Source organism: Sorghum bicolor, chromosome 8, assembly GCF_000003195.3.
Source record: "Sorghum bicolor cultivar BTx623 chromosome 8, Sorghum_bicolor_NCBIv3, whole genome shotgun sequence".
In the NCBI taxonomy this organism is placed as follows: Eukaryota; Viridiplantae; Streptophyta; class Magnoliopsida; order Poales; family Poaceae; genus Sorghum; species Sorghum bicolor.
The window spans coordinates 57,245,235-57,315,927 of NC_012877.2; the positions used below are offsets into that span (position 1 = coordinate 57,245,235).

At 42.1% G+C, this 70,693-nt stretch overlaps 6 protein-coding genes and 1 long non-coding RNA gene across 9 annotated transcripts in view; 3 read left to right on the forward strand and 4 right to left on the reverse strand.

The window, feature by feature from the left end:
• On the reverse strand, positions 11,322-13,530 carry LOC110429554. Its single transcript, XR_002446627.1, has 3 exons — positions 13,486-13,530; positions 13,095-13,126; positions 11,322-11,623 (listed from the first exon to the last, which is right to left on the reverse strand). It is a non-coding gene; the product is annotated as an uncharacterized LOC110429554 (long non-coding RNA).
• Positions 26,475-30,298, forward strand: LOC8074268. Of its 2 annotated transcripts, none has more exons than XM_021446672.1 (3): positions 26,475-26,724; positions 27,823-29,334; positions 29,604-30,298. In XM_021446672.1, exons 2-3 carry the CDS (start codon positions 27,837-27,839, stop codon positions 30,122-30,124), a joined length of 2,019 nt encoding a protein of 672 aa, XP_021302347.1. In that variant the 5' UTR covers positions 26,475-26,724; positions 27,823-27,836; the 3' UTR covers positions 30,125-30,298. The 2 variants fall into 2 exon arrangements, with proteins under 2 accessions (XP_021302347.1, XP_002442384.2); XM_002442339.2 differs by having other exon boundaries at positions 29,619-30,298.
• LOC8068132 (heparanase-like protein 1) lies at positions 34,168-38,382 on the forward strand. Its single transcript, XM_002442340.2, has 10 exons — positions 34,168-34,520; positions 35,365-35,588; positions 35,673-35,709; positions 35,969-36,152; positions 36,365-36,513; positions 36,612-36,842; positions 36,946-37,135; positions 37,218-37,343; positions 37,430-37,529; positions 37,725-38,382. Exons 2-10 carry the CDS (start codon positions 35,376-35,378, stop codon positions 38,115-38,117), a joined length of 1,623 nt encoding a protein of 540 aa, XP_002442385.1. The 5' UTR covers positions 34,168-34,520; positions 35,365-35,375; the 3' UTR covers positions 38,118-38,382.
• LOC8068133 (probable galacturonosyltransferase 13) lies at positions 38,607-43,488 on the reverse strand. Its single transcript, XM_002443381.2, has 6 exons — positions 42,675-43,488; positions 42,006-42,064; positions 41,763-41,918; positions 40,550-41,137; positions 39,604-39,906; positions 38,607-39,307 (listed from the first exon to the last, which is right to left on the reverse strand). Exons 1-6 carry the CDS (start codon positions 42,883-42,885, stop codon positions 39,017-39,019), a joined length of 1,608 nt encoding a protein of 535 aa, XP_002443426.1. The 5' UTR covers positions 42,886-43,488; the 3' UTR covers positions 38,607-39,016.
• LOC8068134 lies at positions 55,247-58,375 on the forward strand. Its single transcript, XM_021446574.1, has 3 exons — positions 55,247-55,348; positions 55,842-55,925; positions 56,568-58,375. The coding sequence occupies exons 2-3, from the start codon at positions 55,898-55,900 to the stop codon at positions 57,947-57,949; spliced, it is 1,410 nt and encodes a 469-aa protein (XP_021302249.1). The 5' UTR covers positions 55,247-55,348; positions 55,842-55,897; the 3' UTR covers positions 57,950-58,375.
• On the reverse strand, positions 61,876-65,907 carry LOC110429564. 2 transcript variants are annotated; one of them, XM_021445648.1, is made up of 4 exons: positions 64,677-65,907; positions 62,271-62,316; positions 62,159-62,193; positions 61,876-62,068 (listed from the first exon to the last, which is right to left on the reverse strand). In XM_021445648.1, the coding sequence occupies exons 1-4, from the start codon at positions 65,728-65,730 to the stop codon at positions 61,956-61,958; spliced, it is 1,248 nt and encodes a 415-aa protein (XP_021301323.1). In that variant the 5' UTR covers positions 65,731-65,907; the 3' UTR covers positions 61,876-61,955. The 2 variants fall into 2 exon arrangements, with proteins under 2 accessions (XP_021301323.1, XP_021301324.1); XM_021445649.1 differs by lacking the exons at positions 61,876-62,068; positions 62,159-62,193; positions 62,271-62,316 and adding an exon at positions 63,115-63,931.
• LOC110429633 overlaps positions 66,174-70,693 on the reverse strand; it is a 5,319-nt gene continuing 799 nt past the window's right edge. Inside the window, exons 2-4 of the mRNA XM_021445874.1 lie at positions 70,522-70,693; positions 67,185-67,284; positions 66,174-67,002 (exon numbers count right to left, since the gene is read on the reverse strand). The exon at positions 70,522-70,693 is cut by the window's right edge and continues 118 nt beyond it. Of these exons, the coding sequence (XP_021301549.1) occupies positions 66,884-67,002; positions 67,185-67,284; positions 70,522-70,693 (391 nt within the window). The 3' untranslated portion in view covers positions 66,174-66,883. The remainder of the gene's footprint in view (positions 67,003-67,184; positions 67,285-70,521) is intronic.

Sequence of the window (70,693 nt, forward strand, 5' to 3'; positions counted from 1 at the left end):
CCACACTGCTGAATGTTACAGACTTAAGTATTTGTGTGGACCTGGTGTGTTGATTATTGGACTTTCAGAAACCCCAGTAGATAACATAATGTACTCATATTAAGTGTACATATATATATATATATATATCCTCATGTCCAGTCCAGGCGCAAAGATGCCTTCCACAAGTAACGATTGGTCCAGGCGTTAGCGAAAAGGGAAATATCGTGTTGCAACAGCTTGCACGCGTAACAAAAGCAACACGGGAACACAAATTGAGTTTCTATTAGGCCTTGTTTAGTTCCCGAAAAATTTTACAAAATTTTTCAGATTCTCTGTCACATCGAATCTTTAGATGTATGTATAGAGTATTAAATATAGATAAAAAAATAAAAACTAATTACACAGTTTGATCGGAATTGACGAGACGAATCTTTTGAGTGTAGTTAGTACATGATTGGATAATATTTGTCAAATACAAAATTAGTTTTAATTTTCGTCTACATTTAATACTTCATGCATGCGTCTAAAGATTTGATGTGACGGGGAATCTGAAAAATTTTGCAAAATTTTCTGGGAACTAAACAAGGCCCAGGCCAATTCTGGCCCAAAAGACCAAGGCCTTGTTTAGTTCTCAAAAAATTTTGTAAAATTTTTCAGATTCTCCGTCACATCGAATCTTTAGACACATGCATGAAGTATTAAATATAGATAAAAATAAAAAGTAATTGCACAGTTTGGTCGAAATTGACGAGACGAATCTTTTGAGCCTAGTTAGTCCATGATTGGACAATATTTGTCAAATACAAACGAAAAAGCTACAGTGTCAATTTTGCAAAATATTTTAGAACTAAACGAGGCCCCAAACACTTTTCCAGCTTCAGGTGCCCCCTATTCCTTCAGAGTTTCAGACTTCATTCGAAATGATCTCTGCCCTTCGTCTTCCAGTGTATCAGTCACTGTAGCAGAAACTAACACAAAGCTGTATTTGCTGAATCTATAGCCTTCTCAGTTCTCTCACCTTTACTCTATGCATTTTGAGAAGACACTGAAGTTGTAAAATGATGGCAAGATCAAATGATGGCACAAGTGTGCATATGTCCAGAAATGCCAACCATCACTGTACTGGCAATATTTTGACTGTGCCTCGCGTCACCAGCTTTCGTCACGGTGGCAGATTTACAGAGCAAACGCCTATGGGGGCATTATCAGGACCATCGTGGAAACTTCTGTACCATGCCACAGCTTCTTCCTGACAGGGCAGCGCCATTGTTTTACCTTCCATTAAATCATATGGCGGCCTGCAACTGCAAGGCAAATCACCTCGTGAAGCATTGCAGTATTACACTGATTGCACAAGGAGTTTTCATCTGCTTGTTGAACTCTCTTAAAATGCGAAGAACTCAGTCTATGGACCATCTTGGATATCTAGTCCAACAGTGTTTTCTGTTCCCAACCGTGAGCGAAGCAGTGCACTCGACACTCGAGTTGTATCCAGCTTGAGCCTACTGTTTTCTGAGACGCTGTTCCTTTCATCTGCACCCTCGCCTTCCTAACCATTAGCCTCTTCGTTTGGCTGGCTAATTTATTGTGAGTTTTGGAAGATAACCTCAAGCGAAAAGGTGCCACCACATGATGTTCGGTACTCATCACCAATCGGCAGGACAGCCTAGTCCCTGGCTCCCTGCATTTCAGGGTTGCAGGTCGTTCACCGCCTGTAATAACCCATACGAGTACAGCACCCCATTAGTCATTTAATCTGTCTCCATGTTGGCAAAGTACCAGCGCCGGCCACTTCCCCTTGCCGCACCACTGCGACCATGGCCGTGTTCCAGGACGCGACGTTCCATTCCATGCTGGCATTTCGTCGAACGCCTTCCTGGCGTCCGAGAGCCCGCCCGTTCTTGCAGCAGAGGTTCGATCAGCCGTCAGCGTTGCCCCCTACCCTACCAAGGTACGGTGTCCATGACGTGCGAGTACGCCACGCGGACGGGCGTGCTAGTGAGGCCCGCCGTCCGCGGTGGCGCGCGCCATGATGGGCAAGGAGTAGGCGTACGGGCGAATCGGAAGCGCGGCAGCGGAGAAGACGCGTGCGGCGGCCGGCGTCGGCAGAGAAGCACGCGAGGATGTCTGGATGTGTAGCATTGACGCGTATTTCGAAGGCCCATGTGGGCTGCGTGGCCTATTATGAGATTGGGCCAGGATATGCATTGTAATGGACCGTCATTAGTGGGCCTGGATATAGAATCCAGGCCGTTTTACTATTTTTTCTGCTTGGGATTACGTGCTTCTTACTGTGTGGCTTCAACGTTAGTACGTGGCACTATGTCCCACATGTCAGTATTCTGCTCCATTTTTGAATTCTCCCTCCTCTCTTGACGGGAAGCATCAATTGGAGGATATATATATATATATATATATATATATATATATATATATATATATATATATATATACACGCCTTAAATCTAGAGATATACATATGAGATGGAAGTAACTACTACTGGGACTAAAAAGGAATTATCCTATATATTATCCTACATATATATTGGGCAAGATGGAAATATAGCGCATATTCATTCACGTTCGGTGTTGCATTGTGGAGGAGGGTGTGGCGTGGCGAGGGGCGTGAAAGGAAGAGCAGGATCGTTGCTGCCACTGTGGCGGCGGCGGAAGATTCGTTTCAAGATTCAATCAAATTTCCCACTTTGTATTTAAATAATTCAGTCTTCTATTTGGTTGCTTTCTTGCTGAAAATCCGTTCCGCTCAAATTTAGCCTTGCGGTTTTCTCTTCCCTTTTCTCTTGGTTTTCTTCCTCCATATGGTTCTTATTACTCGACTCTTATCGTTGTGTGTGACACAGGTTGTGGCAGGAGCATGCAACAGCAAAGGATGGCTTGGATAATGTATGGTAAGTCTCCACATTCAAATTTGCTGTCCTCTGCCCTATCTGTGCCGCTAGCTACACCTGCCATATTACTTCCTATCAGCAAACCATTATCTGATCTCTTTGCAAAATAGTTGATAAGTGACTGAAACATTTAAAACATCATTTGGATCCATTTTCTCTGTAACTGTAGCTGTAGCTCTTAATTTCTATGTGGTGTACATTCAATTGAAATCACACCATATTGGTTTAATAAAACAATGTTCGGACCAAATGCTCCAAATTTATTTTACTATTTTTGAACTATTATTAGTTCACTAAAATTGTCTGTACCAACTACTCCATACATCATTTCCAATCTTTAAGGTAAATAACATTGCCTTTTGGTTATTTTTCTGTTATCATATGTCAACAATAGTTTTTTTCCTCAAATAGCAGGAGAGATGCATGTCATTTCATTAAGATGAAAGAAAAATGGAGAGTCAAGAGTTTGCTCCTAGTATAATGGAGAAAAAACTCCCGCACACAACACTGAAAGCAAAGAAAAAACTAAAAGGAGAACACCGCAGCACACTGAAACAGCACAAATCAAGTCTGCGTGCTTAGCAACAGAAGAAACATCTCATTAAGAGCAGAGGCTCCAGGCATGCACCACAAAGCACTTTCATTAGCCATGGCTTGCAGAACCGATTGGGCATTTGGAGGAGCTTCTTCAAACACACAAGCATTTGGATGCTTCCATATTTCCCCAAGCAACCAAGATGATTAAAGAATTCAGCCTTTTTTTTATCTTTTTATCAAACCCCTTGACTGCTTGGTACCACCAATTGGAAAAGCAAGACTCTCCAGGCCAAGGAGCAATAGTTAGTAAGCCCAATCTGTTCATGATCAAAGTCCAGACCTGTCAAGAAGACACATGATACAAGGATATGCTGAATTGAATCCTCTGCTTGATCACATAAGGGGCAGGCTGACAGGTGGGGTAACCCCCCATTTGGCCAGTCGACCAGCTGTCCAGCAACAGTTGTTGATGGTTAGCCAGATGAGAATTTGCATTAGTGGAGCCCAACTCCTCAAATCCTTTTCCAGGGTCCAGGGAGAAAATCTGATGGTTCCTAGGAAAAAAAGCAGCATAGGCTGACTTGCTGGAATAAGTGCCGGATTGTACCAACTTCCAACGAAATTGATCAGGAGTATCTTGCTGTAAAAAATGGCCCATAAACCAAACCCCAGACCTGCAAATATTCTACCAAGACCTGAACAGACAGTGCACCTCTGATGTCTTTTACCCATCCACGATAGTTGAGAGCCTGAGCAACAGTCCTAGTCTTTATTATCCTTTTAGGAACCAAACTGTACAGGTTGGGGGCAAGCTATACTCTTCCCTTGTAGACAACAATCTTTCCAGAATTTTATAGATTCTTCGCTGCCCAATATACAGACAACAGCGACGTCAAACAGCGCTTGGACATTCTGCGGAACTTGGATAGGTAATCCCGCCCAAGGTTGCAAATTGTCTGTTTTTTCAGTCCAAACCCACCTGATACACAGAGCCCTGCTCAAACTTTGGAGCTTATGTATGCCCAGGCCACCGTATTGCAAAGGGCGTTCCACCTTTCCCCATGAAACTAGACGATTTCCACCGTTGGCCTGCTCTTGACCTTTTCAAAGAAACACTCTTCGCTTCTTGTCAATTGCTTTAATCACCCATTTTGGTAAATCCAAAGCAATCAAGTGATGGGTAGTAGTGGCTGTTAACACGACATGTACCATATTTAATCTTCCAGTCCTGTTCATGTGAGAAGACTTCCATCCTGCAAGATGATTAGCGACCTTATCCACTAGTGGCAACAGATCTGACTTTGTAGGTTTATGTAGTGAGTGGTAGGCCCAGGTAAGTGCGATTTTTTTTTTTATTTTTAGCCTAAATTTGAAACAAAATACAAATTTGACCATGTTTGAAAAGTATTTACAAATCTAAGCCGTTTGGCTCCGCCCCCATGCATGGCGGGGCAAATACACAGAACCCCGCCATGCATGGCGGCGGGGTGCACTGGTGACGTGGCGCCTGGCTGGCGGGGCACGCTGACGTGTACCCCGCCATGACCGATGGCGGGTTTGGGCACCCCGCCGTGGATCATGGCGGGGCACGCCCAGGCCCACCAAAAGCCGCCGCTCCCGCTCTCTCTCCCTCTGTCCTACCCCAACCGCGTCCGCGCTCGCACCCGCACTTTGTTTAGTTCCATTTTTTTTTTGAAAAATCGGTACTGTAGCACTTTCGTTTGTATTTGACAAATATTGTCCAATCATAGACTAACTATGGTCAAAAGATTCGTCTCGTCAATTTTGACCAAACTGTACAATTATTTTTTATTTTTGTCTATATTTAATACTTCATGCATATGTCTAAAGATTCGATATGACGAAAAATTTAAAAAATTTTATAAAATTTTTTGGGAACTAAACAAGGCTGACAAGACTTGTTTGTCCACCCAGCGGTCGTGGTCTGGGCCTTGTTTAGTTCACCTAAAAACCAAAAAGTTTTCAAGATTTCCCGTCACATCGAATTTTTTAGCACATGCATAAAACACTAAATATAGACGAAAATAAAAACTAATTACACAGTTTAGCTGTAAATCACGAGACGAATCTTTTGATCTTAGTTAGTCCATAATTGAATAATATTTGTCACAAACAAACGAAAGTGCTACAGTACCGAAAATTTTTCACTTTTCGAAACTAAACAAGGCCCTGGTCACCTACGAATGAACACGCACGACCGACTCGGGCCTCGTTGAGTTCCCAAAAAATTTTACAAAAAATTCCAGATTCCTCGTCACATCAAATCTTTAGACGCTTGCATAGTTTGATCGGAATTGACGAGACGAATCTTTTGAACCTAGTTAGTTCATGATTGAATAATATTTGTCAAAAACAAACGAATATGTTATTATTTCTATTTTGTAAAATTTTTTAAACTAAACAAGCCTCGGTAAAATGGCCGAACTGACCACTCAGTAGTCTAAGGTCTTGTTTAGTTCACCCCAAAAATCAAAATCTTTTCAAGATTTCCTGTCACATCGAATCTTACGCCACATGCATGGAGTATTAAATATAGACGAAAATAAAAACTAATTGCACAGTTTACCTGTAAATCACGAGATGAATCTTTTAAGTCTAGTTACTCATAATTAGATAATGTTTGTCAAATAAAAACGAAAGTGTTACAGTTGCGAAAACTTTTCAGTTTTCGGAACTAAACAAGGCCCTAGCTTAAGCAGCAGAAGCTGCGCCCACGTGAACCAGCCTCGGGAAAAGTGTTGCTGCTACGCCTGCTGCATGCAAAGACAAGCCAAGACCCTCACTCTGGTGCTCTGCCTTGTTTAGTTCCAAAAAATTTTAGAAAATCGACACTGTAGTATTTTCGTTTGTATTTAATAAATATTGTCTAATCATGGACTAACTAGGCTCAAAAGATTCGTCTCATCAATTCCGACCAAACTGTGTAATTAGTTTTTATTTTCGTCTATATTTAATACTTTATGCATGCGTTGAAATATTTGATGTGACGGGAAATCTAAAAAATTTTGCAATTTTTTTTAAAAATGGCCAAACAATGTCCAATCGAAGCAGTGCCATGAACTTGCCGCATGTCCAATCGTGCCCCGCCATGATCCACGACGGGGTGCCCAAACCCGCCATCGGTCATGGCGGGGTCCTGTGTATTTGCCCCGCCATGCATTGGGGCGGGGCCAAACGGCCTAGATTTGCAAATACTTTCCAAACAGGTCAAATTTGTATTTTTTTTCAAAATTAGGCTAAAAATAAAAAAAATTCGTAAGTGCAAGGGAAATCTTTCACAGCACATGACAGATGGGGGTGAGAACTAAATCCTCCTCTGAACATTGAATGGGTGTCACTGAACTTCTTTTCATGTTTGTCTTGACTCTTGAGTCCTGAGGCATGACCAAAAATTTGTAGTACCAGCATGATAGTATGGAGATCAACACTTGAATGTTGAAGGAACACTACTCGTCTGCATAAAAAGAAACCCTGTGCTTGGCTCCTTTGGACAGGAAGTGGTTGCGGTAGATTCATTTCAGCAGCATAGTTCACCAGGGAGTTCAGAACATCCACAGCAAGGATAAACAACATGGTGTGTGTGTGTGTGTGTGTGGTGGTGGTGGTGTGGGGGGGGGGGGGGGGAGGAGGAGGAGGGGGGGAGGGGGGAGGGGGTAGGGGGGGACAGAGTATCTCCCCTGACGAAGTCCTCGAAGATGAGATATAGATTTCCCAGGCTCTCCATTCAAAATAATCTGGGTCGAGGAGGTAGATAACAGCAAACAAATGAGAGTCCTCCAGCACCGATCAAAACCCATATGTTGTAATACTTCCAACAAGAAAGACCAAGAAACTGAATCGAAAACCTTAGAAACGTCCAACTTCAGGAGGATGTGTGGCTCCTTTTTGTGCAGACTCCTAGCCATTTTGTTGGACAAACAAGAAGTTATCACTAATATCGCTTCCTCTCACAAAAGCACTTTGATTTGTAGATATAAAACTGGGTAACAAAGAAGCTAATCGGTTGGCTAAGAATTTTGTCACCAGCTTCGCAAAGCTGTGAACAAGGCTAATCGTTCTGTAGTCCTTAACTTGCATGGCGTCGGCCTTTTTGGGTAACAGAGTTATGAAAGCCATGTTGAGGAGTTTAAATCTGAGAACATGACCTTGCTCAATAGCTGAAATAGCCTGCATCATATCACCTTTTGTAATGTTCCAACAGGACCTATAAAAACGACCTGTGAACCCATCTGGCCCTGGGACTTAGCAACAATAGTTTCAAAAAGAAATTAACAAAAGAATTCAAGAGTTTAGTTTCGAGGTTCATGCTTTACTGTATTCCTTATGTCCATCTGCTAATTAACTGGGCATGGGAACATGTAGAAGCTTTTAGTTGACTCCATGGACACTTCAGTCACTGGTATATCGTTTCAAAAAGAAGTTTCTCGTTTTGTTTCGTTTCAGTCACTGGTATAATTATGATTATATGTTTAATCAGAAGAATGTGTGTACATTGCCATATATTGTTTCAGTAGCAGCAGGTAGTTTCCCCAAAGTGATTTTATACTACAGGAGTTTGAAGCTCACAAATTCTAGAACTCATTTGATTTGAGCACATAGCAAGCAACAAAAACGAACTGACAAATATATGTTCAAAAGTATTCAGAATAAACCTAGCTGTGCAAAAAGAGTTTTGATGCATCGCATTGTGCTTCTGGCTCTTGGTCTCTGTTTTAGGCTATTTGAGGCTTGGTTCGTTAAGATAATATGACAGGAAAGAAATGCAGTTTCCAAACTGTTCGTTGTTAATTACTTTAGTTTCTGTTGTTCAATTTATTTATTTATTTTTCCGAGGGTTGAGGGACCTCACCCAAATAAATTTTTCATTGATTCCGGCAAGCTGATGGCAGCAAGACCACCAGGATTTTTTTTTTTATTTTTTTGTTGGAGAACATGCGCCGAGGCGCAAGCTCACAAGGAGTTTTTAGTACATGGCCTTTGGCCGAACTTGAAAAAACAAGAGAACATGGGGTCACGGCGTTCACCATTCATCAGGGACATGTCGCAGTCGATGGGGCAAACGGTGGCTCCACAGGCGTCGGTCTTCTTTGCAAGACTCGGCTGCTCTCCTAGAAACACAACGCAGTGGCGGTGTTTCCAGCCTTCATCTCCCATCATATTTCTAGATATACCTTTTCTGGTGCATGTGCTTGTTTTGTACCTCTCCTATAACCTTTGGTGATTAATGCATGATATGGCTTGTTTCATGCATACGTACATGTGTTAGGCCTTGTTTAGTTTCGAAAAGTAAAAAGTTTTCGCACTTTCGTTTGTTTGTGATAAATATTATTCAATCATGGACTAACTAGGATTTCAAAAGATTCGTCTCGTGATTTATAACTAAACTGTGTAATTAGTTTTTGTTTTCGTCTATATTTAATGTTTCATGCATGTGCCATAAGATTCGATATAACGGGGAATCTTGAAAACTTTTTGGTTTTCAGGGTGAACTAAACAAGGCCTTAATGCATTTCCAGAGCTGTAGGCCTGTAGCTATGACTGAAGAGCTTGGTAGACTATAAATGTTTGTTGTCATGGTTCTCTGCCATCATTTTTTTTTCCAATACATTTTTTGGTTTGGCAAGTGTTTAGGTATTATAATGTTCGACACAGTGGCGGAGCATGGCATCAAATGAAGGGGTGGCTCATTCGTGTTGCTTGTGAACGTTGTTGCTGTTGCTGCTGCTGCTTGTTTTTTTTTTTCAAGAAACTGAAAGGGCTTTGGCCGTATTGCTTGTTGCTTGTGAATGTTACCAGTCTGTTTGGTTGGTTGGGTCACCCCGGAGGACCGAGCACAAGCTCGGTTGCTAGCTGCGCCGGCGTGCGAGCAGCCCACCTTTTTCTGGGATTTGTCCAGCGCCTCAATATACACAAGTGCCACATCTTTCAGCCATGTTCTTGAGGCGATAAAAAAAAAGTTGGGTCACCCCGTGACTTTATTTGCTGGTAAGGGCATATGAGAGGAGGCCCACTTAGCCCCTTCTTCATAGCCTACAACATCTGGGATTCTGGGGCATGGACTGACGAACTCTCCCGACACTCGCTGTTGGTTGAGTGCGATAAAGTTTACCATCTATTATATTAAATATTTGAATATATGTATGGAGTATTAAATACAAATTATTTATGAAACTAAAAACATAATTAGAGAATAATTTACGAGACAAATTTTTAGAGCCTAATTAGTCTATAATTAGACACTAATTGTAAAAAAACGAAAATGCTACGATACATGTTAAACTTTAACAACCACAACCAAACACCTCTAAAGCAAGAAGAGCAGCGGGCCTAATTTTTTATAATTTAGCTCTTTTTCTATAATTAATTCACGTTTAGCCCTCTAGACATCAAAAACCCAATGTTGGACCCTTTTCTCAGCGTCGTGACATGTGATGTCAAGATAACACGTCTCGGCACCATAGGTCATGGTGCCGAGCCTTAAGACTAAATAGTGGTATGGTGCTAATATGACATAGCTCGATGCCATGAAACATAGCGCTGGCCTCAGCACTGTGCCGACTTGGCCATCCTGAACATGGCTTTCCAAGCTGCATGTCCCCTCGTTCCAGCTGCCCACGTGCTAAGTGCATGCCTACTGGGGCTTATGTCTTGTTTAGTTCGTGAAATTTTGGGTTTCGCTACTGTAGTACTTTCGGTTTTATTTGACAATTATTATTCAATTATAGACTAACTAGGCCTCAAAAGATCCGTCTCGCAAATTACAGATAAACTACGTAATTAGTTATCTTTTCTAGTTATATTTAATGCTTCATGCATGTGCCGCAAGATTCTATGTGACGGGAAATCTTAAAAATTTTTGGAAATAGTGGCTTGGGTGCTTGCAGTGGGATGGCATGCATGTAGACTGGTTCAGGATAGCGCGCCACATATAGTAATGAGGTCAACGCCACGTTTCATGGCGCCGAGCTATACCATGTCAGCGCCACATCACTAAGGCTCGACGCCATGACCTATGGCGCCGAGACATCTTATCTCGATGTTATTGGTCACGGCGCTGAGAAAAGGGTCTAAAGTTGAGTTTTTGACGTAGAGAGTGCTAAACATGAATTTGTTAAAAAAAAAAGAGTTAAATTATAAAAAAAAATAGGGCTGCCGGGCTAGTGACCTGCGGCCTCCATCAGCCTCGGAGCCCCTGACTTGACAAGCTAACTGTAACTATTTTCTACTGTTATTTTGTATATTGATAAAAATGTGGAATGGATGAATGACAAAACACAGGTATGACTATGAGGAGACTTAAATTTCCTTAAATCACCTACATGATTTATTCGATAATAATAATGCCAATCGCTGAGGCGTACCGCATCATATCAATGATTGATGCAACTTAATTGGATGATAATGCTTCTTTTTTAAAGGAAGGTAAAAGATTTGTCGCTATTTTTTAAGAAAAAAATATATACAACACAATATAGTCGTCCATAATACTAACGCACACTCACCCTTATGAACACATATACGCAAACTCAAGTGTTCAATTGTCCAAACGACCAAATTACCATCAAAAGCTAAGTAGATCATAGCTAAATCTTTGTTTTATCTTGAATCTGTCGGCCATTCAGCAGTATTTTTATCTCACAACAAATCAGCGAACAGTATTATTTAGATCCATGCTAGTACACCATCACCTTTAGGCCTTGTTTAGATACACCCAAAAACCCAAAACTTTACAAGATTCCTCGTCACATCGAATCTTGCGGCACATGCATGAAGTATTAAATATAGATAAAAAGAATAACTAATTGCACAGTTTACCTGTAAATCACGAGACGAATCTTTTAAGCCTAGTTACTCCATAATTAAACAATGTTTGTCAAATAAAAACGAAAATGCTACAGTGTCAAAATCCCAAAAGTTTTTGCATCTAAACAAGGCCTTAGTTATAGGGTCAACGGAAAGTCAGAAACTAAGCTCCTAATTTGTACTATTATATATTACAAAATCCTTAAGCTTCATCTCCCTGGACCTTTATTTATCAGGTGACAATAATAGTCAGCATTTCTTTCAACAGTGTCTGTATGTGCTTGAACAGTCCTTCCAGTTCTTGTTTTGGATGCTTTAAGCCAATACATTCACAACACATTTTGCATCCATACACTTCGAGAGCAATGGTCCTGTAGTAGATGGTTTTAGAACAGATAACCATTAAATACAGATATTAGGGGAAAGTAAAACGAGAGCAATAATATAGCAGAGTGATATATTAATATAAACACCATGATGGTTTAGCCATCTCCAAGCAATAATCACACAAAAGAACACAAATGAGATGCACAAAACAATCTAAGAAAAGCCTTTTAATTACTATCATCCTTAAACACTAAAACCCTTGTAAGAGCAAACAATTGAGATTTAATAATATTTATTATGTTATCATGTGCCCAGTATCAAAACATAGCCATGAAAAATCAATTTTTTTCATGGTCACTGATACTATTTGGATTGCCATGAAAAAAATCATGCTGAAGAAGCCTACCAGTCAGATTTATGCTGAAGGAGGTATTCTTGAACATATATATGTAGTACTGTCCACGAAAGAATCAATTCCTAGAACCCGTGCCAGTCAATTTTTTTAAGTTTGACTAACTTTATAGAAAAGAGTAACAACATCTATGACATAAACTACACATCATATGAAAATATATTCTATGATGAATTTAATGATACTAATTTGATACCATAAATCTTAGCATTTTTTCTAGAAATTTGATCAAAGTTTAAAAAGTTTGATTTAGAAAAATTGATTCGAAAATTGATTCTTTCGTGGACGGAGGGAGTAGTCATTTAAAATTCACTGTGGACACATTCCTTGTGAGACTCTATCATGGCTCCAAATTTCACATCTTAGATAAGAGTGTTTTGCTTTCAAAAGTTTTGTGGCTTTCTGTCTCTGACATACCTTTTACTTTTTATTTTCCCTTCGTTCTGTTTCAAAATTTATTTTCTGAATGATATTAAGAGAGAGAGAGATTGAAATAAACAAGTGTCTCCTGAGAATTGGCAACTTTGGCGACACAATAAAAGTGTCTCCTGTTAGATAATCTAAATCAGACCCACTAACATCATAAGGTCAAAATCTAATCTAAATCGCAGAAAAATTTCTAATTATGATGAAGCTTGGCTAAACCATCCACCTCACATTGGGCCCTTTGGCCAATAGTATACAGGGAAATAAATTCGGGACAAGAGGTCACCTTTGAGAAACCAAATATTTACTTTTTCCCTTTTTTTGATTCTAGATATTGACAATCCATTATCAATGGGGAGAAAAATTCCAATCAACACATGATCACACGTCAGAACTATATAGATCAATTCCCTATGTTCATCAACATTAAAGCTGTAGTTGAAATTATCAGTGTAATGCAATTTTAAGGCTTAGAGCTTCTAATCTTGTGCATGAGGAAAATGCAATGTCAAACTAAATAATGAAGTTTCTTATTAAATCTTGCACCAACAGTAGTAATGCTGAAATCCATTAACAGACTCAAATAAATAATTGGCAAACATAATATATATCACAAAAACTTACAAAACTTATCATGGGCATAAGAAAATTAACCAAAATTTATCGCAACTACTAACCAGATAAAATCCGTGAAGCGGTAGTAGAAGTCCTACAGAAAAGAAAAGAAAAGGTTTGGTCATAAACATGATTGATTGATAATTCATCCTCTAATAAATGGGAACAACCTTGTCCCTCCATTCCAAATTGTAGATCATTTTAGTTTTGTCCTAAATTAAACTTTTTCAACTTTGACCAAGCTTTAGGAAAGACATTGGTAAGTTCAAATAAATACATTAGAACTTAACGAAACCAATTTACTGTTGTAGTCACTGATGTATTTTCTGTAAAACTGTTTAAAGTTAGACAAGTTTGATTTAGAACAAAATAATGTGACACAATTTGGAATGGAGTAGGTTGTCCAAATGCATTTTGGCTGAAGAATAAAATAGCCACAATAAAATGACATACCTTGGTAGGATTGTTGCACTTGAAGCATAAAATAACCACAATAACTGCAACGAAAAAACAATAATGTAAGATTACTAGATCTGTATAACTGGTTATGCACCGAGGAAAGGAAGTAGCTAGTGACGACAAGCTAAACGAGCTGCTAGACATGACATGATCAAAGCAAAATTGATGGGTGAGTGCCATCACATATATGATGATTATTAGTAAAAAAAAATTATTATGATTGTTGAACATATGGTCAACTTTCAAACTGGATGGAGGACTAACAACTGATCATATGCTGAAAACCAAAATTAATCATATGTAGCTAATCACTGATTTTCTTTGGCCCATAAATGAATATAGTTTTTTTTGTTTTTCCTTTCGCTTGTATATATGATGCCATGTACTAGTAACTGTACTCCTCTATGGTAGCGACTGGCCAGGGTTGGCTCTTTCACCACGAGCTATATATTTAATAAATGTGTAGTAGCAGTAATTTGTTTTCAAAATATAAATGGTATTGGACTCACCACACTGTATCCGAGCACATATACCATTTGATTTCCCGTTCCTTTTCAGATGTGCTGCTAAAACACTCAACTTGTAGAAAATGTATCCAAGAACAATATCCATGAAAAGGTTAGGCGCCACCGTGTAGAGCTTACACAGACCCGCCAGTACAAGCAGTGGACCTGCGGCGTGCACACAAGCACAATGATCAAAATATGATTTGAATGAGTTGATGATGCCCAATTTGCTCAAAGGTTGGAGCAAAAGATATTTCTTTTATGTATATATATAAAATAAAAAAAGGAGAAAAGCAGTAATGTATAATAAAATATATATATAAATAATTAAAAGCGAAGGGGAGGATTTGAGTCTGTCAATATACTGTACCAGTCACCACGCCGGCGTGGAAGGATTGGCAGCGGAAGATGCTGTAACAGAACCGACCAAATTATAAGAGATTAAGCCTAATAGTGACCATTTGCATAGTCGAACCATCACGCTTAAGCCCATATAATCCTGGTAGTCCGTGAAATCTCGAAGGATTTCAAACCACACATCGCATACAGCCAAGATCGTAATAAGTTTAGCGGCCGCCATCCATAAGTACATCCAAATTACAACATTCATGAAACACATCGGAGTACTTAAGTTATTACAAACCAAGTTCTTCAAGTAGCGGAAGCTTCATAGTTCGAAATTACAACACACACGATAAGTCTGATACAGTGCCATAGTTTGGTCATCCCCACAAAAGCAAAGGAAGAGACAGAGTGACCATCGCTCTTGGTCTAGTCATCACCCATAGCTGGGTACAGACAGAGGATGCAATAACCATAGTACATTTGACCATCTGCAAAACAACATAGGAATAGAACCCTGAGTACGAGAAGGTACTCAGCTAGACTTACCCGTCATAAACTTAAAATAAAGACTCATCAAGGATCATGAAGGCTATTTGGTGGGGTAGCTGACAACCATTTTGCAAAGACCGCAAGGTTTTATTACCCGAACCTACATAAATCTTTTCTTCTTTTAATTTGCTCAAGTTGAAAGTATCATTACCTATTATCTAGGTTTGCTCCTGTGCTATTACAAGCAAGTATGAAATTATGATAGTACCTCAAAAAGTATTTCCTAAGCCATTCATCATTATAATCCAAGTGTTTCATAGTCCTTACTACGAGGACAGGGCTCATGTCAAGTGCTCACTATCCAGGAGCGATGGCGATTCGAATCGATTTCTAACCAGCTGGCGAGTTTATTCCCCACACAAACCACACTCACTGATCAAGTGAGCTACAGGTCACCATGTTGCACTATCCAGGACCAATTCGCGGGTTCGACAGGCACCGCCCGTACCCGAGGACCGTTCCGGCGACCGAGGTATCCAAGGTATACCAAGGTTGCGCGCCGCGCCCTCGTCGTTCTCCTCAACCATCACCAATACAGCGCGTACATCGGGCCGATTCCCGGCCCGGATAGTGCTCAGGCTTCGCGGTCGGAACGACTTATCCTTCCAGCTAAATGTGGGGCATGCGTTCAACATGACAAGAGGGCCGTCAACGATCGGTCCTTAATCGACACAGGCAGGGGCACTATGGACAACCCACCATAAGACCCTGCCCGGTCTCCAAATACATTCCACACTTGGTTATCCTTTTTCCGAGCAACCAATGCTTAATCAAGCCGGTATCCACCTATATCTCGCAGGTGACAGGAAATCACCCGACTTCTACCGGACTAAGCAAGCTAAGCATAGACTCCGCGCCTATCTACATAGGACAAGGTAGATAAACGAGTAGGGATAACAAGGAGTACATATGCAGCAACGTTATCAGGCAACTCCTATCACTTAATATGCAATACAGTAGAACAAGTATAGTACTTCATATAAGTTAGCGAGAATAGAGAGACTTAGAATGCTCCGGGGCTTGCCTTTTTCAAACGTGCTGGGTCGGTGATCCGGACACTCCTGCAGTTCCTCTCCGGGTTCCGGGGCTTCCGGAGGTTCCTGCTCCTGAATCTCCTCTGGCTCCTCGGGTCCCACCTCGTTCTCCTGCGAGCCTGTATGATGCATGTGTGCTCGTGAGTGGAGTGTGAGATGCCCGAGTGGATGCTTGTATGAGAAAGTACCAAAGGACCATGACATGATGCATGGATGATACACTTGGTCATGCTTATTACAAGGTAGTCAACATCATCCGGGAACAATAACTAAATTAAGCATCTGTTACATTCTCTTCTACAGATATTTTTCAAATGCAACCAGCAACCCCCATGATGCTTCAAAGATACACCAAACCCAACTTATTCCATTCAACCTATATATATACACCTTTCATGGTTTTCTTTATTCATTTCTAAGCCCATTAAAAATCACATGCAATTCTGTTCATCAATAAATTCCACAAAAATTACAGGAGACTACCAGCTAAGCATAAAGTCTACTGTAAATTTTTCATGATTTTTGGATACCTATTTTGAGCCACAAAAATCACAAGATTAATTAATAAGGCAAGTAAAATCACTCTACTGTGATACAAGTGTCAAACAACAGATTTCATATTTTTACAATTTGTATAATATCATAAGAAACACCCATAAAATTTTCCAGATTTATTGCACGACCCAATTAATTATTAAAAATCGTAAATCACTGCCATGCAAGCATTTAAATTACCATAAATTCATTTATACACCAAATAATATGTAACAATATTTTCTCAGTGATTAAACACACATGCAGAGCCAGCAAAACAAATTTTACATTTTTCTGAACCCTATTTTATTTACTATGCATTTTCCAAGTTTAGGAAAAACATGGATTGATTATATTCTTACAGGGAGATTACTCAAACATGACATGCAAACATACTAAGCTATAGATCTGGAAATAAGGAATACACCAAAATTTGTTTCACAATTTTTGGAACTATATTCATCAAGATATGGATTTTTGAACATTTAAATCATTTCCTGGAAATTATTTTTCTGAAAACAAATCAAATCCACCCCGAGACCTGCTAGGTGCACCCGGTGCAGTGCACCCGGTGCAGTGCACCCGTGGCCGCTGACGAGCGGACCCGCCTGCCAGCCGGGCCCGCTGGTCAGAGCGCAGAGGGGGAGGAACTCCGGCGAGCCGGAGCTCACCGTCGGCGACCCCTTTCGGCGAATCAAGCGGCTCTACACGCTCTACGGCTCACGGCGGACCTAACGCACCCATTTGCGCGGCCTAAAACGGACCGGAGCAGGCTCGCCACCGGCCATGGCGGAGCGGCGGCGCTGCTCATCGTCGGTACGGGACGCCGGCTCGGTAGAGCGTGGCTGGAGGGGCTTGCGAGCATCGCGGTGCCAAGGCGAACACGATGCGCCAACTACGCAGCACCGGAAGGCATGGAGACGCGCGGACCACGCGTGCGGCGGCGGAGCTCTCGCCGGAGAAGAAAGCGAGGGCGAGCGGGGCTCACCTTGCCTTACCGGGCGCTCAGATGAGCGTTCCGCAACGGCGGAGCGAGGGCGAAGCTCGGGGAAGAACTAATCGAAGAATGGCGCACGCACGGGGGAGGAACAGCCGAGGCGGAGCTCGGGCTCCAATGGCGACGGCGGCGCTCTGCGCGTGCGGGGCGAGGGCGAGAGAGCGAGAGAGAGGGAGCTGAGGGGCGCAAATGGGAGCGGGGGCCGAGGCGAGCGCGACCGGGGCGCTTTGGTGGCCGATCGGGGTGCGTCCTCGCTGTCGCATGCCCGCCACGCGGCGGCCGAGTCCTGCCGGCGCGCCACGGCGTCGCGGCGAGGCCGTCCGCGCGCGGACGCGGGCGCGAGCGCGGGGAAGGGGGAGGGGAGAGCGCGGGCGGGCCGAGCCGGCTTCGGCCAGTGGGCCAGAAGCGAGGCCGCGGCCTGCTAGCGCTCCCTTTTCCCTTTTCCATTTTTTTTTAAATTTTCTTTTCTTAAATCCTCTTCCAAAAGCATTTCGACCATTTTCAAATCATTTTCACCATTTTCACCCAAAAGCAAAGTGGTGCCAAACTAAAAGCTCTATAACTTTGCTTTAATAGGTAAGACCAAATTCTAAATGGAATTTGAATTACAAATTAAAACTTAGTTCTTGGTTTTTAAATAAAGTTATTTTGGATATTTTGTATAAATTCCATTTCTCAATTTCCATAGCTTCAAAAATTGCACAAAAATGTTCTTAATTCTTCTTACACATAAACCAACCTAGTTTGAATATTTTACAATTTTTGAAGCAAGCATCACATTTTTAACATATTTAAAACTTATGAAATGATGCACATAAAATCATATTCTTAGAAGAATGACATGCTCATGATGCTTATGATTGATGAGAGTGCTTATGCATGACTTTGATGAGACTAAGTGCATGCTTAACACCTAGGGTGTTACGGATGTTGCCGCCGGTGGCCAGCATCTCCTGCACGGCGAGGCGGATGGGCCGGAGAGGATCCCGGAGGAGGGCGTCACGTATAGCCAGCAGCTCCTCCACGCCCTGCCCCGTCGGCTCGACCAGATCCTCTGGACGCAGCTCCGGCGACGACGTCCACAACATGTGCGCCGGGATGAGATCCTCCGGAGACCGTTGCGCGCACAAGCGCAGGTCAGTGCCTTGCCCTCGACCTCGAGTGCCCTTCCCCTGCAAGGAGGAGGGGGCGGCCCTCCACGTGGTGATGGCGCCGGCGCGTCGGGGGAGGACGGCGCTGACGCCGCTGGCTGGGGAAAAGCGGATGCCCGCCGATTGTGTTGGCGGCAGCATCGTTTTTGTCTCGAGTCGAGGGTACCCTTCGCTGATTGTTTTGTTGTGTGGGAGGCGTCGCCGCCGGCGGCGGGCAGATGGATGGGAGGGAACGAGGAGCCGCGGTATTGATGTCGATTTAGCGACTTCAGATCTTGCAGCGTTCGCGTGACCCATCGATGGATGTCCCGGCCGGTTTAATCTTTAATCTTCCCAGGGGAAGGGCCAGAACCAGAACGATTCGGAGCCGGAACGACCGGCCGCGCCGCACTAGCTTCGACGACTGACGGTTGCGGGGGCTATTGACCGGCGTCGGTGTAACATCGGGTTTGTAAACCAACAAATATATAAATCTTTTTTTGATTTTTTTTCTATAAAACTAAATATATGCCCGTGTGTTGCACGAGGTGATAAATTTATATCAATGTGTACAATAATGCACATGGCTTATGGTTTATATTCCCTTCGTTCCAAATTACAAGACGTTTAATTTTTTATTGACCCCACAAATTTAATCATTTGTCTTATTCAAAAAATTTATATAAACATACTCAAATTTGAACTTTTATTAATAAACCAAGCCACGATAAAAAAAATGATATTTTGTATAAACTTTTGAATAAGACAAACGATCAAATTTGGTGTCAAAAAATTCAAACATCCTATAATTTATATATGAGGGTGTGTTTGGCACGGCTCCTCACGAGGAGCTCCTCTAAAGGAGCTGAAGCCGTTTTAGTAAAGCCACAAACAAATTGTTACTTTGTTTTTCCTCTAGAAAAGTACCAAATAAGCCCTGAGTATCAACTATACGTTATTAGCCTGGAGAAAAGCCTATCCTATTCGTATTCGCGGAGACACATGTATGTTGTTTAGACGAAAGCTTGTCCTGTTCATATTCGTATCCGGACGCGCGCGCACGAGCCTTGACGAAAGCCATCCATACTTTTTAGATAGTAACAGATTGTGTGGAGTATATATTATTTAGGTCTAACCCAAGTCTAACCGGCTAATAAATCGTTACTACATATAGACTTGTTTGTACAAGTGTGCTGTTGTGTTCTGAGCCAGCTTAGAGTCGAGTCTTGTTTAGAGTTCTGGAGTGCACAAATATGTAGCAAGAACAAGAATCCCTTCTCAACTCTTTGATCCATAATGGGAAAAACCTTCTATCTTTTCTCTAGCAAGGAACTGGAGAAAGATCCTTTCCCCTCCTCCCCTTAATTCCTCTCGAGTCCCTCGTGGATCCCTCTCAAATCCTTTCTTAGGCCTTGTTTAGTTCACCCTAAGGTCAGTCCTAGTGGGGTTTCACCAGGATGTCATGCACATTTATTAGAGCGTCATGTCAGCAAAGCTACACTTTTTTGCATGAAACGAAGAGGAGAGAGAATGAAGTAGTTTCACCATGGTGAAACTCTGCGGGCGTTGTTTCCCACGCGGTGAAACGAGATGAAATCCCCACTGAGGACTAAATTGTTTCACCATCTTACATGCGATCCAATCATTTTGCAGTAATTAAATGCTTTGCCCAGCCTAGGAAACGTCAAGGTGAAACCTATGCATTGTGGAGGTTGTTTCATTGTGGAGGTTCATTGATGCTCTGTCAGCAATTTGTTTTGGAAATAGTGCATTGAAACGGGCCACTGAGACTGGCCTAAAAACCAAAAAAATTTCAAGATTTTCTGTCACATCGAATCTTGCGACATATAAATGGAGCATTAAATGTAGACGAAAACAAAAACTAATTGCACACTTTGTCTGTAAATCACGAGATGAATTTTTTGAGTATAGTTAGTCTATAATTAGATAATAATTACCAAATAAAAATAAAAATACTACAGTAACAAAAACCAGGAAATTTTGGCAACTAAACAAGACCTTAGTCCCTCTCATGATCTCATCAAAAATGGGAAAACTATTTTCCGTTCTCTTTGGGCCGCCACCTCTCCTTTCCTTCCTCTCCCACTGGCCCACCTCCTCTCTCCCAACCCAGCGGCTCTGCCAGGCCTAGCTTAGAATTCCCCCGTAGGCCCACGCGGATAGCACAAGCGCCCAGCCCAAGCTAGTGCACCCAAACGACCCAACTCACCTCCTGCGGCCCATCTCGCGCCCTAGGCCCAGGCCGCCACCTCCCATCTGAGGTCCACTCGCGCTAGGCCCTGTGCGTGCCCACACCCCCTACCCCGCTAACCGTCTCAGCAGCAAACCTAAACTCAAAATAGGTCTTCAACATAATACTTATAGCCTTTAATAAAGTACCCAGAAGACTCATTTTAGGTATGAGGAAAAATATAACTCAAATTTGGGTATTCTCTCTCCTCGAGACCCATTTGCTGAGAGTGTTGTCTTTTGGGTCTTATTATTGAAGAAGACTAAAAATAAATATGAAACTTTTTACCTGTAGCGCTACCTAAAAGACAAATGTATCTTGTATCTTGGCTAACGATTGTTGGGATAGTCTTATGCATGCAGTGTGCCTCTTCCTAGGCGCGGAATTGATGTCGATTAGGGCACTCACAATGTGGACTTGGAGTCTAAATAAGAGTTGAAGTCTTATTTTTTTTCTACCTCTTTCTTCAATAAATATGCTGCCACATCAGCAAAATACCATAAATAATATGTAATTAAGTGTTTTGAACTCTGTGATAAAGTCTTGCATTGTGAGTGCCCTTAGCGAGTCGGCTCGGATGTCAGTTGGACCGTCGCTCCTGTTTTCTTCCATGTGCGTGCCGCGCCCGATGTGCTTGCCCACGACGTGATCCCGGTGTGCGCTTATCTAAACGGCTGCATCGCCCTGCTCGGGTGTTGTCGTGTTGGCAGAACACGCAAGAGGCCTCCATGAACGATTGCATCGATGAGGCTATCAATGTCTATTGTTTTGATTTTGTAAGTTATTGTCTTTCTAAAGTTAGTCAGATTTGGATTTGAATTTGGACTGCTATGCTTTTGTGGATTTTGATTCAGATTTGACGAATCTAGTCCCGGACACCTTCTTGTAGTGCCGATTAAAAAAATCCTGATTTGGTCCCGAACACCTTCTTGTAGTTCTGATTTAAAAAAAAAAATCTTTGTATAGATGTGGGAGATCAGAGAAAACCTATTTGATTTGAAAATTAGTCCATACGGATTGTGGCGGACAGAATTTAGGTAGACTGAAATTTTGATAATTTTTTTTGTTGTAGCTTTAAATCTATGAATTATTCTAATTAATTATAAAAAACATAGATCTAAAGCTATAACAAAAACTTTATACTAAACATATCATATTATATGTTCATCTTGTAAATCTACTCATGTGGAGTCCAATAAAATTTGATTTTTTTATTTTATTTTTTTTCTTTTATTTACTATGTTTTTTAAAGATTCAGCAAAAAATAAATAAATAAAAGAAAAAAAAACAAAACAACCATCACTATAGTAATGCTACCGTTCAAAATCATTTGAGGAAGTTATTTGACTAGTTTTGAAAAATTCAAAGGATAAAAAGTTTCATAGGTCGAGAGTGAAATAGTACACTGTATATACTTGACGGGATTACGTAGACTTTTTGTCAAAAAAAAAAAACAACAAACAGCTGATAGCCAGATAGGCACTTCCTCTTCAACCGGCTGGCGGAGGCATCGGCGGCTCGCCGGCCCTTGAGACTGTCGTGCCGCCGGCAACCTATGGCCGGGCGGCCGCCCCAGCACACTGCGATGCCAGGTACGCCCCATACACTAGTACCTTCCCTACACGGATTAAGTACGTAGTAGCATAGATGAAAACAAAATGGATATTTTCAATCGGGGACCGAATTTGTTTAGAGAGATCTAGATCTGTTTATATTCGAGTGTGAATATTTAACATCCGATACCGTATCTGTATCCGAATACTTAAATTGCATATTTATAATATCGACATCTAATCTTATTTTATCCGACATAGTTGATATTATCCGTATTTAAATTCGAATCCAACCGAAAATACAAAACAAATATGATACAACTTACCATGTCCACGAAGTACTATTTATAGTAAACGTAGGTGTAAACATGCAAACTTTTTCCCAAAAAGCATACTTTTGTGATTTGGAAAATTTTGAAACAATGCAAATCCATAGTGCATCAATATGTGTGCTCCTTCCATACCCATAAATAAAGTCATTTAACGACACGGTCTCCAAAGCCTAACTTTGACTCTTTGTTTCTATAAAATTATTTATTGAAAAATGGTATATGTATATTTTTACGAAAGTATTTTTCAAGACAAATCTATTTATATAGTTTTCATATTTTCAAACTTAACTACTTAAAAATTATTCATGATTTATATTGTCAATGTTTTACTCAAACCTTGTCCAAAATGACTTTCTTTATGAGTATGGAGGGAGTACTTTTTTTTGCAAAAGTTGAGATTCAAACTCAATGTAGAAAAAATCAAGCAAAGCAACATTGGTGTCCATGTGCATTAGAAGATGAAATTCCTTGGATTGTCTTACAATGGAAGTATGGTTTTTTTTTAAAGAAATAGTATGCCTGTTTGTATCTATCTAGATATTGATACTATTTTCTATATATTTTTTTTGTCAAACTTAAAAATAGTTTGTTCTAAGACAACTCTATTTTTTTTAAATGATTTAGGACAGAGAGAATACAATAATGTTCTCGGGATCATGTAGTCAACCGACGCACTCGAGATCGGATCAACTTCTGTCCAAACATCAATCTGATTATGCACATGATGTATATGTATATTCACTGTACTGCTTCTGCACTAAGCATAGATATGCCATTTCCCTCGAAAAAAAAAGTACAGATATACGATTGCCACAACTGTAGAGTTGAGAGAAGTGGCATAAACAAATAGCAAAAAAAAAGGCCCATAGTGTAGGGTAACTGGCTTGTTAATTGTCTTCACGTGAGAACGGCGTGGTTATGGTTTTGTCAACGAGTGAGACAGATTTAGATGGAGATGAGATGGGAGGTCGGTGGGTTCAGTTCAGCTGATTCCATCTGTCCTGTCTAATCACGTTCTTTTTTTCCCCCTATATACGCCAACCCATTAAACTGCGGCCTTGTTTAGATGCACCCAAAAACCTAAAACTTTACAAGATTCTCCGTCACATCAAATCTTGCGGTACATGCATAGAATATTAAATATAGATAAAAAAGATAACTAATTGCACAGTTTACCTGTAAATCACGAGACAAATTTTTTAAGCCTAGTTACTCTATGATTGGACAATGTTTGTCAAATAAAAACGAAAGTGCTACAGTGGCTTTATTTAGATCCAATTTTTTTAGATTTTGATACTGTAGCACTTTCGTTTTTATTTGACAAACATTGTCCAATCATGGAGTAACTAGGCTTAAAAGATTTCTCTCGTGATTTACAGGTAAACTGTGCAATTAGTTATCTTTTTTATCTATATTTAATATTCTATACATGTACCGCAAGATTTGATGTGACGGAGAATCTTATAAAGTTTTGGGTTTTGGGTGCATATAAACAAGGCCGCAGTTTAATGGGTTGGCTAGATGGAGACGATGGGGCCGTTTATCCCTGGACGCATGAGCTCGGTCTACGCACCGTGATGTCGTGAGGTCGGTGACAGTTCAGTTCAGCACCGTTGATAGCTTTTACGCAATCATTTCTCTTGTTTGTGTCATTTAGGTCCTTAGTTTCTCGGTCTCCCGGTAAATAGAAATATTAATGATCCGAATAAAGATCAATGTCACCAGCAACATATAGACATTTTTTTATCTTTCAAAAAAAAATATAGATATTTCCTTCACATTTGCAGTTAGTGGATCTTTTTTGTCATACAGAGATCTATGGAGAACTTTGGAAGGTCGATGTTATCTCTCTTATGACTCGAGTATTCAGGACAAGTGATTATTTAATAACATCCAAACTTCTTTGACAACTTTGGTAGTAGTTTTAATCTTTCATTTTGATTGCGTGTTTGTGGTTAGAGTTTCTCAACAAATCGGAGAAGTTCACTGGCTACACACTTTTTTTTAAGAAGTACTCCGCCTCGCTATAATTGTCGTCGTGGTAGTGCATTTGAATGTCTATATTCACAATATGTGTTATGCATGTGGACACGCCAAGTCTACGCTCACGGAATCTCTGATGTAATACCTGCTAGGAAGCCAAAGAGATAAATGGAGTACTTGCTTTGATATAATATTAATTATATTGTTTTCTCAGTGCTGGCGTAAGCTATTTACCTTTGCAAGGAATAAAAATTTAACATTGCACAAGATGAAGAAAATGTTGCTTTACACCATCTGTTCCATCTGTCTTTATCATTATATGCAAGGTTTTTTCATCAGTTCCAGAAATTGGAACAGATATTACTTGGTTTACCCGCCACCTTGGAACATGACCATTGGATATAAATTTGGGGCTCTCCAATGTACTCTTCAGCAAAGGCTTACATATCTAATTGGTCACACAATATTCTACTTAGCTTTTAGATAGCTTTGAATATCTTCCTGTCAAAACAAATACAAAGCTTTCTTCTAGCTAAGGACAGGCTAAATACAAAAAAACTTTTCAAAAGGTAAATTATGTACCTTCCAAGTTTTCATTGTCTTATACTTATAAGGTTAAGAAGAAACACCTGTTGTTTCCTAAAAAAGAAGAAACACCTGTATATCCTTTCTTCTTTTGCAAAAGAATGCTCGAGACCTCTAGCGCGGCCTTGTTCGCTTGAGCTTATCGGCCGAATCTGCCAGCCACTCAACAGTGTTTTTCTCTCACAACCAGTACTTTCTGCCATGATTTATATACTCCCTCCGTAAGTTTTTCTCTCACAACCAGTACTTTCTGCCATGATTTATTTACTCCCTCCGTATAGAATTTAGAAGTTGTTTTGGATAAGATTTGAGTCAAACATTGAAAATATAAATTATCAATAACTTTTAAATTGTTGAGTTTGCAAATGTGAAAATTATATGAATATATTTGTCTTGAAAAATACTTTCATACAATTGTACATATATCATTTTCCTAAATATTTTTATAAAAATAAGAGGTCAAAGTTATGTTTTAGAGACTGTATCGTTGTCCTAAACGACTTCTAATCTTATACGGAGAGAGTATATTTTAAACAACAACTGGTTGTCCCTTTCTTCATGGAAATCATAATTCTTATATGAGTTGAAGTATCTAGACAACATGCAATTACTTTTTTATTTGAACAAGTGCAGCCACCCTGTTTGGCTACCCATAAAAGCGGCTAATGTTGATGATGATTGTGTAAACGTTTGTTTCTTTTTTCAATATAAAATTATTAAGTGATAACCCCACCTGTTTCATGATAAAAAAGAAATCTAAAAATAATTTATATAACTTGTATAAACATGCTCATCTTCGCAAAAAAAAAAAGTATAAACATGCTCATGCAACCTTACATTCACACCCATCCTAGATCCAACTAACCCGGCTAATCAACCTCAACTCACAAACCTCAAACTCAGCCTCTCGTTCAAACACCCTATTTTAGGTTGTTGAATTCTAACAACCCACTATTATTTTAAAAAAGAAAAGAAAAACATCTCCTCTCCAAACCACTGGTCAGACTTGAATCCCTGCAAACCTCGCTTACACACACGTTGGTTGGAACCTCTAAAACCACTTTTAACTCCATTCTTTCTCCAAAACCAAAAAACAACCGAAAAGCCATCGTCACAGCTCACAGGTCCGTCCATGAACCCGGTGCACGTGGCTTTTTTGCTCCCTTACAAGACAAGGTCACACCTCGCCTTCACAGACCCCCCCTCTGCCTCCTTCCTTCCTTTCCCACGCTTTCCATTTCCTCCAAGGCTCCAACTCATCACCCAGCGACCTCTCCCTCTCCCTCTCGACCAGCTCCTCCTCCCTTCGGCGTCGTCGTCGTCGGCGGCGGCAAGGGAAGCCATTTCTTTGGGTCGATCGTCCTCTGCCTGTCTGCCACCGTCTCTCCTGCATCTGCGAAATCTGAATCTCCATCAAGGATCGGCGAGCGAGAGGTAAGGTTCACCACCTTCTTAGATTATATTCCTGCCTTCTAGATGTCTGACGACCTGTTCCTGCGTATTCCTGGATGGAGATTGTCGTCGCTGGTGCTCTGTTGCCTCGACGATCCGATCCGGGTTCTTGAGTTTGTTTTTGTCAATCCCCTGTGGTAAATTTGTCTGAGAAAAACGAAGCACGGATCAGAAACAATGCGTGTTTCATGTTTGATCAGAAACAATGCGTGTTTCATGTTCTTGCCTTGTTCGTGTTGGTGCGGATATATTTTTCAGATGTGATTTGATCCGAAGCCCCCTGTATGCATAGTCAGTTTTAGTGGTTTGATTCGATTCTGGGGACGGATGAAAGTCATTTCACGTGTCTTGCTAATGTTTTTTACTGGAAACTGAGTTGGTACTGGCGTGAACTTGGCTGCTAAACCCACAGCCACAAGTATCAGCCTACCAGGCAGGCAGCAGCCATGCCAATGACAGGTCGTAATTGATTATTAATTGCACGAGTTTTGTCAGGAATCTGATTGCAATCTTTATTACAGTATGATAGCAGAAGGGAAATTAAAAGGTTTGTATATAAAATATGGTTGCGTGATGTGCCAGATTGTAGTAGTTCACGGATTAAAATACAGACGCATATGGATGCGGATGTTCTGGACTCTGAATTAGTTTTTTGGGTTCATTCTTTTATCACGCGTTCTAATATATGTTTTGGGGGTGGTTTCGCAATGTGGTTGACTTGCACCGATAAGTAACTCGCAAACCCTTTGCATTATCAAGGATCAAGGTTGGTTAGCCTTTTTGTTTAGTGGGAGTTAGTTGAACTAAAGGGGGATCATCAGCTCCTTAAATGCTTTCTTCTTGTGTACTTCTGCAACAAGTTCCAAGTACTTTTGCAATGAAGACCCTGAAAAGGTGCATTCAGTCACCAAATATGATAGGGCAATGATGGGCAACATTTTTTCCCCCTTTTAAAGAAAAATATGTACAGCTGATTTAATGTGAACACACTCCTTTTGGGCAGTTATGTGCTTGTGTTTGAGATGAGTACATCATCCTTTGTTTGTGTTGCTCACATCACATCTGTGTCTGCAACTGCAGAATCTGTGCTTCTAATGACTGAAGAAGTGATAAAAGAGGCCATCGTCACCTCCACTCCTGCATCAGCTGAACCAAAATGCGGAGACCTCCTGATAAACTCTCCAGTAATCATGGATGGCAGCGGCGTGACACCTGATGTCAAGAGGAAGGAGAAGCCGGTGCCGCATTACCTGAGAGCATCCACGAGCTCTTGCCATGACAACTGCAAGTATGGGATCAAGCATTCCTCTGAACCCAAGAAGTATTGGCCTGTTAGTCGCAAGCAATTGCGCCGTGCGAGCACTGGGAATCAGGAACTCGACCGGGTTCAGATCGTACTACCACAAAAATACAGACCAACAAAGGAGGACCAGAAGCTCAAGGTTTCTCATGTGAAAGGTGGTAACAGTACTGCTCCTGCTAAGCCTGAATTCATCACTCTGAAAGCACCACTTGAAAGTGTACCTGATCATTCTGAAAGCATTCCCTGCGTGGAAGATTCATCAGCTGAAGCATCTGAACTTGCTGTGGCTGGAACCCTGCCAATTGTTTCAGAATGCTTCGTCGTCTCTCATGATGATGTGACAGACTGTGGAGATGGAGAGTCGTTGGATGCAGCTGAAAGCATTGAGCTGGAGATGCCATTAGCTATCCAGGACATCGATGAATCCGACGAACACATTGAGGATACCATTCTGCCTGCTGACAGTGTATGCGGAGTTGAGGAACAATCACTTGTGGATCATGTGCCTGATCAATCAGCAAATGAGTGTGCAAGTTCAGATATCAGGACTCCCCAGACTGTGATAGCTTCTGAGAAGCATGATCAAGCCGGGCTTGGGACTAAATCAGAGAGTCTGTCTAAGGGGCCTGTGAAACCGAAGGCGAAGGCCACATCGAGTATTACGAGAGACAAAGGCTCAAGTCAGAAAAATGGAAGAACACCTCACCTGACATCTACCAGTACAGCAGTTGACAGCTCCAGTGGACCAAAGACAGCAAGAAAACCTGCAGATGTTACTGTTACCACCAAATTCAGTAACACAGAGAGAAAATCCAGGCCTACAGTTACATCAGCTGTGCAAAAAGCTAAGGAGATCAAAGTACGCTCAGCATCTAACTCAAAGGATTCATCTGGGGAACCATCTAGGTTGGCAAAGCTAAAGGCTTCGACAATGAAAACCGCGCCATCTCCATCACTTCCTTCAGGGAAACAGACCAACAGAAAGATGACAGGGAACAATGTTGGCAAGAATCCTCAAATTCTTCCAAAGAAGAGAGAAGAAAAGGTAAAAATAGGTCCACTGAAACTGTCGAGATCTTTAAACTTGTCTGGCAAGTCGCTCTCGGGTGTAAAGTTGAGGACAGTCAGAAAAGAGAAAATTGCTCCCCCAATCAACAGCAGCAAGAAGGTTTCTGGAACAGAAAATTCTAGTACTGATGCCAAGGAGGCTAAACAGAGAATTCTGAAGACGGCTTCACCAAAACTGCGGAAACTGGAGACTAACAACAAAGAGATCGGACCTCGCAAAGGTACAGATTTACAATATTTTGCATCTCTACTCTACTCGATGCAAATATTTTTCTGAATGAACTGGTGTGCATTTCTGCTTCTCTATGCAAATTTCTGAACTGAAGTGCATTTCTTCTCGTTAATGCAAGTCTATTTATTTCTTATTTTGGGTAAATTCTATTCTGGTTTTTGGTATATAATGGTTCTGAAGCATCATGCACTCAGGTCTTAATCGTTGGCAATTCTTTAAGTTATTTTTTTGCGCTGCACGAGGATGACAATTTTTCAGCTTCCGTTTCTGCAGAAAAAATCGACACTGCAAGAACTGCCAACGCAAGGAGGGCAAAGCCTGCGCCGGCAACCACCTCGAGCACCGTGGTGCCAGCGCAGCCGCCTCGCAAACTGACGTTCCGGCGGGGCAAGGTACTGAACCCCGACGAGAGCAGCAGCAGCACCCCGAGACGGCTCCGGTTCAGGCCTGCCATAGCCGCGGCAGACGCGACAGCCAGGAGCAGAGGCAGCAGCAGGGTCGCCAGCCGGAGGATCGGCAGCGGCGGCGCTGCAGCGAGAGACGCGGGCGCCGAGGTCGTCGTGCTGCGGCGGCGGCAGGACGACGGTAAGGAGACGAAAAAGCAGGAGCCGGGGCTGTTCAACAACGTGATCGAGGAGACGGCGAGCCGGCTCGTCGCGGAGGCGAGGAAGAGCAAGGTGAAGGCGCTCGTCGGCGCCTTTGAGACCGTCATCTCGCTGCAGGAAACCAGCAAGGCCGCTGCTGCTCCGGCTATGGCAGCAGGTGTCGTCGTGCCATGAGCGATTCTTGATCTGCAGTGTGCGTGATCATCATTCTTGGAATTTCGTACTTGTTTTTTGGTTCCACAAAAGAGAGTTCGTAGTACTTTAAAAAAAAAAGGAAGTTCGTACAGGTTTTGTGTTTGTGCAAGGCTTGGCATTGTACTACAGATAAGGCCTTGTTTAGTTCGCAAATTTTTTTGTTTTTGGCTATTGTGGCATTTCGTTTTTATTTGACAAACATTGTTCAATTAAAAAGTAACTAGGCTAAAAAGATTCATCTCACAAATTACAGGTAAACTGTGCAGTTAATTTTTATTTTCGTCTATATTTAATGCTCCATACATACGACCAAAGATTCGATGTGACGGGGAATCTTGAAAATTTTTGCGAACTAAATAAGGCCTAAGTAAGCAAGTTACTGTAATGATTTAAACTAGCTTGTTTCAAAAGGAAATGAAAAGCATAAACCAGATTAAATAAACTTCATGTCAACGTTTCCTATGTTTTTTTTGTTCCATTACACACTGCATGTCTGCATATGCTGGCAGATTTGTTCATATGTTACGCCTGCTGATATTTCTAATTTCGCTGTACCAAAAGTAATCATATGTTACATATGCTCAACTTAAGTTTAAGACTGTTTTGTACTTTGTTGCTACTTTCTCTTAATGAAATACTGTACACGTGAAGTTGTGTTTGTGTTCTAGAGGGGAAAAAAGACTGTTTTGATCTTTCTTGGTGGCTTGACTGGACCGTTGACCATGGAGAGGCCGGGTCCAAGCCAGATGGAAAAGTTGACCCAGTCAGAGGCATCCAGGAGCTAAAACCTCTGTGAATGGGCTCTTGGAGCAACTGGACGTAGTATAAAGAGAAGATCGGCCCAGGCCCATAGTTGCACTGTTTTGGCAGACAAAATGGAATTCAGAGTCCACATATTTTTTAATTTTATATGAGTAATAATAAAAATAAAATAAATTTCAGAGTCAACATTTCAATGAAGAATGAGGCAGACGGTGAGAGCAGTTCAAGACGTAATTAAGCAGGTTATGATTTGGAATTTGCCAATTTGGAGTTGCTGATTGAACGAGTCTCAGACCCGGCAAACAATAATGGGCGAAAGAGGACTGGAGGCATTCGAAATTCCAAGTGGATCTTCCAAGCGAGTATTATGTCTCTTGTGCACGATTGGGAATAACTACTTGTGTTCAAGTTGTAATTCAAAAAAAGGAAAATTGCTTGTAATACTTCTATTGGAAAAATGAAAACCATATGCATAATATTTCCTAGAAAAAATTGCCTTTTCAATCTTTTTTTTTCAAAAAATAACTAGAGAAATATGTCGGACACATATTAGCATGTATTAATAGAGAAGATAATACATATAAGAAGAAAAAAATAACAAGTAAAAAGAATAAACCACCCGTGCAAAAAGAAACGGCAACAAGACAAACAACATAGTACTTTTCTTCACTCTAATAATGGCTACTCCAAATAATGGATGATGTTTTTGAGAAACAAATGGATCATGCAAATATTATGAATTATTACTCCTCGTTAAAATTATATATATATTTTTTTGTGATCACGCCAATGCCCAGGCAGAGAGTTCCATTTTATATTCGCTTGTCTTATAAGTCTTACTTTTTCTATCAATCAATCATGTTTTTCTCTCATGATAAATCAGCGAACAGTATTTTCAAACATAGCTTTTCAGAACAGACTCAAAGGAATCAACAGCCTAGCCACCCCCACCGAGGCAGAGAGTTCCATTTGCAAGACGGAACCAGCCGGGTTATGATTTTGGAGCAGTTGAAGCATCCAAAATTTCCCGAGTGGATTAGATTAGCATATCTGCAGCATATCCAATCATCATTTGTGTAATGAAGCAGGCATGCACATGACGTGCTTTTTGGAATTTGGATCGAAGTGGAAGGATGAACATGCATGCCTTACGTGGCATGGTAGCCATTTGGAAGCATCTTCCTATGGGGCTTAAGTCATCATCAATGAGAGTTTTATAACACAGTTTACAACACATCTATATCTTGAAAACAGTGCATAGGAGTTTTAGGCCAGTCTCAGCGGGGGTTTCACCAGGATGTCATGCACATTTATTAGAGCGCCATGTCAGCAAAATTGCACTTTTTGCATGAAACGAAGAGGAGAGAGAAGGAAGTAGTTTCACCATGGTGAAACTCCGCGGGCGTTGTTTCCCACGCGGTGAAACGGGATGAAATCCCCACTGAGGGCTAAATCGTTTCACCATCTTGCATGTGATCCAATCATTTTGTAGTAATTAAATGCTTTGCCCAGTCTAGGAAACGTCAAGATGAAACTCATGCATTGTGGAGGTTGTTTCATTATTCGTTTCATTAATACCCTGTCAGCGAATTTGTTTTGGAAACATTGCATTGAAACGGGCCACTGAGACTGGCCTTATGGAGAGAAAATTCTCTCTACTTCGATGAAACTCTTATCATCTCTCTCTTCATTAATATAGCGCAACATCAACATATTTAATGTGCATAAAACTCTAATAAAACCCTCCATTAAAACTAACCTTACAGCTACTGCACATGTACCAAGTGAGAAAGAATCAATCGTATGCAACGAGTGAGTGATCAGCATTGATGAAGACCATGACGATTAAACATATAATATAATATATATGTACAAGGAATGCATCATGTGACATCAGAATGACAATATAATGAAGGTGATGATGCTTAACAACATATTTGTGCAGAGGGCATTTTTATCATTCGGAAACTGATGACCACCAGCCACACCCACACACATCTCTGCTAGGACTGCAACTATGGCTATTAGAATTATCTGAAGATAATTAAATCAAACAATTTAGCATAACTCTCTCTTTTTCAGCTAACCGATGCTGACAGAATTCGGTATCACATAGACAGCGGCCGGTTCATGGTCTGACTGACGTGAGACGGTGAGAGGCCTGCTGGCATCGGGGATCAGATCAGATCATGAGATGCAAGCTTGCAACCAAGGGAAAGCTGCAGGTATCCATTCCTGCTTTTCACCAAAGCTGCAAGTTGCACGCTGAGGAAAGTGGATAGAAAGCACCCCTCTCCGGGATTTGCATCTTGCGTCGACAAGGGCGATGCGGATTCGGTCAACCTTTGACTTCCGCCCCCCTCATCTTCACCATTTCAGAATCAAACGTGAGACTTTGACTTCCGACTTGCATCATTGCAGCAGCAAGCAGACATCCCTATCCCCATCCCACAAAGCCTCCAGCTCTTGCTCTTTCTTCAAGCCAAGCCATGGATCTGGATGACAATTGTCATTTCCCGCTTTCCGGATTGTAATCCTGACCTTGATGCTGTTTTGTTTCATCATTACGAGGAGGTAGTGCATGCTTATCTTGGTTGTAAGAAAGCAATCAAAAGAAAAGAATAAGAACAAAAAAAAGAGAAAGAATTCTAGAATTCTACGAATAATACTTGCTTGCTGAATGCAGATAACTGTACCATTGCCATGTTGCCTGGTGCCTCCTGGGGCCCACACCCCACCCACTAACCCCCCCCCCCCCCCCCCCCATACGGATACGGCTGCCACCATTGACCAGCTCTTCCCAGTCTGATGAGATGTTGCATATCAAGAAATGATGGCCAGGAAAGTCCGATTGCAGCTGCACAGAATTGACTCACTAGTCACAACTCTAGAAAAGTTCTTTTTACAAGTTCCATAATACCATGACCAGTCGTCTCCAAAATTTCAAGAAATCAGGTCGAACATTTGGATTCTGCCATTCTGGAACCTTTGGATCGCATCTCTTTCCCTAATCCACCCTGGCCTACAGAGTACAGACACGGTGATTTTTTTAATCCCGGCTCTGTTGCCTTCAGATTCTGGTGAGGAGTCCTCTGCCCACGAAACAAAGCGCACAGCCTCCCTGAAAAGAACAACGCAGCTGCTGTGACTTTTCAGGACACGGGTGATGCGAACAAAACCATCGCTGTTTGGTAGTAGTAAATCCCACTATTTGCTGTAGTACTTAATTAGGAGCTGCGTAGCTTTCTCAAGGGAGGGAGGGAGGGAGTAGCTTGGAAGGGAGGGAGTAGATACAGACTAACAGTACAAAGCGAAGCGGCAACCACCGCCGAGATTTCCTCAAGAATCTGCAGCCTCTTCTTCCCCGCACCGCACCCCCACTCTTTATCCACTAGCGCGAGCTGCGCGCGATCATAAAGAGCCACCACCCTCCGCGTCTGATTCCAGCTGACTGACGGGGGCCTGGGACTGCGGCGAAAGACTCGAGCTTTTCTTGATTTGCCCAGCCGCCTGCCGCCTGCATTGGGACGAGAGGAGGTCCTGTTCTTGGACGTTCTGGGGAGCACCTCTGAGCGGCCTCGCGGGCGTTCTTGGACTCGTTGCGGTTGTTCAGGTAATGATGGCCTTTTCTCCCCGGCTCTCTTGGATTTCAGCTGTATTCACTTGGTTCAGTAGATAAAATCCGCAGCGAGTTGCCACGGGCGTAGGGTGTTTGGATGTAACGCTGTTTCAGTTAATGGTTCGATGTTGTTGAGTTGGTTGTTGGAGAGAGTTTTGTGTGATTCCATGCACCAATTGGAGTGCTCCTGCCTCTTGGAGGATTCAGCTGGGTTTTTCTTGGGTTTTGCTCTTCTTTTCCCCCTTCTTTCTGTGGGATGAAACCTCATTCTTCAGTTTCCCTCTATACGAGTCTTTAAGAAAGTCTTGTTCGATTTGGAAGAGAGAGTGCAGGTGTCTTCATGATTTCCCATCTCAAAGAGCCAATTAAAGTGTCGCAGGGCCTTCGGTAGCATTTGGAGAGAAGCATTTCGTGGATTTTAGTGCTTATGCTTCTCTATCCTACTGATGAGATCCCCCCTTTCTCAGATAAAAAGGAAAAATGTTTTTCTCTACATGAAGACATATATGAGCTTATCTTGATCCTATGTTAAAATGTAGTAGATATTTCAAGGTGCCTTAGCGCCATAGGGCGAATCATAGCTTCATGATTGAGACATCAACAAAGTGGTCTACTTAAATAGTTAGATAAAGAAAGCTGAACAGTTCCACGTACTGAATTCTGACCTCTTAAAATAAGGACAGATAATATGACAAGTTGAAACGGCAGGAGTCACTTTCAGCTTTATTAATGGAGTAGAAATTAGACCTTTCCCTACCAATTATTTCCCATATATTTACAATAAGTCCGAGCCATTCTAATTGTGAAATGTCCTTTTGGTTGATGCCACCATTTGCAGGTTCTGGAAGCATGAGGTTATGGTCTCTCTTCCTCTTGCCTCTGCTCTGTCTGCCTGCGCGGGTTCGATCAGAGGATTACTCGGATGTAACTGTCATTGTTCGAGGCTCTGAGACGATTGCTTCGACCAGTGACGAGTTTGTTTGCGCCACCATTGATTGGTGGCCTCCAGAGAAGTGTAACTACGACCAGTGCCCATGGGGAAGGGCTTCTGTCTTAAATTTGGTTAGTTCCCAAGACAACCATTTTATCATGTGTGGTTGGTACTGGCAAAAACTAATTTTTTGGTTCTTTTGTCAATTTCCCCAGGACTTGACTAATCCTTTGTTGGCTAAAGCTATCCAAGGTGAATATCTTTAACTACTTAATCGAGTGATTCTAAAACATTCAATGGTGAACTATATAGAGATCATTTCTTACACTATCTAAATTTGGAAGGCAAAACATTGGTAGAGTATACCCTAACATCTAATGTATGATTAATCTATTGCTAAAATGTACCATTCGATAGTCTATGCCATGTTAAAAAAATATTCTTTCCATAATATGATGACTCAGCATATTTCCATCATGAATTTATTCCTTTTCCACTCTTGTTCTTGTAGCCTTTAGTCCACTACGAATCAGAGTTGGAGGCTCCTTACAAGATCAAGTGTTATATGGCACACCAAATTTAGGATCGTCATGTGACCCATTTACAAAGGTTTCAAGTGGCCTTTTTGGGTTTTCTCAAGGATGCATAACCTTGGAAAGATGGGATGATATTAATAATCTGTTCCTGAGTACTGGGTGAGTCCTTCCTTCTATAATTGTTTATTTATCGCGCTCTGCATTTTCGTGAAGAGGTTTACTATAGTATGGATTGTTGAATGCACCACATGTTGTAACTTATTCTTTCCATAAACCTACAGCAATGTCATTCATATTCAGTTCCTTTTAAATACTGTAGCATATTTTTTCACATATCTGTTTCCTAATTCTACATTATTTTATCCCTTCAGTGCCGTTGTTACATTTGGTCTCAATGCGCTTCAAGGACGACAGCAGACAAGAAAAGGTGTTTGGGGTGGTCCCTGGAATTCTAGCAATGCTCGAGAATTTATTGAATACACTGTTTCAAAGAACTATCCTATTGATTCTTGGGAATTTGGTAATGCAATGTTATAAAATTCTTGTTTAACGCTCTTGGAGTTGGGAATATATTATATTCATGTAATGCTTATATAAGATGATGTGTTCGTGCCATAGGTAATGAACTGAGTGGAAGTGGAATAGGTGCGAGTGTGGCAGCTGAACAATATGGAAAAGACCTAGTTGAACTTCAAACCATCATCAACGAGTTATACGGAGATTCCAGCAAACCACTGGTTGTAGCCCCAGGAGGATTTTATGACCAAAAATGGTTTGCTCAGCTTCTCGATGTCTCCGGGCCAAATGTTCTCAATGCAATGACTCATCATATTTACAATCTTGGTGCTGGTGAGTCCTGTCCGGATATTATTTTGGCTCCACTCCTTCAGAAATTCTTGTTTTATGTCTTACATCGAGGGGACATAATTGTGCTAACTTCAATCTTGATTAGGTAATGATCCACAAGTTCCAAACAGAATTTTGAACCCACAGTATCTGAGCCGGACCTCCGATACATTCAGAAGTCTCCAACTCACCATACAGCGCCATGGACCGTGGTCTGCTCCATGGGTTGGTGAATCCGGTGGTGCATATAATAGTGGCAGCCGACTCGTGTCCAATACTTTTCTCAATAGCTTCTGGTGATCACTTGTCAGATGAGAAAAAATACTCACACCTTTACCATCATTATTTTTTAATCATTCTCACCTGTGTTTCCACTAGGTATCTTGATCAATTGGGTCAGTCAGCAAAGTATGACACCAAGGTATATTGTAGACAGACGCTGATTGGTGGCAATTACGGTCTTCTTGACACCGACACTTTTGTACCAAACCCAGATTACTACAGGCAAGTCTGTGTACCGAATATGTCGCTACAAACTTGATTTACTACTTCCATATGCATTGGACTAAACCATAGTAGTATCTATTCAGTGCCTTGCTGTGGCATCAGATCATGGGGACGCGTGTTCTTTCCATAGACATCAGTGGTTCTTCGTACTTGCGTGCCTATGTGCATTGCGCAAAGCAAAAGGTACAAGTCTACCCTAAGATGTCTTAGAAACACAATGTTGATTACTCAATGATTGCTTACACAAGCTTAACTAATTGAAACAAATATTGAAATCTTAGTGCACAACTGCAGTTATGTCAGTCTTTTAGCTGAGATTTATGGGATTTCAAATTAACAGATGGCTGATTCTTGGCTTTCAAAATATTTTTACTACAGGGTGGTGTTGCTCTTCTCTTGCTGAACCTGCACCGAACCATGGGCTTCATGGTTTCAGTCAGGAACGACCTAAATGTCAATCTCGCAGAAGGGCGAGGGATCAGAAGGGACAATGCCTTTGTCCATGGCCTGAAAAGAACGGTTTCTTGGGTCGGGAGCAAAGCCTCCGATGGATTTTCTAAGAGGGAAGAGTACCATCTCTCAGCGAAAGATGGGAACCCTTTTGCCCGGACCATGCTGCTGAATGGAGTTCCTCTTGAGCTCACTGAAGATGGTGACATCCCTCCATTGTATCCAGTGGAAGTTTCAGTTAACTCACCAATCTATGTTGCCCCTCTGACCATTGCGTTTGTCGTCTTCCCTGACTTTGAGGCTGAAGCTTGTGGCCGATGATCAACTGTAGTTTTGAGATAGAATATCACGAGGTTTTCTGATTATATATAATAGAGATTTCTGAAGAACAAGGTCACTGTAAAGATATGTGTTCGTTTTCTGATTTGTGCCCCAATTGGGCCATCTACATTTTCCCAACGAATATAGTCGCCAGGGTGATGTCATACTGAATTACTGATGCCATTGTACTTTGTACAGTTCATCAACATCTCAGAAAAGAAATGTTCAGCATCAATGAAATTCCAGAAGAAACTGTGCCATCGAATTTGTTGATGTGCGAATCAATTGCATTCTGTTCAGATAAGTAGTGATCTTTCCACTGACTAAAATTAGTTAGATCCGTGGCTTTTCTGTAAAAAAAATATTGATTCAAATGGAATTCACACATACATATGGTTAATCTTTTGGGCTTTTCGTCTGTAAAAAAAATGTTGAACCAAATGGAATTCACACATACAGATGAGTCTTTTGGGATGATCAGACTTCAGAGAACCGAAAAATAAGTAACAAGTATACAAGGTTTGCTTTGCATAATCAAAATCCATGCTTTTCACATGGTGAACTGTGTATACTCTTCATCAATTACAATAATGATGGGACTACCATCAATTCAACTTATATATTGCTCCATCAAATACAAAAGAACCATCCTAAACAATATCGTAATTTCATGAGCTATGATACAAATGGAATAAATTAAAGGAAAAGGGTCCTAAAGTAAATGGGGAAAAAATAACATTTCCTTTCTGTTCATTGAATATTCTCCATCAGCGCATGTAACCATGTGTGGGGATTACTGAGCTCCCCGGTTACCCTTCATAAACTCTCTGCTGTTGATCTCCAAAATAACAAATTTAATTTCACTTAATATATGCTTTTATTTATATTGTCACGACAATCTACAACTGAGGCTCCATTATATGACAGTTTCTTATGAATTCATTTGAGTAGTTCACATATTTTGTCCAAAATGGTTGAAGATGTTTAAAACCAATCTCCAGCCACGGTTTACTTTGCCCGTTATAATGTATAACTGCTGCTTGTTCAACACTACTGATATCTGTCTTTTCCTGATAACCCAAGCCTAACAGATGCCATGATGGATCAATTGGGTGAACATGGCCTTTAAATGCTATAAGGCCTGGTGGTAATGTTCCAAGCCTCCAAAGTGTGAAGTTTGACTTCAGGTTCTGCATGAAGAGGAACAAGAATTGAAGCTCATCAATTCATACTTTCAAATGTAATAATACAGGTTAGAATGTAGATAGTTTCAATAATCAACTAAACTGGAAAGTAATGCTGATAAAATTTCTCTCACATATGCTTCTTCATCACTTTTAAGCAAATCGGCATGTATTGATTTTTTTTTCTTTATTTCGTGTCTTTTGGAACTATGCTACAATTAAATCAAAAGACAATTAAGGTCGTATATATATATTTCACTCGTTATACTATAAAATGACCATAAAAAGATATCTATTCTTACCTCCTTGACCCAATGATGATATTTATCTTTGATTGTTGTCTTCCTCCATGCATTGAGGTCAAAAATATTCATACCATATGCCCAAGCACACTCTGAAGGGTCAAAGTTTTTTGCAATGAGGGGATGCGAAAAGTTGAAATAATTTCTGAACTTCTTAGACATCACCCAACTATCTCCACCTCTGCAAGTCTCAACAGCACCATTAACCTTCCCAGCTAGATCGATATCCCAAAGTGGTGATAGGTCATGTTGGACAACAACATCATCATCAAGAAATACGACCTTGTTGAGGCTTGGGAACAACTGCATCCACAGAGTACAGATTAAATCAGTGCAAGTTTCAGCAAAAAAGGATGTAGGTCAACAAATATAATTGCATTTTGAACAAGTTTGTACCATATACTCCCTCCGTACCTGTAAAGAAAGTCGTTTTGAACAAGGTTTTGGTCAAACATTGTGAATATAAATCATGAATAACTTTTAAGTTGTTGAGTTTGGAAATGTGAAAACCATATGAATAGATTTGTCTTGAAAAATACTTTCACAAAAATATACATATACCACTTTTTGATAAATATTTTTATAAAAACAAGGAGTCAAAGTTAGGCTTTGAGACCGTGTCGTTGCCCTAAACGACTTTCTTTACAGGTATGGAGTACAAATTTTGTATATATAGACTATATGCAGAGAAAGCTGCAGATATCTCTAGAAAAGAGCAGCATTACTTACTTTTTGATCCCAGCAGGACCAGCAAACTAGAACAGGTCCAGTAAAAGACTAAAATATTTTCAATTCTTTTGCAGTTTTTATTGTTTCATACAATCCTTCTATCAATTAGCATGATTACATGTTCATCAAATATGTAAGAGACGACAAAAATTGTACTTGCACTTCCTGCCCTATTAAGTAAGAAACAGTAATAATATTCAGAAGAAAAATATAATACCTCAGGCAAGTATATTCGAATATGATTGAGCATATTAGTATATGTTGGACTTCCTGCCTGCAGCTTGGCTGCAAAAACCCTTGGGCTATCACTAGCACTGGTTCTTGGACGGTGACTTCCATGGTAACGATCTCGGGCAGTGCGCTGAGTTTCTATAGCTTCAAGTACAGGAACATTTTCTTTTGTTAACCAATCAAATTGGTGAACACCTTTCACCTCAACAATAGCAGGACTGAGAGAATTTAAAGCAAACCATGAATGCATGGCAGGATAGGTCTTTTTGTCAGTAATAACATGGAAAACTATCCTCTCAGGTTTCAGTGATGATCTAACTGTTGATCTGACCACAACTGAGGCTGCAAGGATGTTATCTGATGCTAAAACAAAATGGTAATAGGAGTTGTCCGAAAGACAAGGCACCAACTCTGGGGGTGGTAGTTGTTTCCTTGCAAGGGCATTTGAGGAGTATTCATCAGTTAAACGCAATGAAAGGCAATAAAGGCCTTTAGGAATAGCAATTGCAGCATAATGCTTGTTCAACTGCTCCGATAACCTTGATGACCTCAATTCCTTATCCATGCTCTCCATCTGCATGGTGTGATGTGGAAAATCAGAATAAGAACAGCAACTTGCTGATAGGAAAGTATAGAAAGTTGTATTGGTATCATAATGACACACTAGATGATATCAAAATTTTAGGTTGTCAACCACTCACACTAAGTGCAATAGCTTTGTAAAACGCTGTGTAGGTAAAAAAAGGTTAAACAATTCTATAGCATACTGATCTGCTGTAAAATAACTTGAGATTTAGAGTCAGCTAGATGGAGTCTAGTAATCATTCTTTTTTTTGTTTATTCCAAAATTGAGTCCTAATGTAGAATCCATTTAATCAAGACTAGTTATTAACCTTCAAATCTGAAAATACTTGGGACATGGTTCAATTAGACACCATTCGGATGAAAAGGCGTAAGTTTGTGGGACACTGAAACCATATGCATTGTTACATGAAAAGAGGTCCTTTTACAGAACACATGTTCCTAGAAGCAAAGCATGGGTGATATACGCGTTAGATAGGGAAAAAGAACATTCAGTGTCTATGACAAAATCTGATTGTACATGACCAAACAACATTAACTAAGAACTGACCCAAGCTAACGGTTTACTGCCAAAACTCTAATGTTTGCATAGCAAGTACTGAAATAAGCTAGCTTACCGTAGCCTTCAGCTTAAAAGCAAATGATCTTAAATCATAATCATTATTCTTCATGTCCCAGATAAATTCATCAAAAGTTTCTGGAACCTTCAAATCAAGAGGTGCTTCCTCAGAATTTACTTCATCAAGCATCACATACAAATCCCTCACAAGCCTCTGCACATTAGAATACAAGTTCAAATAAATAAAGCAAATCCTCAAAATGGAAGAAAGTAACAGATTAAATAGAGGACATATAAGTACCATGGAACCATCATTTCCCCTACCAAGAAGGCGCGGACCTAAACGTCTTCCCAGACAATCTGAAAAATAGCAGCTGGTGATTAGTAACAAGTGACCAGGAATATAATACATTTTATAAACAGAATTCATCATTAAACAATACTGTGTTGTAACAAATAACCAAATAATGAGACCCACCCTATGATGAGCTGCATACAACCTAATATGCACATAAGCAGCAGCCTCTCTCTAGAGTTACCTTTTACATACATATGCCAAAATAAGCGGTTTTGGATGCTTGAGCAAACCAAGATGGCACCTTGGTGGTTGCTCAGCAAATAAGCATGTATGCGACCAAGCTGCCCAAAGCACGCTAATCATGACCAATGCAGTTACATGTGCGCAGCGTAACAACATAATCTGGTTAAGAACGCCAAGTTTATCAGCCTCATTCCTGTTATCCCCCAGCTGAATCAGGCATCTCGTGCTACCACATGCACAAGGAGCATCACTAGTCAAGCAATGCACTATCTAAACTGTTTCAGTACTGACAACATTTCAGGAATGGAAGTAGCAGCGCGCGGCAGCCGTTTCAGTAACGGGCGATCATTAGGAGAATGGAATTGAAAGTAGCTCTATGCATGGCTACAAGACAGAAGAAGCAGCTGCAACTACTGCTGGCGTACGTACCTAGTGAGGAGCACTTGTTGAAGCCCTCGAGCGTCATGACGGCGGTGAGTATGAAGACGAAGGGCAGGAGGAAGGCGAGGATGAGGACGGTGTGGAAGACGGTGCGGTAGGAGAAGTGTCGCGCGGCGACCTTGAGCCTCATCAAGTCTAGCAGGCCATGGCTAGTGGAGATGGTGATGCTCCTCATGCTCGGCGACAGCCGGATCTGCATCCTCGCTCCTGACCGCCGCCCACGACGGCCGCTGCTCCCTCTCCTGCTCCCGAGGACCACACGAGCATCGGGAGCCGCGGCGGCAGGCGGGGGCGCTCAGAGGGGGCATGCCAGCCCGGCGCACTGGGAGCGGGGGGCGCCGCCGGCCGGATCCGGCATTGGCGCGGGGGAACCGACAGCTCCAAGAAGCGATCTTGATTGCTCCCCGCGCCCTCGTCTCACTTCCCCGGGCTTCCCCTGCCCCGTTCTTGATTTGATTTCTCACTGGTGCCTGGGCGCCGCGAATCACGCGCCCGGATCAAGAAACCTCGGCGGTCGGTCCCGATTTCGTCTTCTCCCTCGGGCGGGCAGGGAAGTAAGGAGGAAACGGATCGCACCGGTGGAATGGGAGTGGGAATGGGAATGGGCGGGGGAAGGGTTTGATCTGGGGTTCTCCGCGGTGAGGTTCCGGATTGGGGATTAGGAGGAGAAGTGGGGAGGTGGTGGAGAGGAAGCGACGAGGAAGAAGACGAGGGATTTGACCCGATGAACAGGGCGGCACGGTATGGTACGGCACGGCAGCGAGGCCGAGTGGAGTCGGTCACGGCCAGGTCGGCGCGGGGTCGGAGCCCCGTCCCGCGTGGTGTGGTTGGGTCAAACACCGGGCCTGTTGGTTCCGGGAAGACGATGAATTCGCTCCAACACCCGACCACGATGCCAGCCCATGGACTTTTCACCGTCTCCCATGGACTTTTCACCGTCTATGGAAGTTTTTGAAATCCGAGCAACTCCAACAGTTTCTCTTTTTTTTTTCCTGTCTTGGTATTTGTCAACTCCCCAAATCATATGGGAAAGGAAAAACAAGGCCATCTTTAATAGTTTTCCACAATTCACTTCTAAAAAACCAATTTTCTGGACCTATTTAAAATTTTTCTCACGCTTTCTCTTCCTGCGTTAGGGTCCATCGATTATATGCATTGGGCGTGGAAGAATTATCTAGTTGAAAGAAGATCTCATTGAGCACCTATGGAACCATCATCCTAATTTATATTCTACTCATTCTGTTACAAAATAACTATCGTTCTTGCTTTGTATTATTTGGACCACTTAATATTTTTCACTCAAGTGTAATGAACATAGTGTTATCATTTATTTTGTAAGACCAATGTTTATTTCCACTCAAGTGTACTGAACATTTTATATCGTTCTTGTCTTGTTTGTTTGGTTGATAAGCTATGACAGAAAGTATTGTTGACTGATTTGTTGGTCAGGTACCGTACGAGTGGCAGGAAGTCTCCTGTGTGATGTGATAAGCAGAGGGACGTGTAGCAGCAGGTTCCATCGATGTTCCATCTGCCTGACACCATCAGAGCATACCATTCAAACGATGGGAGGAGGCGATGTGCGCCTCTGACCTCTCTTAAAATAGGAAACCCAAATGAGAAATTATTGGAGAGATATTTTTTCTGGTTTTCCTAAAAACTAAGGATGGGAAAGAGAGATGAAGAACTATTGGAGTTGCTCTTATGAAACTTAAGACACAATCTCTCTATCTCTACACCCAACAAAAAATTACTATTGTTATCATCGTGCACTAATCAATCGCTTCACTCTCACCTTGTTATGGTCGTGCATCGCCTCACCGCCTACCCTGCCAACACGAGCTCTGAACACTAAAGGAAAAAAAAAGAACGTGGACGCCGAACCGGAATTTGTGGAGTACGCTTACTAGTGGACCTGTGACCACAAGGCGCTCGTGTAGGGATGTACCGGGAAGAGGCAACGGTAGCAAGGGCCAATGATGGGATACACGTCGGGGCGTGTTGGGCAGGTGGATCCGCTGCTATTTTTTAAAACTATTTTAAATTATACGGCAGATAAATAAAACTCTGCATCTCTTTGTCAGGGGCAAATTGGTCATTTTACCCTTGACTTAACACCGTTAGGTGCAAAAAACAGACGGGAAGTCATAGAAGGAAGAAAATTTTATTTTGAGGTCATACAGATAAGTTCAAAAAAAAGACCACATAAAGAAGATGTATTTTTTTCTAAGGTCGTAAAGGTAAATAGCTCAATATGCTTGGGGTCTAGCTATATTATAGGGGCATTCTGGTCCACCAAGTGTAATTTGGGCATTGTAAATAGTGCTCCATTAAGATAAAAGCAGACATGATGATCTTTACTAGCAACAACTTTGTTGCTTACTTGCATTCAAACTAATAGACACACTACAATGCACAGTACCTCGATCTAGGACAATAATGGTTAATCTCATGTGATCCCACTTACCATGTGAAGTTAACCAAAGCCAAGTAGTGACATACCATGATAGGATAACATGAAGAGTAGTATGGTAGGATAGACACGTGAAGAAGTGTGAGTCCTTGTATCAAGTTCATAGTGAATAAAGAGTTAAAATCTCGTTGTGTTGAAAGTTGATTTCCAATATAAGGTTTACTCATAAGAGTGTGAGTGTATGGTCCACAAAAGAAGTGGCATCATACAAGTTTGGCTTGGTTCACTTCCCAAGAATACGATGAGTAGATTGAGGCACCAATTTCTCAACACAATATAACCAAATATCCTAATGTTTTACAATTATCATTCCTTGTACTATTATTCCTCTAAGTAACCGATATTTGCATTGGCAAATCAACAACTAGCCATATGCCCGTACATGGCTGCTAAAGAGGGAAACTCCTTTGCACAGTGCATACAATGCAACTTCATAGGTCCATCCGAAGGCTGATTTTCTGAAATGAAATGTCATTGTATAAGTAAAATATAAATATACAATAACATAAAAATTCTATAAGATATGATTAACATTAAAATAATAAGCAGTATAAAACTTATCTTACTTCTACACCTGACTGTATGTCCACCAAGAACTTGCCGGTTATAGAATGGCTTGCCACAATACCTACAGTGGACCTTCCTTGCTCTGGACAACTTAAGTTGAAGCCATGTTTCATCATCACTAGAGTCCACCAATGCCATTTCACTCGACTTACTTGGGGGCTTCTTATTATGTTCTTCATGGGCTTCCTCCCTATTCATTCTCATAAACTCCTCAACAACACTTTTACTTGGGCCCAAAGTAAGACCAAGCCATGGATCATCGTCACTTGGATCGTGGAGTATCATTCCTCCTAGATTTCCTACTCTTTCCATCTGCATAGCTCAATGTTCATTGAAACATTGTAATAAACATATTAGTGGCCTAAGAAGAATCAAGTAGTCCAATATTATTCAATAAATCACAAAGATTGTTAGGCAAGAGTCACCACTTGATAAAATATGTGGGCTATGAATCTTTTTAGACTTTTATAGATACTTCAAAGAAGCTCTAACTTTCAAGAACTCAAATTTCATAAACTTTAGCACCAACAAAAAATGGCAAGAAGAAGAATTGCAAAGACATTACCACACGTAACTACACGTAAGCATACATTGATTTAGAATGAACAAAGCTAGTAACTTGTTAATATTTTTAATGAAATTTTGCATGAGAATATGACAAATTGTTCATTGAGAACAATTAATAAGAGACTCATAAAGATTGGGAACTAGTATAGCTAGATCGTTCATCACATTTACATATCACAAGTTCCCAAAAAGGAAACACAAATTCAAATTCTCATTTAAACTTTTGAAATTTGTTCGCCACCAAAATCTATGAGGAACCTCAAACACAAGGAGATGATAATTACTATATAAAGCAGTCATGAAAATTGAGATGATAATTAGAAGATCAAGCAATCATGAAAATGATATGATAATTGCTAGATCACAATAATCCTACTTTTACTTACACTTCCTCTAACTAGTGAACTAAAACACTAAAATCTTGCGCATTAGACTTAAAATGTTGATAGCAAAAAATTCTCATAAGAAAATAATTACCAATGTGCAAACCAGATAATCAAGATTATTGCATGTTTATCCACAAAGTGGTGAAGCAATAGTAACCCCCTCCATTAACAAATGCTAAGCAAATGTCTAGCATTATGTGCTCACCAAAACCCAACAATGAACAAAACCTAAGAAATAAAGCAAGAACACCCATTGTGTGCTCATCCAAAACTAACACGGAGCAAAGCCAAAGAAACAAGAATGCCCAACTGAATAAGAAACCATCCTAGCATTTGTAAGCACAAGAGCTAATACCTCCCAAGAACCCACACTAGATGAAATGAAGAACTATGATACAAGCAACAAGCATCCTGAGAAGAAATTCACCTAATACTTCACTCTCGCATTTAAATCTCACAAGTTCCCAACAAGGCAAAACAAATTTCAAATTCTCCATGAAACTTTAGAAATTCAAAACCACAAAAATTTATGAGGAACCACAAACACACAGAGAAGATAATTTTGAGAATTTGACATTCCATATTTACCTAGAAACTTCTTCTGATCCCTTGAACTAATACGCTTTCCGCTTGCACATTACAAGTCTCCCATGAAAGGAATTAATGATGTCAATGCAGACTCAACAAACTCAGCAAAAGGTAGCAAACCACTACTCACCCTTCCAAAACCCCAATCTCACGCTATACGAACCCAAGAATAAGAACCCACCACTTCATAAAAAATGATCTAGTGTTGTCCTTGTCTCTAGGAACCCAATCTCCTATCTAGTGTTGTCCTTGTCTCTAGATCGGACATGTCCAATGCATGTTCTAATGGCTAGTTTTGAAACTAGTGGTTAACAGTACAACCAGTCTCATGCTCACCAGACACCTCATGTGAAACCATTGTCTCAAACCTCACTTTGCAAATCTCACTATAACTCATGTTCAGTGAGGAATCGGTGCATCACTGGACACACCTAGTGAAATCATGGCACCTATGCAAGTCTGCATCCTCCAGATACCAGGGTGCTGCTACTATTCTTTGACTAAAAACTAGAGCATTGTGCATGTCTGGTGCATAGGTCCAGTGCACACCAGACACGTCTGATTCATCCACATAGGACCAACAATATCTCAACCAATTTTTGCACTCTTGGTTTGTCTTTGATTGATCTTGGGCTTCAGTTGAGCTATCTAGCACTAGATTTCACAAATGTGCACCACATCCACTCACTAGAACTAGGTCATGCTACCCATTCGTACCCCATTTATAGTATGGCCAAAGGAAAAGCAAAAATCCTATAACTAAAATAAGTGTCCATCAACACCATTGACACTTGGAACTGGTCAATCCTTATTCTTTGCGCTCATCCATTAAGAACCGAACAAATACCAACAAATAGGGGCATGAAAACCTTGATTGCCTAATTAGTCGTCATTATTGTGACTGCACTATAATAATGCCACTACATGACTACAAAATAGTCATTAGTCACAATAATTATGTTGTTGTTAACTGCAAAACTAAATTAGGGGCCTAGATGCTTTTGATTATCTTGTGAGCAGGTTCATAAGGGCTCTCCCAATCAAGAAATTAGAATGGTTTCTACCTTAAAAAATTAGAAGGGTTTCTATCTTCATTAATTAAGGAACTTGGTATGGTTTCTACCTTAAAAAATTAGAAGGGTTTCTACCTTAAAAAATTAGAAGGGTTTCTATCTTCATTAATTAAGGAACTTGGTATGGTTAAGGTAGGGCTAGAGGTGAGTGGAATTCATGGGTGGCGGCTGGTGATGCTCTAATAAAGCACAACCACATCAGTAGGAGGGAATAGGGTTAAAAGGTCCTTGTTTGTTTTTAGTAATTAAGTGACAACCTAGATGGACTAATATGTGTTTATGTGAGATACACAAATAATTAGTCCACAGGTACACTAGTGTGAGCAACACATGCCATGAAGATGAAAATGGCTTGAATATGTTGCAAAGCTCACACATGTGATGAAGGAGCTCACTGCATGCAAGAAACATGACATGAAGTCATGTGACTAGGTGGAGAAGATCAGGATGAGGCTTGGCTTGATAGACTGGTTGTAAGCATGAAGGGCAAGTCAGAGGCTATGAAGCAATAAACCGTGTGTCGGGAAGCTTGAGCAAATACTTGGCACCAATGGGCCGAGGCAATGGTGACGAGCAAGTAAAGTCAAGATCAATGAACCAAGAAGATCATATAATGATATGAAGTGGATCATATCGTTTTGTGATGGTTGTTGGTGTTTGTGTAGCATCAACATTGTAGGAGATGAAATGGAATGTGCAAGACAAAGGTATATTTATAGCGCATTTCATTTCACCGGGTAAAGATTGTGTAGAGAAGTGCATGACCAAATTTAGGATAGATGCATACTCTATCAAAAGGGGCAAACTTGTTTGCATATTGGCCATCTAGTGCCACTCGAGTGATCTAACTTTGCATGTGGTGCTAAGATCGAGTGGCGTGGTAAAAAGAGTGCTAATCCTTTAGAAAATGTTTATGAAAATGCTATTACATGCGCACATTTGTTAGGACACAATGATGTTAGCACATAGAAGCAAAGGGTGTTGAAGTTGTGCTTGAAAAAGATGATAAACAAGCTTAGGACACTAGTTGGCAGAGCATAGGACCATGGGCTTTGGGTCCTCAAACACAAGACTCAGTTTGGTGGTGCACATGACCATGGTTCTTTGGTCCGGTGGTTTCAAAATAATTATGCACTAGACAAAGAGCAGCCAAAACGCGTAAGACCTAGAAGGCATGGTCCGAAGGTAGGATCAGGACTGAGTTCAGAGCAAATTATGCTCTTTGGACCCTTACTAGACACCTCAGGACCGAGGTGCACATTGGTCCTGAGGGTGAGTCCGAAGCTTAGGACCCTGGCATACATTGGACCTGTGGGTGACTCTGGAGCTTAGGACCCTAGTGTCCGTTGGTCCTATGGGTGAGTCAGGAGCTTAGTCTGGAGGTAGTATGAGCGTGTGTGAAGTAGCCATTGTGCTCCAATGGTCTCTTCCAAACAGTTAGTGCCACATGGCAGCAATCTAAGCACCGGACTTGTGGCACCTGGTTTTAAGGAGAAAACCAGATACACAACATATATGAGAGTGTAGGAAGTCAATCCCACTTATGGCTATAAATAAAGGGTAATATCAAAAGACAATGCTTTATTACACAACATATTGGTACAAATAATAACCCTACATAGCAAATAGTGGAAAGACAACTCTGGTCTTCAGGCAAGGACTCTAACTTCACAGGGACAACTGACTAGTCGATCACAAGCCTAAACAATCTAGAATCTAGAAATCTAGTACCCATCCAAAAATTTTATCTAAGTAGTAAAAATAAAAAAGCATATGTACATCTCGTACTTAATAAGAATAACTTGGGGTTATGAAGCTCAAAAGGATGACACTAGTTTATTGGAGTTGGCATTTTAATGAGTCACAATTTTAATATTTTAAGTAGCATATAGTTATGGTTAAGCCCCAATTAAACCACATGATCATATGAATCATCATTTTATCTCATAGTTAATTAGCAACATAATTATTCTCTATTCTATGACTTTTCTAAGTTGCTCGTGACTATGAGCATGGCTGTTATAACAGGTTGCACACTTCCATAGTGAGTCATGTTTCTCATATGCTCGGGTTAATTACTCCCAAAATAGTTCTAAGGTGAGCAGGTAGGGTACACTATGAAGTCTTTCAAAGATTTATCTAACAAGTTAGGACGGCTAGGTTTCTAGTCAGCAAACAGATGTAGATCTGCCTTTCTAGATGGCCACATTCCATGTAGGCTATACACATAAGGATAGAGGTCACACTATACCTGACTCGTCAAGCCTCTTTTGTTCCATGAAGGTAACCACTAACAACCTAGAAAAGTCTTTCTATTAAACTAAAGCCAGAGCCTTGTAGCTCTCATGGTTGTACTATAAATCCTAGATTTTACCGGCTAATAAATCATTAGGAAGGGCCAAGAGCATCATGTAAAAATCCAAGAGCTCTCTCACCCTATATCCAAGTTGCTAAAAAGCAAGTTTTATCCTTTGTTGCATAAAGCCATTAGTCAATGCTAAGATCATGATTGTTTAAATTAAGCACTACCAAAACTGCATATGCAAGTAACCCATAGGTGTCAAGGTACAAGGTAACAAAAGCTAGATCATTCATTAGGGGTAACAAAATTAGACACATCCAACATGAATTATAATGATTATAAAGTGTGGATAACAAGGATAGTCCGATGCTATACTTGCCTTGCTCAATGAACTCCTGCTAGTCCTAGTCATCAACAAAGTACTCTTGGTCTCCAACGTACTGCTCACCGTCTATACTCGATCAACACAACAACATACAAGCATCTGAGGCAATCATGCATAGAAAACAAAGACTATAGATTAAAATAGTACACCAATAGTGGAAAAAGATGGAATTCATAAATCTAATCTACACATTGCTACAATCACATAGACACCAATTGTACTCAAATCATATCTAAAATGGAGAAGATATGATGAAAACATGAACTGGATGGCAGAACCATAAATAACACAAACTTAATTTAGATTATAAAATAAATCAAAATCAAGATTTTGAATCTAGTTGAGGAGTGCGGGTTTGAGTTCTAGACAAGAGAGGGGCTTTTAGCAAAACATCTGGCGAAGGGGTAAGGAAGGATCTAAGCCATTGGATTAGATCTGGACAACCTAGATTAGAAGCAAGGAAGGAAGGAAGGAAGGAAGGAAGGGAGAATGGCCAACTAGAGAAGATGGTCGGTGTGGTGGTCCGCCATGGACGACAACGAGGGAGCTCATCGGCGCACACAAAAATGACCCTAGAGGATATGGTTTGACCTGAGATTGGCACACGAAGAAAGAAGGGGAGATCGAGAACTCACCATGAGGGTTTTTAAGGGCAAAGACAGATGAGGATGCTGAGCAGCTCAAAGAAGTGGACCACGAGAACCTACAAACAATAGCAACGATTAGCGACCAACCAAAGGAAAGAAAAAGTGAGGCAAGGGATCTAGCAATGAAGCTTGGTGGCAGGCTTACGGTAGTGTTGAAGCGCCAAAACGATGGCTCAAACTTAGTGGTAGCAGCGACGCTAGGGTTTGGAGTGGCGGCGGCGAGCTCAGGTGTGTGGTAGTTGTTGTGAGGGTTCAGGATGGAGGCAGCGGGGTGCGGAGGCCTGATTTTTATAGCCTGAGGGCTATGTCGTGGATGGAAAGGGGACATCAAGCCAGGATCCAGCTCGATCACCAAAGGAAAGCGCTGGCCTCTAGAAATAGAAGGCAAGGTTGAAGATGGAAGGTAGGATGTGCAACTGATGTTGCAGGCCCACCGGTCAGAACGAGGTGCAAGACCAAGCGGCCAGTGGTAGAGGTGAGAGGGGGAAGCGGGCGCATCCATATTGGGTTGGCCCAAGAGAGAAAGGGGCACGTGGGCCTCACAGGTAGGCCACGCAGGAGAGAGGAAGGGGGTAGGGCAGGCCGAGCAGGGAAAGCGACTAAAAGGCCAAAAGCTGAGAGACGAGGGATGGAAATAATTTCCCTTTATTATTTTAATAGTTTTTAATTCTATTTTCAAATTGATTTTGAATCAGTTTGGCATGTTTTGCAATCCTTGTGATCAATAACCTAACACAAATATATTGTCAAAGTAGCCTATGCTAGGTGGGCTAGTATTAATTAAAGAGCTAGTGAAAGAAAACAATACCACATGAGAAACACATATCCCATAATTTGGTGATTTATCGGCCACCTATGTTATAAAGAGGTGAGTCCAAGGATCACTGCTTCTCTATTAATCCCACAAGGCTACCCTCTCCATTTGAGAGGTAGGCCTCTCAGTCGGCTCAACACTTTAGTTTCCACTAGAGTGATTCTTTTACATCTCCGATGGGGTAGTTTAACAACCTAGTTGTGACGAGAGCATTTTTATGAGCATCACAGCATATCGGTAATTTAACTTTAGTTTTCTATGGGGTCATGTAACAACACACCTTGCATGTATGTTTCCCTTAACTTCTCTCATACTTTGCGATCCTCGAAATTAGAATATACTACATCTGTTTTTACTCACTGGTATATGCCAAAACCATTTGCAACCGTTACCATCCGTATGTTTTCACTCCGCAGTACATCCACCTTTAAAAATAAGTATTAGTATCTTTGATGATTCATTATGCATATGTGCCTTGCGTCCTGGATCAAATATATTTGCCATAAACTATTTTTTCTACGAGAAATTGGTTCTTATAGGACTCCAAATGTTGGGTTTCTCTATAATAGGACTCTTAACGTTTGTTTCTCCCAAATAGAACTCCAAACAATTACAATCAGCTCTAATGACATTTTGTTTCTTTTTTAATGTCTTTTGTCATCTAAAAATACATGTATTTTCGTATTGACCCTATTACCTTCAGCTATCATATGGTACTCAATTTCATCGATTCATCTACGAGACACGAGACGCCGCACGACGCTCCTCCTCGCACGTGAACACCGCCGTCGCTGCTTCACCGTGGAGATTGATCGTCGGCCCTCCTTCCCTTCCCCACGCCATCGATCTGCCCTCCATGGAGGGAGAACCTCCGGCCGAAGATATCACCGTTCGGATGATCGCCATGGATGCCGACGCCACGTCGGGGCCTGCTGCCCTAGCCCTAGGCGCGCCGGGGCCTGCTGCCCAGGCCGCTGCGGCACCTGGTGCACATCTGGACGCGGTTTCTGGAGGGCAAGCCACTGTGGATCACCTTCCACAGCCTCCATTGGAGAATCGTAGCAACGATGCCACAACTCTAGCAAGAGACTAGTGTCTGCCCACTGTTCGTCATCCTGGCAGGAGCAGGACACACACAATGTCGAGGAAGTGTACGTAGGGCTGCCGCCGTGCAACGACGTCCTGATCAGCGGGTGCCAGACGGACGAGACCTCGGCGGACGCCACCACGGCCGACGGCATGTCCTACAGCGTGCTGAGCAATGCGATCCAGACCAATCCTCGCCAGCAACGGCAAGAAGTGCGGGGCGGACGAACCGTCAGCTGGTGGTCAGGGCGCGGGAGCTGCTGTCCAAGCAGCCAAGCAAGGGTACACGCAGCAGCTCGGGCTCTACTGCAGCGATGAGCACGCGAGGCTGCCTTTCATCTGCTGAGACCATATGACGAAAGATACATGTATTTTTAAGATGACAAAAGACATTAAAAAGAAACAAAATGTCATTAGAGCTGATTGTAGTTGTTTGGAGTCCTATTTAGGAGAAACAAACGTTAAGAGTCTTATTATAGAGAAACCCAACGTTTGGAGTCTTATAATAGCCAATTTCTCATTTTTCTACTCATTTAGAGGTAAGCTTCTAAGAATATATATATCATTTTGTTTTGCATAGTTAGGGCGTTGGAATGCTAAAATTATACTACTAGAACCAAAGTCACTTCCAATGCAAAATATAGAAAACAGAAAAAACATACCACCCTTAAATCTAAGGCCTTGTTTAGTTCGTAAAAACTTTTGGTTCGGAGACTGTAGCACTTTCGTTTTTATTTGACAAATATTGTCTAATTATAGAGTAACTAGACTCAAAAGATTCATCACGCGGTTTACAGGCAAACTATGTAATTAGTTTTTATTTTTATCTATATTTAATGCTCCATGCATGTGTCGCAAGATTCAATGTGACGGAGGATCTTGAGAAATTTTGGATTTTTAGGTGAACTGAACAAGACCTGAAAATAGTCAGAAATGCACAAATCTTTTTGATACTAACACGTGGCTAATGAAAACAAAATAAAACACTGCCGGCAGCTGCAGTCCTAGCAGCCATCCAATGAGGAAACGTGGCTCTATCCCAGCCGCAGGAGACTCCCACAGACCACCGACCACCGCTCGGTGCTTGTAAAATTTTTCTGCCCGCTCTGCCGGCCCTCGCAAACCCGCGCAGTCCCGCACCGCCGCGGCCAGAGCGAGCCGGCCACCTCTCCTCTCCCTCGCTGGCTCCCCGCTCCGAACGCATGAACCTGGTGATGATTACAGTCTACATTCCTAGCCCGCCGCCGCTTACTATAACTAGGCGCCTCCGCCCGCCATACAGTACACACCGCCGCCCTCAAAGAAGTAGCAGCAGCGGCGAGGGTGAGGCAGGACTGGGAGGCCGAGGTGGGGGTGGGGTGGGACGGGACGGCGCGCAGGGGCCCGTCGCCGAGCGCGAAGAAACCGCAGGATTTCGCCCGGAGCTACATTGTGCGGGGGGTTCGAGGTGCGTTCCTCTTCTCCGCGCAATTCCGGGGGATTCTTTGCGTTGATTGATTCTGATGTCCCATTCCGGGGGTTTCGGAGGCGTTGCTGGGAAATTTCTCTGGTTCGCGCGGAACCCGATCGAATTGTCTCTGCGGGTTGGGAATTTCGGCGGTGCCGCGAGCGTTCGTGGATTCCGTGGTTCTGCTTTGACTGCTAATTCCGTTTCTTGCTACCTTGTTTCAGCGATCATCAAGCCATCCTGCGCAACCTGCGCGCGACGCGCGTCTCCGCCTGTTTGGAAACCTCTGCTCTTGGGGACACGAACAAAGGACTCGGAAGATTCCAGGTACAGAATGCAGACCCGAACCGCCCTCAATTCGCAGAACTGCAATCGGTAGACGAAGTCTGCGGTTAGTTTTTGGTTGATTCGCATCTAGCAATTAGCATCGCACTATGGTTTTACTCTCTCCTTTTCGAAAAAAAAAATGGTTTTACTCTCTGATGAATCCTTGTTGTACCTTGCAATGAATTCTGATACGCAATCTTCGTCAACACTTCACAAGTTGCTGTAGTTTTAGTTGCACGCTCGCTGTGTTTCTCTAGTGAGTGCTAATATTCAAGCAAAAAAAAAAAGTGAGTGCTAATACATTGTAATGATTCATCATCTTGCTTTGCGTAAATTGGTGATTTGTTTTTTTGGTTCTTGCTAGGTGTTGACAATGATAAAATTTCTAAGATTTCGTGCAGAATTTGGTTGAGTGGTATCTCTTGGGTGGTGATGAGTCTTCTTGGTATTATCTGTTCTGCTTAGGTTTTAATCTTTTCTTGTTATGTTTCAGTGTCACAAGCCGCACTGTGCATCCTGATTGTGCACATTCGTTTGGCTTCTCTTCTCATGGATACCGATGAACCAAGTACTCCAGGTACAAATTTGATTCTCAGTTTGTAGTTCACCGCAATTATTAAATCAAGCCATTGCCTTTCCCTTAATATATGATCAAATGACTGTGTTTGTGGAAAGCTTAAAAGCAGCAGTAGGCAATTAATTGATTTTATAGCATCAAATTATGTTCTTGCCTTCTTGGTCCCTGATATCTTCAATTCATCTATGGACTTGCATAGATGATTCAGAAACTATTGGCAAGTCTATTACATGATTGCTTTATCGCTACTAGCATCTCGCTGTGTTCTTGGTCCCTGATACCTTGCAATAAATTCTGATTTCACAATGCCCATGGCCATTTCCAGATTGTTGCAAGTAGTTACTTATGGAAGTTTTTGTCTTCCTTGAACAATTCTGACTCAGTGCTTGCACAAATGATCCAAGAAAGCAATAATTAGGAAAGTGTTTTGGTTCGTCTTGAAATTTCTTAGTACTACATTGCATGATTCATCCAGTAGCTCTATGTCAAGTGATATATTGTCTTTCTATTTACTATTATTATCTGATCAAATGCTAGTTGTGCATGCAAATGCTTCAAAGAAGCAAGCACTGGTGACTAGTGTGCTTATGTTATTATCTTAATGTTCTGTTTCTTACTTATTTCTGCTATGCATTGATTCAGATATGTCATCCAGAAGGCCTCATAAGCACTTGTGTAAAATATGCAACAAGAAATTCCTTTCAGGGAAAGCTCTTGGAGGCCACATGTCGTGCCACCGGCATGCTGGCAAGCAGCCAAAGAGCACACCTAGCCCTCCTGCCATTGTCATCGATCTGCCTGTGTTGCTGCTGGGTCCTGGTGATGAGAAGCCTTCACCGTCATCTTTGGAATCTCAATGCCTGCACTGCTCAAAGATGTTCTCTTCCTGCCAATCTCCAAGGGGAAACATGGGGATGCACAGTGAGAGGAAGGTGATGGCCAAGCCTGAGGAAGAACCTGGACCAGCTGGGTTGATGGAAGCTTGGGCCAATGCTAATGGTGATCACGAGCACAATGTGATGCTATTTTCTCCAGTGAAGCGTAAGCGGTCAAAGAGGGGGATGCCAGTCCCCAATTTAGAGATGAACGCTGCAGCTGCTCTCTTGATGCTTTCAGAGCATTGTGACAAGACTTCTGCTTATGAGGATTGCTGTGGGAGAGATAAGGATGACAACATTTCAACACCCATCGTGTTGAAGGAGGTAAATCTGAATGCTCTTCAGCAGCTGGATCAATCTGATGAGTCCAGAAACAGTGCAAGGCTGAAATCTGACAAGAATCCAGCTTATGAGGGTTTCTATGAACACTGTGAGAAGGAAAACAGTTTGAATTTGGTCGCTGATGCTCCCAAGAAGGAAGTGTTGCTGGATCTGTTTGATTATGAGATGGATATAGAAGCTGAGTTCATGAAGCCAGGGGCTGACATTTCAGTCGAGGAATTGAAGTCCAGTTTGAATTTGGTTGCTGATGCTCCTAAGAAGGAAGTGCTGTTGAATGTGTTTGATCATGGGATGGATGTAGATGCTGAGTTCATGAAGCCAGGGGCTGACATTTCAATTGAGTTGAAGTCCAGTGACCTTTCACCTGCAATGAACATGAAGAGGCACCAGTGCAAGGTCTGTGGAAAGTCATTGAGGTCAGGACAGGCATTGGGAGGCCACATGACATTACACTTACACTCTGAGAAGAAGAAAAAGTTGAATTCAGTTGCAGATGTTCCAAAGGAGATTCTTCTAAGTGCATCTGATCATGAGGTTGATGCAGATATAGAGTTCACGATGCCAGGGGCTGCAATTTCAGTGGAGTTGGAATCAAGTGACATTTCAGCTGCAGTGAACGTCAAAAAACACCAGTGCAAGGTCTGTGGAAAGTTACTAGGGTCAGGGCGTGCTTTAGGAGGACACATGAGGTTACACTATGTTCAGAAGTGCAATCTCCACCAAGAGATTGCTGATTGTCCTGATTCTGTTATGATGGAAGAGCAAATGCAAAAGCTTGAATTGGACTCAGCCTTCACATGGTAGAAAATCTGATTCTGAGCCATAGTGTGTGCTGACTGCTGAGCAGCCTTCAGCAGGCTGTGTGGGCCTGTGGCCAAAGCTGGTTCCACATGTTGTCCATATTCAGTTACCGATAGGTTCATTAGTAGTTAGGAAATCAAAGAATTCCATCTGCTGTAGATAGTAGAGATTTTGATACTGATACTTTCTTCTCTTGATCAACAAAATTTTGCTGGATAGGAAGGCAAGGATCTTAAGTCACTGCCTGGTTGCGAAACAGTATAGCAGGTAATGCGTGGTAGTATGCAATGTAATGCAATGCAATGCATGAGCTTGTGATAGGTCTGAAGCTCCCTGACAGTTGTCCTTGGCTGTACATTGATATTCTTCTGTACATACCTACACAGAGCATATTCTTGTCTTGATGAGATAATATTTCAATAAAGAGATCTGGATGGGAATTTGTACAATTTACATGTCTTTTATCCATTTGCCTTTTGGACTAGGCAACATTCAGTGCTTTTTGAGTGTTATGCTTGTGTTTGTTTCTTCCATTCCGGTTGTTCCACACTCTGCTTGTGAGTTGTTCTTGGCTTCCCCCTTCATGCTGTTCAGTCGCCTGGGTGTGACTAGTGAAATTTGAATCTGACGGTCCTAGTTACCCATGGTGTGCGACAAGCAGCCTTCAGCAGGTAAAACTGGTTCAGGTGTATCCTGGCGGTCTGACATACTAAGAGGTACATTTGATAGTTCAACAGTTATAGTATGCAGATCCAGTATGTTAATCAGCTAGAAACCCAAAAAGTAACTACTCCAAAAGAACTCCATTAATATGGATATTAGCAGCTCAAGGTTCTTGATAATTGATGTTGACAGTTTTGGCCAACAAAGTAGTACTACTTTGGACAGAATAGTCACTGCTTTGGGAAGAGCAGAGTTAAAACTTTGGGAAGAGCAGGGTTAGAACTTAGAACTTACAAGTCAGTTCCTTGCTGCAGAATACTGCCCTCAGTTCTGCCTAGATATCTATATCTATATGTGTGGTTGTTATGTTAGAAATATGAACAACTAGAGAGCAAATAATTACTTTGATTAGTTATGGGACCAAAATAAGTCTCTCCGTGAATTTCTAACACTTACCTATCTTAAATTACTGGACAGTATAGAGCACTGGTTGATGGATTAGTTACAAGTAATTTCTAGCGAGATGCAGTATGTTAACCAGCTAGAAACCCGAAAAGTAATTACTCATCAGAGACCTTGGGACACAAAACATCTGCCTCCTTCTAAAACTGTTACACAGATTGCACTGCCCGTCCACCTCAGCCTGGGCCGACTGGGTCAGAAACAGAATTTCCCTGACTTCTATGACTGGAGACGTCTCCGGAGATCACTGGACTTGTCTGCGTGCACTACTGCCTCTCTACCAGGCAATCACAACGGTGAAGGTCAAGGACGGCAAAAGCTGCTCCTTCTGGGCGGATGTCTGGCTTGGCGATGAAGCCCTGGAAGATTCCTTCCCAGCGCTATTCAGCCACTGCACTCTCAAGCAGGCCTCGGTTCATGATGTTTTTGAGTTGGGACTGCCTCAGATCTTAGTGCCAAGACTTTCAACTCAAGCAACGTCTCAACTCAATAGTCTACAGCTACTGCTAAATGGCGTTTCCCTAACCCAGGGCGTCGACATCAGGACTCCGGTGATGAAAAAGAGAGACAACAGTATTGACACAGGGAGTCTCTACAGGATGCTAAAGGCCCGTGGGCAGGATGATCCCAGGGCGGCATTTGTCTGGAAAAACTCAGCACCCCCCAGAGTTCAGCTCTTCATGTGGCTGCTACTTCAAAAGAAGATCCAGTGCAAATCGACCCTATTCAAAAGGCATGTTGTAGACGACACTACTTGTGAGATCTGCGGCAATGCTGATGAAACGCCGGAACACATCATTTGGGGGTGCAGCCTGGGAAGGACAGTTTGGCAAAGACTGAACATCCAACCCGGGAACCCCACGGACATGGCGTCGCTGCACACCACAGCACCCCCGAGCCATATTCCCTCGGTCGAATTCCCGGGGTTCATTGCTCTCATCTGTTGGGAGATTTGGAAAGCCAGAAACGCGAAAGTGTTCAGAGGTGAATCACTTACAGCTGATCACGTGCTTCTTCTCTGCAAAAACGCTGCTGCACAATGGAAGCATAGACTTTCGAGGTCCAAGAAACAGCTAGCTGACACTTGGTGCTCCATCTTCACGATGGCTAGACAGGGTCAAGGTTAACTTGCCTTTTCTTTCTTTGATCTCCTTTGTACCCCTTGCTCAAGTATATGAGCTTTGAGCCTTGCTCATCTCTGTAAACCAACGAGCCGTTTTGGGCTGTTTAATAAACTCAGGTGGGGAAACTCCCCCCCGTTGACCCTCAAAAAAAAAAGTAATTACTCCAGAAGAACTCCATTTATATGGATAGCAGCTAATGGTTCTTGATAACTGATGTTGACAATTTTGGCCAACAAAGTACTACTTTGGATAGGGAAGGCCAGTGTCAAAAGTCATTGCTTGGGAAGAGCAGGGTTAGAACTTACAAGTCAGTTCCTTGCTGCAGGTAGTGCCCTCAGACCTCAGTTCTGCTCAGTTGCATTCGCTCGTTTTAGTACTAGCGTTCGGAAGCTCTCAACAAATTTTTCTGTGGTTGTTGTACAGTATACGTTCTGTAAATATATATCGAAATTCGATAATCGAATGGGGCTTGTGCAACCTTCCCTTTCTATCCTGTTCAATTCTGTTTCGTTGCCGTGGTAGCATGGCAGATGACACAGCTTTTCTGATTGCTTGTTTATACTGCGTTTTTTTAGCAGATTTACTGTGGTTGCTGTTTTCGCTTCGCTGAATGTGGGCCGGCATCCACCAGTTGGCTGTAGATGGCAGCCCCACCCTGTTTGGCTGGCTAAGGCCTTGTTTACTTCCGTCCAAAAATCTAAAATTTTTCAAGATTTCTCATTACATCAAATCTTTAGACACATACATGAAGTATTAAATATAGACGAAAATAAAAACTAATTGCACAATTTGGTCGGAATTTACGAGACGAATCTTTTGAGCCTAGTTAATCTATGATTGAACAATAATTACCACAAACAAACGAAAGCTACAGTGCCGTGAATTTTTTTTCTTCCACGAACTAAACATGGCCTAAAAGAAGAGCAGAACGGCTAATGCTAATGCTAATTTATTATAAGACAAAAATACTGTTATTTCATTGAAACGGTACGACTAATAAGTTAAGCGAACAAGTATTAAGTGTGATGTTTTTTTCAGTTCATCTCAGCTCAGGTCATGCCTTCATGGGCTCAGGATTTTCATATTTTATTTGTATATAGATATAGATACTAGGGAGCGTATGTTATGGAAACCAGCTTCGTATACAAACTATGCAAACTCTCATAAGGAGCGTAGGATGATCATCCGATTGTTAGAGACTTAGAGGCAATGGTGGGATATTTTGCACTTAAACCCCCCACTCATCCTACTCTAATTAATTCATTTGCAAATCAGCCCTTTAAAACTCAGCAGAACCCACGCCGCCGTCACCTACGCGAGACGCCGTCGCCTCGTCACCTACGCGAGGGAATCCGGCTCCCGTTCGCCCGATTCGCGTAGAAGAAGGGGCGTCGTATGCGAACCGGGCGAACGTGAGCCGGATTCCCTCGCGTAGGTGACGGGGCGACGGCATCTCGGTGACGGCGGCGTGGGTTTTGTTGGGTTTCAGGGGGGTGATTTGCAAAAGATTAATTAGGGTAGGATGAGTGGGGGGTTTAAGTGGAAAATATCCCACCATTGCCTCTAACCATCGGATGATCATCCTACGCTCTTGATGAGAGTTTGCATAGTTTACATACGAAGCTGGTTTCCATAGCATACGCTCCCTAGATACTATCATACTAGTAGGTACAATAAGTTATAACATTTGTATCCAACTTTAGATCTCTTTTACTATTTTTTTAAAAAAAACTGTACATAAGGTACACCATGTGGGGCCATCATGTAGCTTGTCCATGCCCACGTCTATGGCCTACTTGTAGAGGGGGTGGCATTGTTACAAGGAACTGTTGCTCCCTGATTGAATCATACCGAAATCTCTTCAGTATTTTAGCTGAAAAAAACAAGAGAAAATAAGTTCTCAGGCTAAGCAAGGGCTAAACGGGTGGAGATAGTGTCGCGGCATGGATCGTATGGTATGTACCAGTTTTGCGCGAGACGGGCATGATCGCAGCCAAACTGAACCCAAAAAAAAAAAGTTAGGCCTTCGATGAAAAAAACGAAACTATTATGCGTATGCACAAGAATGGGCTCACCTGCTCTCCTTCTCCTGCCTCAGGCATCTCAGTAGAGACTCCGACCCTACAACGGAGAGTAAATGTATGTCAAGGAGTACAGAAACATCAATAATTCCCCAAGAGAGCTAAAGTAATTCCAGCAACCACAAAGATGCTTTAACATAGTTATATTAACTGGAACAATACAAAATAGAAAAATACAGGAAAAGTGCTAGAATGAGGTTAAGGGAACATGTGTGGAGCATGCACAGTGTCCCAATGTTTGTATGTCCATAATATACAATTGCACATTTACTCTTATATCAGGAGAGATGTCAGTTAGATTGAAAGTCATGTGGCTTGCCCTTGTGCCAAAAATTATCAGAAAACCATAGGAAGCCATCAGGTTCAGGACGTGTGTTGGATGGTGATGTGGGAAGAATTGCCCATGGTGCACAGGTTCGACTACTTGGCTAGGCAGTGCCTGAGAGGCCGTGTGATCAAACACACCATCAGTATTAGTTTCAAACACACCATCATGGTTTTCTTAAAACCGCTATCAGTCATAGCTCCGCTATAGCTGCGCTATAGCTTTATAGCTTCTAGAAAAAAAGATACCGCTATTTTCAATAGTCCACAATTTTTTTTGTCGATCGGGGGGTTAACCCGTTTATCATTAAGAGGTGGTGTAACTCGAGTTACAAAGAGTCACAAGCATGCCGATCGCCGATTAGTGAGAAACCAATGGCACAAAGCGGCAATGCCCAAGGAAACTCCTAGCTACCGGGCAAAGAAAAAAGATATTACATAACCGCACTATCGCGCGACCACGCAGCACAGAGCGGCCCCAGCGCCCGGTACCCGGCCTGCAACCACTGATCTGCCTCTGCGACAGTGTCGCGCTTGAGGCGTTCCAGGCAAGGCCTGGGCCAACTCTCAAAAACCAGGCCGTTGCGATGCTTCCAAATATTCCAGGCGATCAGCATGAATAGGCAGTCGAAGCCCGCCTGCTCACCCTGCTGCAGGTTTCGACGCTCATCGATCCACCACTCGCCAATGTCTTGAGCTGCTGCCGGCATCCGGCTGTGCATGCCGAGTGGCCTAAGTAGCGCGAACCAAAGTCCCCTGGACAGATAACAACCAAGCACGAGATGCTCCACGGTCTCGGCCTCTTGAGAGAAGAAGGCGCAAAGATCGTGGTCTTGCAAACCATGCCGACGCCTCCTATCCCCCGTCCACAGCCTCCTGTGTAACATCAGCCAAACAAAGAACTTCACTTTAGGCGGTGCCTTGGTCTTCCAGAGCTCGCGCGCCCCAAGCATGGCTGCCGACCCGTGGAAGAAGGCCCGGTAGGTGGACGATGCGGAGTAGTTCCCGTCGGGCGACCACTTCCACACAAAGCGGTCCACAGACAACGGGTCGAGCTGCACGGATTCTGCAATGTTCCAAACTTGCAGGTACTGAAGGATGACTTGAGTTGTGGTTGCGCCGACGATGTCTCTTGCCCACTGACGTTGCGCAATAGCAGCACGGACAGACCTCCTCTTACCCGCACGCGACACCGAACCGAACAGATTCGGAGCAAACAGGTTCAGCGGGCCGACGGAAGACCAACTGTCAGTCCAAAACTTAGCTTCGTTCCCATCACCACAGATGACTGTGAGGCTTACCGCAGCCATGGAGGACACGACCTTCTCAGCCTGAGGAGATAGAGCATTTAAACTATGATGCTGCTGGTGGTAACCAGGCTAAAAGACTTGTGAAGACAGAGGGGGCCTCACTAATGGTAAACAACAATAGCAGGCAGGAACATATATATGTACTAACTACTAACTGAAATTCTGAAAAGATGGCATTGCAAAAGCTATGATAGTAGTGCATGTATCTACAAATTGGCTTGTTTCAGCTGTTCAGCATCTTCAGATTAACTCCTTGTGATATGAACTGTGGTTAGGTTTCGTTTGTGTCTGCGCAACATGTGAACTGTGGTTAATTATTAGTTTTCAGTTTCATGGGATCTGAATTTTTGTAGGAGGGCTGAGCAAAGTGTTTCCAATGTCAATGCTAGTAGGAAGGTGAAAGGAGCTTGTGATGTGGAGGCGCCGAGGCGGTGGACGTCACCAGTCTATCGGGATTAGAGACGACACCAGGCACGAAGATATTGGCAATTTGATTTGACAGGCAAGGTATGTAGCATCATGCAGTAGTAGATACAGTATGTCAATACATATTTACTGTACTAAATTAGCTTGTATAAGGTGTGCATCTTCAAACTAAAAACATTCGCCTTTGACTACGTCTGTGCACAAGTCTAGAATTTTCCATCTTTAATTTTAAAGTCAAGACGATCGTGACTATGCATGATGTGAACTGTGGTGTTCGCACAAGGGGAATCAAATTAATCAGTAACAAGATAACAAGGATCTGCAAGACAAAGATGCTTACGAGTGCTTGAAGGATCGTACTGCCATACATGGACGAAGTGGGATGACCGCATGAGAAACTCGTTGGGCGAGTCAGGCATTGCAAAGTTACTGAATTCCACAACCTTCTTCTGCCGGAGGTCGACGGCAAAGATGCAGGAGCCGAGGAAGAAGAAGACCTTGTCAGGGTCTTCCGGGTGGAGCAGCGCAAGCGCAGGGACGCTCCCCGGCAACATGATGTCCAGGTAGCTCTCGTCGGCCCAGACGTCGGCCAAGGCCACATGGCGCTCGGGATTCCAGTTCCCCGACGACTCGACGAGCGCCCACGTGCTCACCACCGGCGCGTCGGGGCTGCCATGGATCTGCACGAACCTCAGCATCCCGCCGCTCACCCTCACGCAGCGGTGGGCGCCGCCGTTTGCCGAAAGCACCGGCAGCGGGTCGCCGACCGACGGGAGCGGGACGTGGAGCAGCTCCGGCGTGTCGGCTGAGGGGTCGCAGGAGAGGAGGCCGTACGAGAGGTCCACCCACCAGAGCATCCCGGCGTGGGAGATGACGCCGTCGCCGCGCCATTCACGGTGCAGCGGGGGCGAGTAGGCGAGCTCCTTCTCGACCCACCTGTACTGCCCCACCGTGTAGGAGAGGAGCAGAGCGCCACCAGTGCCGTCGCCGGCGGGCTGTAGCTCGGCGACAACAACGCGGCTGCCGCCCCTCACCATGAGGCCTAGGTTGTTGCCGTGGCAGCCCATGGCGCGACCGTGCCCGCGGAGGCAGGTGTCCTCGCCGGTGCGCGCGTCGCAGAGGTGGTAGGTGACCCAGGAGTTGGTGCCCTCAGGCTCCGTGGCGCAGAGGAGGATGAGGCCGGAGGAGTCCGCGGCGGCGACGTACGGGTAGCTGCAGAGGGAGGGCGGGGAGGAGACGCGGTAAGGCACGGTGAGGACGGAGGCGCGCGGGGGCTCGGCGTAGGCGACGGATACGTCGGCGCCCGGCGGGAAGGTGCGCTTCGCCTTCTTGTCCTTCACGACGTTAGCGATTCCGGCCAGGATGAACCACTGCTCCTGCACCGGCGGCGCCATTGCTGGATCGGACTGGAGGAATTTGATCGATGGAAAGCGCTGTAGCGGCGGCCCTGCCGGAGATCCGTGGGAAAAAGAAGGAGAAAGAGGCAAATCACGCACGTCTTCGGTTATTTTCGTGTACTTCCTTGTTACCTGAAATTTGATCTATAGATAGATATATACATTTGCATAATCATAAATAAAGGATAAAAGATGAGATTTATACACAACTTAGAAAAATCTAAGATTTATTATTTTTCATATATTTTTTTCACAATTAGCTTGCACATCACCTTTTTCTAACAAACAATCCTTGTTCAGTTTTCAAAATTTCCCAAAATTTTTTCAAGATTCTCCAGTCATATCGAATCTTTGACGTATGTATAAAACATTAAATATGGATTAAAAAAAATCTAATTGCATAGTTTATCTGTAATTTACGAAATAAATTTTTTAAACCTAATTAGTTTATGATTGGATAAAATTTGTTAAATACAAACAAAGATGCTACAACAGTCAAAACCAAAAATTTTTCTTAAACTGAACAAAGCCTAACTTTTTATGTCATGGTAGCAAAGAGTGTCTAAAGGACGGAAGAAGCAGAACAAGGAAGGCCAAGTCATTCCAGCAAGGCCCAAGAGAGCGCTAAAGCCCAGACCTAAACTAAACTCTCTGAACAATCTGAAGGGAATCAAGCCTGCCTTCCTCATTCTTCTGTTCTTCCCCTTTCTGTGCTGAATGTGCTATCCAGCCACATCAGGCGGTTTCTACTGTGAATTCTTGCCACGGTGGATTCGACGCTGGTTTTGATGCTGCTTGCTTGGCTTCTTGAATGCATGATGCTCTTGTAGTAGCTTTGGCTTGGTCCGCACATCCTTTTGAAAATCTGCCAATCTGTTATGAAATGTTGGCGTGAGCAATCGAACACATGTTGAAACGTTCCTTGCGATGAATCCATCTTCCCTGTGATTTTCAATTTCGAAAATCTGCGTATTCCTCAGTCAGCTCGAAACACGTGCCTTTTCGCCTGATTTGCGTTCACGTGCATCAATTCAAGGTCGCCACGTTTGATTTCAAAGGAAGCAAAATTTTCGAATATATTTCATAATAAACTTATTTGAAGAAAATAATATTTTCTGCAAACATAGCCAAATTCGAACCAACACACATCTCATAATAGTACTTTATTTTCAAACAGACGCTGGTTTTGATGCTTGTTGGAGCTTATGTGCGTTGCCAATAATCCTCCAGGTCTCTCAAGTAAGGAATTGTTGCTTTGGCCTTGGATTTCTGCACCAAGATATATATTAACAGAAAATTAAAAAGAGAAGAGAATGCAATTGATTTCATATCATAACTCATAATTTACAACTGGGGCTTTACATATTAATTAATCCTTCTATATATCAAGAAAAGTCAAAACGTCTAAGTATTTGGTTGAAGTAAACATATAGAGAGATAACTTTTGGTACCTTTTTCTTTGGGTGATTCATGATGATGGGCTGCGCATCTCGGCCGTGCGACGTAGTCTCGCGAGTTACCTTTAAATACGTGGCACAAAAGCAAGTCGTCCTACAAGAATCACAGCTCGCATGCACGATCAAATTAATACTGTGAAATGCTGATGCACTATTATTAATTGAATGTTTAAATAAAGCATTTATATTCATCCTCAAGAGGCATGTTAGGAAAGAAACAAATTCTAGAATCTTTTAAGAGAAACATCTGGCCATATATTTGGCAAACCTCAAAATTAATATCGAATGGGGATCACTAAAAATACTAAAATGCCATTGAAAAGTCAGACGATAAAGATGTTTGAAATAGACTATCCGTCGGTATTTTTATTTTGTTCTACCATCAAATAGTCTGTCTTTGTATATCTTAATTTTCACGACTAACAATCCGTCGCTACATATGGATCAGGCAAGCGCGCACTCACCTAGCCCAATTCTTGCCTAAATTTTATGAGCCCACTAGTCAGAGCAAACCCAAACACAATTACTGTCCGCATTTTCTCCCCTTGTTATATATCCAACGTGCCGGCCGGCCCAACATCGTGTCGTGCCGTAGGTCGTCAGGCTATTACGGGCTGTCGTGCCTAGCGGGCTGTACCTCTACAGGCTTTGTGCCTTCGTGCCTGGCCTTTGGCCCAAGGCACGGCCCATAGACCGGTTTTCGTACCATGCCTGCCCATCAAGCACGTCATGCTGTGCTGGCTCATGACCCATCAAGCCGACAACAACTCATTTTCATCAACATTTTCACCAAATGCTGAATTATTTCATTATTTTCACTAATTATTTATTATTTTTACCAGTATAACAATGAACAACATATAAACACAAGTCACAACTACATCAATAGTTTATTTTTATCGGACCACTACCGGGCCGATCGTTTGAACGGGCCGCGCCCGTGCCATGCCGTGTGCCTAGATGGCAGCCTAGGCACGACCTGGTCCCTCGGGCCGGGCCACCGGGCCGTGGGCTGCATGGCCATGTATACCCCTTGTGCACACCGCGTGCGCCTCCTCCATGCTTCCCTATAAGACACGGCCACCACCTACCCTTCCCACTCATGCCTGCGACTCACCGCACCATCCACTCCCTCCAGCCGGTGGCTACCACCACCACCACCCTCCGTCTCCCTTGCCATGCGACACCTCCCCTTCACATAGGAGAAATCCCACATCCATTCCCGTCCCTCGATGGCTAGAGAGTCATGGAGCAGATGCATGGAGCTCGCCATCCTTGACCTCTCGTGCAAACCCTCAGGCACCCCATCTCCGCCCTACAGTGGGAGCAACGACAGCTAGGTTCTCGTAGCTGTATCTGTTGTGTTGTGTCTCTCAAGGATCAGGGTTTAGTAGTGGTATTTCTTCTTTTATGTTGGGATGCTGGCACTATTGTTAGGATCTAGTTCAGGGTGCTCAAGGATGATGGCCTGCAGGCAGAAAAGCGTTTGAATTTGTTTTGGGCTGTGGTATAGTGAAAAGTCTAATCATCATAAGTGATGATAGAAATAATCTGACTTGTTTTATATAATTTCCTACCCTGTTCCATCATATATAATACTGTAAAGCAACCCCTAAATTCTTAATCTCAATTAGACATGACCATTATTGTGTAAAATAACTAAAGTACATAATATGAATCTAAATTACGTATACTTGCGATTATAAAATTAATCTATCATCGTCCCCTGATTTGAATGTAGACTATCATCATCCACCATTATTAAAGAAAGTAAGAAACAACCTAAAGTAACCCTACATCTAAATGACCTAACACATGTTACTGTAAAAAATATCAAATAATTATATAATGGTCATAAATTATTTAATTTATTTCTATTATTGTTAATATATAAAAGATAATTAAAGGTAGGCTTGCACAACGTGTCACAATGCAACCATATATGCATGCTGCACATGCCCGAAGCGATGAGCATGCCAGTTTACACAGATAAAGCTATGGTTTCAAGTACATATATGAATGTATGATGCAAGACGTAATAAATGTTAATAGGGTCAAAAAGGGTATAAATTAATTCATAATTAGTGTAGATTTATACAACAAATAAACATAAAAAGTTAGTATCTATACAAGTACTCAACCAATGTAAAAACACATGAAAGTGTATTTGACTGAACACATGTCGAATCCACATAGAAGTACGATGCAACGGAGAAAACTAGAATGTGAAGATGAAAACACAAATAAATGTGAAAACATCAGAAATAGTTTAAGCTAGCACTTATATAGATAGAGAGAGAAAGAGCAACGAGTAAGCGACAAAAAGATATCTTGATGAATATTTGTGTGACAATATATGCAATTGTGAGAAAACAAAGATGATCATTTTTTTTATTATTCGTGATTCCTATTTTGATTATTCGTGATTCCTACTCACACTTATGCATATAAATATCTAATAAGTATATCACCAAAGAAGCATGCATAGAGGGACTATACTCTCTCGATTTAAAAGTCATTTTGAACAAGGTTTAGGTCAAACATTGAAAATATAAATCATCAATAACTTTTAAATTGTTGAGTTTGCAAATGTGAAAATCATATGAATAAATATTTCTTGAAAAATACTTTCATAAAAATATACATATATCATTTTTTTCTAATTTTTTATAAAAATAAGAGGTCAAAGTAGTGTTTTAAAGACCATATTGTTGTCCTAAACGACTTATAAATCCTAGATAGAGAAAGTACTCAACTAAAATTTGGTCGAATGCTTTGAAAAAGAGGTGGATGCTTTTGGGTGGGTGGGTGGGTGGGTGGCTGGGATCAAAAGCACTGTTAGTGGAAGAGGAAGGTGATACTACGGCCTGGGTATTAAAAAAAAACCTTGAGGGCAAACAGAGTCCAATTATCCATGACTCCCTGAGGCGCGAGAATGAGCGGAAATTAGTTCATTTATATATGTTTCCAAAATCCATATGTTTTGGGAAACAGATGGGTTATCCAAACAAGAACTGAGGGAACTGAGGGGGAACCAGGGAAGTGAATACATGCATGGCAAAATACAATATAATCAGTGGCGAAGCTACGTGTATGCTCGCGGATGCGGATGCACCCACAAAAATTTTGAATATCAGTTAATAGGATTGAAATTCCACCATAGTTATGATTCAAATCTATACATCTATAAGACAGCCGCACCCCCCTCGAATTTGCTCTAGCTTCGCTACTGAATATAATACAACATTGAAGTTAATTTATGTATATGCATGGAAGGAAGTAGCACAATAAGTAGTAGTATACTGCAATGGCGTACTTATTGTTGCCATACCTCGACCTGACCATTGTCAATCAGGAAGTAGACATCCATGATCCAGCTAGTTCCTTTGCTTCCTTCCTGGTATATGGTTTCTCCAATGTGGAAATCGTAGGTCGTCTTCAAACCGGTGACCAGTGCTGGGCCGATGACCTCGCTACTAGGAATCCCCCACCCGAGGTCACGC

What these genes read in the sequence shown, in the direction of transcription:
- LOC110429564 (XM_021445648.1), bottom strand. Translation starts at nt 65,730, where the DNA reads ATGGCGCCGCCGGTGCAGGAGCAGTGGTTCATCCTGGCCGGAATCGCT. An exon ending in AGGCAGGAGAAGGAGAGCAG is followed by an intron (nt 62,194 to 62,270) that starts GTGAGCCCATTC and finishes TTTTGGGTTCAG; the next exon opens with TTTGGCTGCGATCATGCCCG. An exon ending in GCCCGTCTCGCGCAAAACTG is followed by an intron (nt 62,069 to 62,158) that starts GTACATACCATA and finishes TGTTTTTTTCAG; the next exon opens with CTAAAATACTGAAGAGATTT.
- LOC8068132 (XM_002442340.2), top strand. Translation starts at nt 35,376, where the DNA reads ATGAGGTTATGGTCTCTCTTCCTCTTGCCTCTGCTCTGTCTGCCTGCG. An exon ending in GTTGGCTAAAGCTATCCAAG is followed by an intron (nt 35,710 to 35,968) that starts GTGAATATCTTT and finishes TTGTTCTTGTAG; the next exon opens with CCTTTAGTCCACTACGAATC. An exon ending in CCAAACCCAGATTACTACAG is followed by an intron (nt 37,344 to 37,429) that starts GCAAGTCTGTGT and finishes GTATCTATTCAG; the next exon opens with TGCCTTGCTGTGGCATCAGA.
- LOC8068134 (XM_021446574.1), top strand. Translation starts at nt 55,898, where the DNA reads ATGGATACCGATGAACCAAGTACTCCAG. An exon ending in CGATGAACCAAGTACTCCAG is followed by an intron (nt 55,926 to 56,567) that starts GTACAAATTTGA and finishes GCATTGATTCAG; the next exon opens with ATATGTCATCCAGAAGGCCT.
- LOC8074268 (XM_021446672.1), top strand. Translation starts at nt 27,837, where the DNA reads ATGACTGAAGAAGTGATAAAAGAGGCCATCGTCACCTCCACTCCTGCA. An exon ending in AGAGATCGGACCTCGCAAAG is followed by an intron (nt 29,335 to 29,603) that starts GTACAGATTTAC and finishes ACAATTTTTCAG; the next exon opens with CTTCCGTTTCTGCAGAAAAA.
- LOC8068133 (XM_002443381.2), bottom strand. Translation starts at nt 42,885, where the DNA reads ATGCAGATCCGGCTGTCGCCGAGCATGAGGAGCATCACCATCTCCACT. An exon ending in TTCGAATATACTTGCCTGAG is followed by an intron (nt 39,907 to 40,549) that starts GTATTATATTTT and finishes CTGTGGATGCAG; the next exon opens with TTGTTCCCAAGCCTCAACAA. An exon ending in ATCATCATTGGGTCAAGGAG is followed by an intron (nt 39,308 to 39,603) that starts GTAAGAATAGAT and finishes CTCTTCATGCAG; the next exon opens with AACCTGAAGTCAAACTTCAC.